We start from the raw sequence: 72089 nt of genomic DNA on the forward strand, positions 1-72089 counted from the left end.
ACCACGACCACAACAATCCTGTTGTTCGTCGCTTGCCTGGAGCAGGCCCCACCCTGAGATTTTGAAACAGTGCCCTATTCAAGGCTGTTTCAGGCTTAGGAGAATGAGACTACAAAAAATAATGACTACATTTAAAAAAAAAAGTGAGTTCATGACAATAAGCAAGCCAGCAAAGCCAGCAGAGCAAGCGAGCGAGCAAGCAAGCAAGCAAGCAAGCAAACTAGCCAACAAGCAAGCAGGCAACAAGCAAGCGAGCGACAGAGTCCACCCTGACCACCGACAGAACCAAATAGAGGAGCAAGCAGGGCCTGGATAGGGGCGGTGGATAATGAGACCCATCCTTATGACTGGTATTTGGCCTATTGGGTATGAAGAATCTTGGATCCCGAAGAAAATGATGGCTCGAGGAACCGGTCGGGATGGGAGATGTGTGCAGAAAGTAGAAAAAGGGCCAAACATGATGACCTCTCAGTGTCTTTATTGCAAAGCATAAACCCCGAAAAGAGGGGAGAGGGAGAGGGAGAGGGAGAGGGAGAGAGAATGGGGAATATGTGTCTGCCACAGAGGCAGGGAGGCAGGGGGAGGGTGTGTGCCTGTGTGTGTCTGTGTGTGTGTGTGTGTGTGTGTGTGTAGGCGGGGTTATAATGCCCGGGATATTGGTGGTGGAGAATGTGCACTGGTGGAGGGATGGGTGTTTGATCATTGTGTGACTGTCCCCCAAACATGAAAGCTTGTAAAGATCTCACAGGTGAGTCAATAAAATTAAAAAAAAAGTGCCATGGTTTCCTCCCCCCCCCCATCCCCCGGGGAATTTTATCAATGATTCGTGTTTTCTGTTCACAGTACTTTGAAGCTACTGCATCTTCACCAAAGTTCCTTCACCACCACCACCACCACCACCACCATTGCCCTCGCCCCCCCCCCCACCTCTCCCCAGGCTTTGTGTCACTTGATCAGCTCACAGGGGAGGGGGTGGCGGGGGGGGGGGGGGCGGAGGGGGCGGAGGGGGCGGAGGGGGCGGGTCTTTATGTCGAGAAAACCAGGGCCGCAGAGTCAAGGAGGATTGATTTGGCCTCCAGGAAGGCTGTTTCTTGAAGTGCCCAGGAAGGAGCGAGGAATTTTCTCCCGAGCTGCGGTTTTCCCTTTCTCTTGCTCCCCTTTCTCCTGCTCCCCTCCCCCGCCCGGCAGCGACAAGCTGAAAGAGGTCACCCACCCTACCACCTCCCATTCCAACCCCACCTCTGAGGTGCGTGTCCAAAGCCTACACCCACCCAAGAGCGCTTAGCAGATCTTATCTCCAAGTAAGATACCGACAGAGAGCAGCATCTCTTCCTCTTCCCCCGCCCTCACCCTCTGGGCGGGCTGGACGGTCGTGGGGGGGGGGGGGGCGTTAGGGGGCGGGGCGGGACAGGGCGGAACGTCGGGAGCCCGGGAGCCCCAGAGCCCCGGGCGGGCGGCAATTGTTGTGCAAAAAGAGGTGACCGGGCCCGCCGGCTTGGAGTCAGGTTCCCTCTGGCCTCTGAGGACACGGATCTTTGTGATTGATTGATTGATTGATTTTTTTGAAGGAAAATGAAATCAAAACCCTGGTTCAAGAACCACAACTCCCGGGAAGCTCTGGGGCCACCATGGCCACGGGCACCGCCCACCGAGATGGTTCCCGCCACCTTCCCCTCACGTCCCCTCCCCTCCCCTCACCTCACCTCCCCTCCCCTCCCCGCCGTGTCCATTCGTTCGTGTCCGTTCTCGTTCTCCTTCTCTCCCCCACCGCCACCCCCACCCGAAAAGCGCCCCCCCCCCCCGCCACCCTCCGGCTAGAGAATTCGGGCGGGGGTTTCCTAGGAAAATTCTGCAAGCATCTCAGGTAGATTTAAAAGAGAGGCTTCAGCTTTATCGCCGGCACTGGCTTTTATTCCCCCCCGCCCCCCCTGCCCCCAACACACACTTGTAGCAAAAGCAAGCCAAAGAAAGCAAAAGCATGCGCCCTTTGATTCCAAGACTTAGAGTATGAGTGTGACTGATTTTTCTCCCCAACCTTTGCCTGAAGTTTCTATGAGTCCATTGGCATGTCCTTCGAAAAAAATAAAATGAGATAAAATAATTCGACAATGAAAAAAGAAAGAAAAGAAGGAAGGAAGGAAGGAAGGAAGGAAGGAAGGAAGGAAAGAAAGAAAGCAAGAAAGCAAGCAAGCAAGCAAGCAAGCTCGCTTGCCTTGAGCAGGCCCCAGCCTGAGATTTTTAAAAAGTGCCATATTCAAGGCTGTGTCAGGTTTAGGAGAATGAGACCCATCCTTGTGACTGGTATTTGGCATATTGGGTACGCCACAGGGAGTTTGCCAGACTCTGTGGTGTGGGCAGATGACATTCGGTAGCCTGCCGGTTTGTCCAAAAAATAATGACTACATTTAAAAAAAAACAGAGTTCATGTCAATAAGCAAGCCAGCAAAGCCAGCAGAGCGAGCGAGCGAGCGAGCAAGCAAGCAAGCAAGCAAAAGCAAGCAAGCAAGCTAGCAAGCAAGCAAGCAAGCTAGCCGACAAGCTGGACCCCCCCGCCCCCAACACACACTTGCAGCTAAAGCAAGCCAAAGAAATCAAAAGCATGCGCCCTTTGATTCCAAGACTTAAATATGAGTGTGACTGATCTTTCTCCCCAACCTTTGCCTGAAGTTTGTTTCTATGAGTCCATTGGCATGTCCTTCGAAAAAAATCAAATGAGATAAAATAATTCGACAATGAAGAAAGAAAGAAAGAAAGAAAGAAAGAAAGAAAGAAAGAAAGAAAGAAAAGCAAGCAAGCAAGCTCGCTTGCCTTGAGCAGGCCCCAGCCTGAGATTTTTAAAAAGTTCCATATTCAAGGCTGTGTCAGGCTTAGGAGAATGAGACCCATCCTTGTGACTGGTATTTGGCATATTGGGTACGCCACGGGGAGTTTGCCAGACTCTGTGGTGTGGGCAGATGACATTCGGTAGCCTGCCAGTTTGTCCAAAAAATAATGACTACATTTAAAAAAAAAGTGAATTCATGTCAATAAGCAAGTCAGCAAAGCCAGCAGAGCGAGCAGAGCGAGCAAACACGCGATCAAGTGAGCAAGCAAGCAAGCAAGCAAGCGAAAGCAAGCAAGCAAGCAAAAGCAAGCAAGCAAGCAAGCTAGCCCACAAGCTGGACCCCCCGCCCCCAACACACACTTGCAGCAAAAGCAAGCCAAAGAAAGCAAAAGCATGCGCCCTTTGATTCCAAGACTTAGAGTATGAATGTGACTGATTTTTCTCCCCAACCTTTGCCTGAAGTTTGTTTCTGTGAGTCCATTGGCATGTCCTTCGAAAAAAATAAAATGAGATAAAATAATTCGACAATGAAAAAAGAAAGAAAGAAAGAAAGAAAGAAAGAAAGAAAGAAAGAAAGAAAGAAAAGCAAGCAAGCAAGCTCGCTTGCCTTGAGCAGGCCCCAGCCTGAGATTTTTAAAAAGTGCCATATTCAAGGCTGTGTCAGGCTTAGGAGAATGAGACCCATCCTTGTGACTGGTATTTGGCATATATTTGGGTACGCCACAGGGAGTTTGCCAGACTCTGCAGTGTGGGCAGATGACATTCGGTAGCCTGCCGGTTTGTCCAAAAAATAATGACTACATTTTAAAAAAAAAAAGTGAGTTCATGTCAATAAGCCAGCCAGCAAAGCCAGCAGAGCGAGCGAGCGAGCAAGTGAGCGAGCAAGCAAGCGAGCAAGCAAGCAAACAAGCAAGCAAGCAAACAAGCAAGCAAGCAAGCAAACAAGCAAGCAAGCAAGCAAAAACAAGCAAGAAAAAGCAAGCAAGCAAGCAAGCTAGCAAGCTAGCAAGCTAGCCGACAAGCAGGCAACAAGCAAGCGAGGGACAGAGTCCACCCTGAACACCGACAGAACAAAATAGAGAAGCAGGGCCTGGATAGGGGCGGTGGAGCATGGGCACGGGTGGAGAGATGGGTACTGGATGATGGTATGTCGACGATCATGGTAAGACAGACACGTGAGCACGAAAGTTTGTCAGTCTGTCCCTGTCCCTCAAGCTTGTCCCTTCGCGAAAAAAATTTAAAAAAAAAAGAGGAAAGCCAGCCAGCCAGCCAGCCGGCCAGCCAGCAAGCTGGCAAGGAAAAGAGTACATCCTGGGGAGGTATGAAAAGGACCAAAAAGAAAATTATGTATTAAAAAAAAGATTTATTAAAGAAATAGATGAGAGAGAGAGAGAGAGAGAGAGAGAGAGAGAGAGAGAGAGAAGCCAGCCTGCCAGCCAAACAGTACATCCCAAGTGCCGACAGGACCAAAGAGGAAGGCAGGGAGGGCCTGGATCTTGCTGGTGGAGCACAGGCATGGGTGGACGGACGGGTACTCACTCACTCACTCACTCACTCCCGGGGTCATGGTCTGACAAACCCGGGAGCACAAAAGTTTGTCGGTCTGTCCTTGTGCCTCCCAGTGATCCATCGTGAAAAAAATTTATTAAAAAAAAATAATAAAAAAAAAGAGTAAAGCCAGCTGGCCAGCCAGCAAGCCGGCAAGGAAAAGAGTACATCCTGAGGAGATACCGACAGGACCAAATAGAGAATTATATACATAAAAAAGCTACTTATTAAAAAAATAGGTTTATGAGGGAGGGAGAGAGAGAGAGATAGAGAGTGAGAGAGAGAGAGAGAAGCCAGCCGGGCAGGCAAAGAGTACATCCCGAGCGCACGCAGGAACAAAGAGGCAAAGCAGGGCATGGATGTTGCTGGTGGAGCACGGGCACGGGTGGACGGACGGGTACGCACTCACTCCCTCCCGGGTCATGGTCTGACGGACCCGGGAGCACGAAAGTTTGTCAGTCTGTCCCTGTGCCTCCCGGTGATCCATCGTGAAAAAAAATTATTAAAAAAAATTATATAAAAAAAAAGAAAAAGAAGAAAGCCAGCCGGCCAGCCAGCCAGCAAGCCGGCAAGGAAAAGAGTGCATCCTGACTCATGGAATCGTGTAATAATGACTACATTAAAAAGAAGTATGTGAGTTCATGTCAAGAAGCAAGCCAGCAAAGCCAGCAGAGCCAGCCAGCCAGCCAGCAAGCCAGCAAGCAAGCAACAAACAAGCAAGCGAGTGACAGAGTCCACCCAGAACACCGACAGAACCAAATAGAGGAGCAAGCAGGGCCTGGATAGGGGCGGTGGAGAATGAGACCCATCCTTGTGACTGGTATTTGGCATATTGGGTATGCCACGGGGAGTTTGCCAGACTCTGCCGTGTGGGCAGATGACATTCGGTAGCCTGCCGGTTTGTCCAAAAAATTAATGACTACATTTAAAAAAAAAAAAAGAAAAGTGAGTTCATGTCAATAAGCAAGCCAGCAAAGCCAAGAAAGCGAGCGAGCAAGCAAGCAAGCAAGCAAGCAAGCTAGCAAGCTAGCAAGCTAGCAAGCCAGCAAGCTAGCCAGCCAACAAGCAAGCAACAAACAAGCAAGCGAGCGACAGAGTCCACCCTGAACACCGACAGAACAAAATAGAGAAGCAGGGCCTGGATAGGGGCGGTGGAGCATGGGCACGGGTGGAGGGATGGGTACTGGATGATGGTATGTCGACGATCATGGTAAGACAGACACGTGAGCACTAAAGTTTGTCAGTCTGTCCCTGTCCCTCAAGCTTGTCCCTTCGTGAAAAACTTAAAAAAAAAAAAAAGAGGAAAGCCAGCCAGTCAGCCAGCAAGCCGGCAAGGAAAAGAGTACATCCTACAGAGGCCCAGCTCTGGGCAACAAAGCTGAACGGCTCCAATTCCAACAGGTACAGCCCGCCCCCAAGGGCCTGGGTTCCTCTCTGGGCACGCGCAGCTAGAAACAGCCCCTAGACAGCCGGTTTTCAACCCCTGATCTGCGTGGGACGGGCACAGAGGCCCAGCTCTGGGCAACAAAGCTGAACGGCTCCAATTCCAACAGGTACAGCCCGCCCCCAAGGGCCTGGGTTCCTCTCTGGGCACGCGCAGCTAGAAACAGCCCCTAGACAGCCGGTTTTCAACCCCTGATCTGCGTGGGACGGGCACAGAGACCCAGCTCTGGGCAACAAAGCTGAACGGCTCCAATTCCAAACAGGAGACATTCCCAACTCCTCGCCCAGTGCCAGGGACTCTTTCCGGAGCCGCGGCCACTAACGCGGCCGCAAAATATTTTCCCACTACATATGCCATAGGAACCATAAGCTAACTTCTTAGATGGAAACTTCTCTATTTTAGCTCAGCCACTAGAAACACAGTTGCCAATAACTCATAAGCCTATCTTAACTCACACTGCATATCAAGCAGAATAGTAACACTGAACGTGAAGGACTAAACCACACCTCTCACAATGGTAAAGCAACGCAAAAGCCCACCAAACATTCACATTGAAGAGTCTAGCCCAGATGACACCAACAGTACTGTAGTGTTAGACAACCTCTCTGACAAGGAATTCAGAAGGGAGCTACTTAGGATGCTTAGGGAATTAAAAGAAACAATGGAAAGCAATGCCAATAGAAGACAAGAGGATCTGAAGGCAGAAATGAGGAAAATGCAATCAGAAATGTCAGACCTGAAAAATCTCGTAGGCGAATTGAAAAGCTCAGTGGAAGGCCTCAGCAGCAGAGTAAGAGCGGCTGAGAACAGAATCAGTGAGCTCGAAGATGAAGTTCAGAGACTCTCCAGAAAAGAGCAGAAAATGGAAAAGAGACTCACAATTCGGGAACAGATGGCAAGAGAAGATCGTGATGAAGCCAAGAGGGGTAACATAAGAATTATTGGAGTCCCAGAGGGACAGGAAGAAAACCTCGATGAAGAAGAAACTGTCAAAGACATCATTGCTACAGCATTTCCAGAGCTGAAGAAAACTTGTGACCACATTCAGGAGGCCCGAAGGGTACCAGCTAGAAGAAATCCGAATAAAAATACCCCAAGACACATTCTGATCAAAATGACCAAAACCTTAGACAGAGACAAAATTCTGAAAGCAGCAAGATCGAAGAAAGAAATCTCTTACAAAGGAGCATCCTTAAAATTCACAGCTGATTTTTCTGATGAAACCCTCATGGCCCGAAAACAGTGGTGGGACATAGTAAAAAAACTCAATGAAATAAATGCCTCCCCCAAAATACTTTTCCCAGCAAGACTCTCATTCATAATGAGAAGGAACAACACACAGTTTCACAGACAAACAACAGCTCAGGAACTTCATAGACTCAAAACCATGGTTACAAGAACAACTAAATGGGCTACTTTAAAGCAAGAAAGGCCCCTCAAATACACCAAATTTTAACATAACAATGGGACAAAATCCCATAACAATAATCTCTCTCAATGTCAATGGGCTAAACGCACCAATTAAAAGACATAGAGTGGCAGGATGGATTAGAAAATTGAACCCAACATTCTGCTGCCTGCAAGAAACGCATCTCAATAGTCAAAGCAAACACAGACTCAGAGTCAAAGGCTGGAAAACAATCCTACAGGCAAACAGCTCCCATAAAAAAGCTGGGGTAGCCATCCTTATATCAGACCACATCGATTTCAGAGTGAGGAAGGTCATAAGAGACAGTGAAGGCCATTTCTTATTGATCAGAGGATCTGCACAACAGGAAGAACTTACAATAATAAATGTATATGCACCTAATGAGAGACCAGCAAAGTACTTAAAACAACTACTCATAGATTTGGAAAAAGACATCAATAGCAACACAATACTAGTGGGAGACTTCAACACTGCTTTGTCACCTCTTGATAGATCAACCAGACTCAAGCTTAGCAAGGACATACTTCATTTGAGGGAAACAATGGAAGAAAGGGACTTAGTAGATATATACAGGACACTTCATCCACAAAAAGCTGAATACACATTCTTCTCAAGCGTACATGGAACATTCTCCAAGATAGACCACATGCTGAGCCACAAAACATGCCTCCATAAAATTAAGAAGGTAGAGATTGTATCAACAATCTTCTCAGACCATAATGCGCTGAAATTAGAAGTAAATCACACACAAAAACAGAAAACTAAATCAAACACCTGGAAATTAAACAGTGCACTATTGAACAACGAGTGGATTAGACAGGAAATCAAAGAGGAAATCAAAAGATTCCTAGAAACGAATGAAAATGAGAACACGAGTTACCAAAACTTATGGGACACAGCAAAGGCTGTGTTAAGAGGAAAGTTTATAGCTCTACAAGCATTCCTCAGGAAGGAGGAGCGAGCACACATAAGTAACCTAACCTCACAGCTTAAGAGCTTGGAGAAGGACCAAAAAAAGGAGCACAACCCGAACAGGAGAAAGGAAATAATAAAACTCAGAGCAGAGATTAACGAGATGGAAACCCAAAAAACAATCCGAAAGATCAATGAAACCAAGAGCTGGTTCTTCGAGAAAATTAACAAGATCGATAAGCCTCTAGCAAAACTCACAAAGAAAGGGAGAGAGAAAACCCTAATAAACCGAATCAGAAATGAAAAGGGGGTCATTACAACAGAAACCACAGAAATTCAGAGGATCCTCAGGGAGTACTTTGAGAAGATTTATGCCACGGAACATCAAAACCTCGAGGAAATGGATAAATTCCTAGACTCCTACAGACTCCCAAGGCTGAACCAAGAAGACCTGGAATACCTGAACAGACCTATCACCATCAAGGAAATGGAAATGGTAATAAAAAGTCTCCCCAAGCACAAAAGTCCTGGCCCGGATGGATTCACTAGTGAATTCTTCCAAATCTTTAAAGAGGACTTACTCCCAATGCTCTTTAAGCTTTTCCACGAAATTGAAATATCAAAAACACTTCTGAACAGTTTCTACGAAGCAAATATCACACTGATACCAAAAGCAGACAGAGATACCACAAAGAAAGAGAATTACAGGCCGATATCCCTGATGAACACAGATGCAAAGATCCTCAACAAACTACTAGCAAATAGAATCCAACTACTCATTAAAAAGATCATACACCATGACCAAGTAGGATTCATCCCAGGGATGCAAGGATGGTTTAACATTCGGAAATCAATCAACATAATCCACCATATCAACAAAAGAAAAGATAAAAAGCATATGATCATATCAATAGATGCAGAGAAAGCATTTGATAAGATCCAGCACCCCTTTATGATGAAAACCCTAGCCAAAATGGGTATAGAGGGGACCTTCCTCAACATAATTAAAGCCATCTACCACAAGCCTACAGCAAGCATCATCCTCAATGGGGAAAAACTGAGAGCCGTCCCTCTAAGATCAGGGACGAGACAGGGATGCCCACTCTCTCCACTGCTGTTCAATATAGTACTGGAAGTACTTGCAATAGCGATTAGGCAGGAAAAAGATATTAAGGGCATTCAGGTAGGAAAGGAAGAAATCAAGCTCTCACTATTCGCAGATGATATGATACTCTACTTAGAGAACCCAATAACGTCCACCAAAAAACTCCTAGAAACAATAGACTCGTATAGTAAAGTTGCAGGTTATAAAATCAATACCCAAAAGTCCATGGCTTTCCTATACGCAAACAGTGAGAGAGAAGAAAGCAACATGAAAAAAACAATCCCATTCACAATTGTGCCCCAGAAAATCAAGTACCTAGGAATCAGCTTAACTAAGGAAGTAAAGGACCTGTACAAAGAAAACTACAAAACGCTACTTCAGGAAATAAAAGAGGACATGAGGAAATGGAAAGATATCCCCTGCTCATGGGTCGGGAGACTTAACATTGTCAAAATGGCAATACTACCGAAAGCATTGTATAAATTCAATGCAATCCCTATAAGGATACCCATGACATTCTTCAAAGAAATGGAGCAAACACTCTTGAAATTTATATGGAACAATAAGCCCCCACGAATAGCTAAAGCAATTCTTGGGAAAAAGAAAATGGGAGGAATCAACCTCCCGAACTTCAAACTGTACTACAAAGCAGTAATAATTAAAACAGCATGGTACTGGAACAAAGGCAGAACTGCAGACCAATGGAACAGGGTTGAATACACTGACATCTCTCCTCAATCATATGCTCATCTAATCTTTGATAAAGGTGCAAGTAATGTGAAGTGGAGTAAGGAAAGCCTCCTTAATAAATTGTGTTGGAATCACTGGACGGCTACGTGCAAAAAAATAGGCTCAGAACTCTGCCTAACACCATGTACAAAAGTAAGATCAAAATGGATTAAAGACCTCAACATCAGACCAGAAACTATAAGGTACATTGAAGATAAAGTTGGCAAAACCCTCCATGACATTGAAGCTAATGGTATCTTCAAAGATGCCACGCCACTGGCCGAGCAAGTGAAAACAGAGATAGATAAATGGGACTATCTTAAACTAAGAAGCTTCTGCACCTCCAAAGAAACAGTGACCAAAATACAAAGACAGTCTACAGAATGGGAAAGGATATTCACCGAATACACATCTGACAAGGGGTTGATATCCAGGATATACAAGATACTGGTTAAACTCCACAAGAAGAAAACATCCAACCCCATCCAAAAATGGGGCAATGAAATGAACAGAAACTTTCTCAAAGAAGAAATCCGAATGGTAAAAAAGCACATGAGAAAATGCTCTACATCATTAATCATCAGGGAGATGCAGATCAAAACCACAATGAGATACCATCTCACACCTCAGAGACTGGCCCACATTCAAAAGAACAAAAGCAACCGATGCTGGCGTGGATGTGGCGAGAAAGGGACACTCCTTCACTGTTGGTGGGAATGTCCACTGGTTCAGCCCTTCTGGAAAACAGTATGGACGATTCTCAAAAAATTAGAAATTGAGCTCCCATTTGACCCAGCAATACCACTCCTGGGAATATATCCCAGAGAGGCAAAAATGTATAGTCGAAGTGACATCTGCACTTGTTTGTTCATTGCAGCACTCTTTACAATAGCCAGAAACTGGAAGAAACCTGAATGCCCAAGAACAGATGACTGGTTAAAGAAACTTTGGTACATCTACACAATGGAGTACTATGTAGCTCTTAGAAAAGATGAAGTCATGAAATTTACATACAAGTGGTACAATATGGAAAGTATCATGCTAAGCGAAATGAGTCAGAAAGAGAGGGATAGACATAGAAAGATTGCATTCATCTGGGGGATATAAAGTAACAAAGTATGAGATTAATACCCAAGAATAGCTGAGATCAGCACCAGGAGGATTACTCCATAACTTAGAGGCCAGCCGGGTATCCTAGAGGAAAGGGCTGTTCAGATAGAGGAGAGCACCAAATAAAGGATGTTTGGAGGATCCTCCCAGGAGGGGAGATGCATGTCGAAAGTAGACTATGGACTGAACATGTTTGCCACTCAATGCCTCTTTTGCAGACCACAACACCCAAAAGGAGAGAGAGAACACAGGGGATTGCCCTGCCACAGAGACAGGGGGGATGGGGGGATGGGGGTGGGAGGGATATTATCCATGGTGGTGGAAAATGGGCACTGGTGGAGGGATGGGTATCTGATCATTGTATAATTGAAACCAAAGCACAAAAAATTGTAAATCTACAACTTTAAAAAAAATAAAATAAAATAAAGGAAAAAAAAAAGAGTACAACCTGAGGAGGTACCGACAGGACCAAAAAGAGAAATATATATATATATATATGTATATATATATGATTTATTAAAAAAATAGATTTATGATAGAGAGAGAGAGAGAGAGAGAGAGAGAGAGAGAAGCCAGCCAGCCGGCCGGCCAGCCAGCCAAAGAGTACATCCCGAGCGCAGACAGGACCAAAGAGAAAAGCAGGGCCTGGATCTGGATCTTGCTGGTGGAGCCACGGCACAGGTGGACGGACAGGTACGCACTCACTCCCTCCTGGGTCATGGTCTGACGGACCCGGGAGCACGTACGTTTGTCAGTCTGTCCCTGTGCCTCCTGGTGATCCTTCGTGAAAAAATTTATTTTTAAAAAAAAGAGGAAAAGCCAGTCGGCACAAGAGCGCATCCTGAGTACAGACAGGACAAAATAGAAAAGTTTTTTTTTTCTTTGCAAAATAGAAAAGCTGTGTGAGTGAGGTACCGGTAGGGAGGAAGCATGATTTGTATCAGTGGGGTTGGAGAGCTAGTATAGTAAGGCAATTGCCTTGCATGTGACTGACCCTGTATTGATCCTTGGCACTGCATATGGTCCTTGTGCCACTCGAGGAGTGATCTGAACACAGCTAGGAGTAAAGCCTAAGCACGTCTGAGTGTGACCGCTCCAAAAAAATTTAAATCACCATTAGACTCAGAATCAGAGCTCTTCAGTCTAACAGGATAGTGAAGCAGGGGTCGGAGAGATAGTACAGTAGGTAAGATGCTTACCTTGCGTGCAGCCAACCTGGCTTCGATCCCTGGCATCCATATGGTATAGCAAGCACTGCCAGTAGTAATTTCTAAGTGCAGAGTCAGGAGTAACCCCTGAGCACTGCTGGGTGTGGCCCAAAAAATCAAAACAAAACAAAAAAATAGGGAAGGGGCTGAAGTGTTAGTATAGCGGATAGGGTGCTTGACTTACACACCAACTACTGTTGTCATACTGGTCTCTTTTATATCCTAACTGCCCTCTGCCCTTTTTTATATTTTTAATCCGGCCAGGGGGGGGGAGAGAGAGAGAGAGAGAGAGAGAGAGAGAGAGAGAGAGAGAGAGAGAGAGAGAGAGAATACACCCTACCATTTCAAATGATTTTATTGTGATTCTAGCTAGTGCAAATAAATGTTAGTATTTGTAGGGTCTGGAGCCATAGCACAGCGGGTAGGGCGTTTGCCTTGCACGTGGCCGACCCGCTCTGGGAGAGCCTGGCAAACTACCGAGAGTATCCCGCCGGCACTGCAGAGCCTGGCAAGGGCTCCTACTAAGATGAAAGGTAAGACTACAGCTGTAAAACATTTTAATGAGTAATGTCAGCTTGAGTGTTACACAAGTTTTTGTCCTTTTAGAAAGGGGAAAAAAATCCATTCTAGATCTTTAAGTAAAGATGTTTCTTCTGGGTGGAGGCCTTCTAAAATCTTGGCTTTTCAAGGCAGAAGCCCATAGGCTGCAACACGGCACGACTTTTCTTGGAAAAAATCTTTAAAAGTTGCTGCTTATTTACTTTCTTCTCTATTACAAGCCTGGGATGAAACGTCAAATGAAAAAATATTCCAGAAAAAAGTCCGTTTGGTTACCCGCCCCGCATCCCCTCCCCCCCCCCCCCAACACACACACACGACACACGAACAAACTTTCAGGAGAGCTGGTGCCTCCTTGAGGATGGCAACGACTCACTCTCCTGTCCGAGCAGGAGCAGGGGGAGCCAGGCCACCCCGTTGCCTCCAGACAGTCACCTCATCCCGGGCTCGCGGGGAAAAAAAAACAAAACATGTCGAGGCCAACACACAGGGGCGGCCCATGGAAAAGTAAGGGAGTGAGAGAACCGCACGATTACATTCTCACGCGCTCACAGTCCACCCTGTGCTCTTCAGGCACCGACAGCATCGCATGCCCTTCACTGTGCCAGTCGTTTGTCCCCCCATAGGTCCGGGTCCTGCTGCGACTTTCTCTCAATAAGGCCATTGGCCCACGGACCCTCAGCCGCGGCTGAGCCGCACGTATCTCTGGCTCCCACGGCGACCCCGCCCCCATGGCGACCCTGCCCGCGGTTTACCGCGCCTGCGCACTCGGAGCGGGCCGGCGGCGCTCCCAGCAGCCCCCGGGAGGGTCCGTTAGGTCTCGGGCCTCGGACTGTGGGCGGCCGCCACGCCCTCGTGTTCGCTGCGCCCCGCCGTGACGCGCGCTCAGCCGCCGTGGCTCGGAGCCTTGGTTCCAGCCATCTGCCAGAAAGGCGCTGCTGCCCGGGGCTGAGGAGAGGACGGGCAGGCCTGGTGGCTCCGCGAAGCGTCAGAAACGCCGTGGCCCGGGCCCTGGAGTGCGTGAGAACCGCCGCACAGCAGCTCGCGTGTGTCTGTGGGCGTGACGCGCCGGGCGGTGGCCTTGGGGCCGCGCGCGGTAGTGAGGCCGTCCGGGATCCTCCTTTTGTGGGCGAATGGGGGACGGCGCGACCCCGACCCTAGCGTCTTTATCGCGTCTTCTGCCTTCCGGTCTCACGGGCGACCCCTGGGAGAAAGGACCACCCCGACCCCCGTCACCTCAGACGGCCCCTCCTGAGCGCGGGGAAAGACTTCCCCACCATAAAAGACTCAGACTCGATTTGGGGTGGCTGGAATATTAAAGTGAGGGGCAGGAGTGTCGCTCAGGGGTAGAGCACAGCCTTTCGTATCCCGATTAAGCCCCCCCACCCTCACCCCCTAGGGCATCTCCAGCGCAGCAAAGAAAGGAAAAAAGAACCGCTAAAAGGAAACTTGAGGACCAGGCAGGCTTTGAGCAGTGCTACCCTACCCCACCCCACCCCACCCTCACTCCCACTCAGACACAGCCTAGGGGCCCAGATGCCCGCATCAGAACCGGGATTCCCATTCTTGAAAATGTCCGGTCCAGTGATTTAGAGACCAGGACCCCCCCCCCAACCCCCGCACTCGGGCCCCTAGACGTAGCCCGGACAGGTGCTGCACTAGATCTGTGCGTGCTTATAATTATAACCGTCAGCGACGTTCTGACAGCGGTGCGTGATCTCTCCCAAGTTCTTACACCTTACAGCCGCCCACCCATCTGAAAACGGAAAAGTTAATATATCGAAGGAATTGTGATGAGATGAGTAGTTCCTAGTTTAAAAATAAAAAGCCAGGTCCTCAAATGGCCAGGAAACACATCTCCTTTGGTCCCTCTTCGTGTTCCTTCCCTTTTGGAGAGGGCCAGAGAATGGAATCCAGGCTTGCAAGATGTGTGCTATGCTGAGCCATATACTTGGCCCTATTTGTTTTAGTTTTGGGCTTGGCCACATGCTGTGGTGATTGGGGATCACTCCTGGAGGGGCACGAATGACCATATGGATGTGGAGGTTGGAGCCAAGGTCACACAGGAGCAAGGCAAACACTACCTACTATACTGTAGCTCCAGCCTTTTTTTTTTTTACTGGTAACATTGGTGTAGAAGATTGTAACTGTTTTAGGGGCACAATGCTACCAAACCACACCTACAGCTAAAGTGCCTCCTTTTTCAGTTCAGTAGTGAAAGGAGAGTTTTCTCTGTATATTGCTTTTTCCCCATAGAGTCTATTTATGCCATACATGAGTGTGATCATACAGTATTTGTTTTTCTTCTTCCCTTTAGTCCCAGATATATTGCAACAGATGCCAAGATTGTTGCCAAGAAATGCCATCATTTCCATAGCTGAGTGGTTGTTTTGTGTATATAAAACACATCTTTAGCCACTCATCTACCTTTAGGCACTTTCGAGCTAAGTGCTGAGAGGATCTTTGATGCACAGAAGTCTTTTTTAATTAGTGTTTTTGTGTTCTTTGGACACTACTTCCACTACCCAGCCGTCGCCACACTCCAGGACGCTTTCCGGACCCGCGCGGCAGCTCCGGCCGAGACCCCGCACAACTGAAGACCCACAGAACAAGATAAGTGGAACTCTCTGAGACCTTGGACTCCAGGCTCGGCGGACCCAGGGACAGAGCTTCTCTCCTTGCTCCCACCACCACAGGTGACAAAGGGATTCTAATCAGGAGCCCCACCCTACCCTGCCCTGTCTGCTTCCATCAACCACCCAGGGATCGAATTGTGCACAGGAGACCCACCCTACCCAGATAAATACCCCACTGGCAGATTTCCACTCTCGACACTACTTCCACTACCCAGCCGTCGCCACACTCCAGGACGCTTTCCGGACCCGCGCGGCCGCAAGCGGCCGCACGACACATCATAAGACACTAAATACCCATCTTCTGGAATTGTCGTACCATATTTGATAGGGTTCAAATATGGCAAAACCTACAAGGGTGAATAGAGGTCACCCCAAGAGCCTCTATACCTCTCGGAAAGACTGGCAAGCTACCGAGAGTATTTCGCCCGCACGGAAGAGCCTGGCAAGCTATCCGCTGTGTATTCGATATGCCAAAACCAATAACTACAACTGGTCTCATTCACCTGACCCTGAAGGCTTCACCGACAAGGCAGCACTGAGAGGATGAGAAAGGAGAGGCCGACAAAATCTCAAGGCCGACCTAGGCTGCCACAACGAAGGAAGACAAAAATGATCGTCTGTACTTTCAATGCACGTACGCTAGCATCAGATGCATCCATCGAGGACCTGATGGTACAAGCGCGAATGATCAAGTACGACATCATTGGTCTGACTGAGACAAGAAGGCACGAATCTCACCATGCCGTTTTCGACACCGGAGAAGAATTGTTCCTCGGAACATGCGATAAAAGAGGTGTTGGAGGCGTCGATGTCCTTGTCAACACAAACTTGGCCAAGAGCATTGATTCATTCGAATGCCTAACAACCCGAATCGGACGTTTACATTTGAATAGATGTGGCTCACTGCCTGCAGTTTCTATCTTCGTTGTCTACACACCAACATCTCATTATGATGAAAGAGAAATCGAGAAGTTCTACATGGAGCTAGAGAAGTTCTATAAAGAAGACCACACCTTCTACAAGATCATTGTGGGTGATTTTAATGCCAAGATAGGACCGAGAAGATCAGCTGAAGAACTTCACATCGGGACCCATGGCCTAGAATGGAACGAACAGGGTGAGAGACTGTCTGAGTTCATCATGTCGACCAAGACCATTCATGGTAACTCACAGTTCCAGAAGGCAGAATCTAAACGATGGACATGGGAGTCTCCCGGTGGACGATTCCACAACGAAATAGACCACATCATATTCAATCGACGGTTTTGCCTGACTGATGTCGCTGTTGTCCCAAAATTTCGAACAGGATCGGACCACCGTCTCCTTCGTGCAAAATTCTACTTCACAGAGCGGGGAGAAAGGGCTGCAAAGTTCAAAAAGAGAACTCCCAGAATGACCACCAACTGGGAACTCTTTGGTACTATTGCGGCAACATGGGAAGATACCATTGTTGACAACATTGACGAGGAATACGATCGACTGGTTCAGCACCTCCATGAATGTGTGAGGAACGCCAAGAGAGAGATAGTCACAAAAAGTCGCCTATCTTCGAAAACTCTTGAGCTAATTCGCCAGTGTGGTTTGGCGCATGCCTCAGGCAACCGCAAGCTAACGTCCGAGCTTGCAAAGCAGTGCAGAGATGCGATCAAGGAAGACCTCAAAGAGAGAAGAGCAGAAGTACTGGTAGATGCGGCAGAAGCCGGGAAAAGTATTCGTAAGGCCCGCCTGTCCTTCGCCAACTATAAGACCAAGATGACTGCCCTCCGACGTCCTGATGGATCCATCACATCCTCCAGAACGGCAATGGAGAAGATTATCCATGACTTCTACTCAAATCTCTTCGATAGCCATGTCCACTTGCCGACATACCAAATTCCACAGGATGGGTATGTCGTTCCTAACGTTCTCCCTTCCGAAATCCGACACGCCATTTCGTTGGTAAAGAAGCAAACAGCACCCGGCCCAGACAAGGTCAGACCTGAACACCTGAAGAACCTGCCGTCAGTACTCATCAATACACTGGCTCGGCTCTTCACTCGCTACCTGTCTGAATGCAAGGTTCCGTCCCAATGGAAAACCAGCAGGACCGTACTACTGTTCAAGAAGGGAGACATCCATGACATTGGCAACTATCACCCGATCTGCCTATTGTCTGTCATCTACAAGCTGTTCACTCGAGTCATCCTGAATAGGATTGGCAGAACACTAGATGAAGGACAACCATGCGAGCAAGCCGGGTTCTGCAAAGGATTCAGCACCATCGACCATATCCACACGGTAACCAAGCTCATTGAGGTTTCTCGGGAGTTCAAGATGCCGCTCTGCTTAACGTTCATTGATTTAAAGAAGGCCTTTGATTCTGTTGAGACGGAAGCGGTCATTGAAGCCCTAGCCAATCAGGGCATTCAAGCCCAATACATCAGGATCCTCCGTAAGCTGTATTGCGGATTCACTACCAGGATCTCACCATTCTACAAAGAAGTGATCGTTGATGTCAAGAGAGGGGTATGGCAGGGTGATACCATTTCACCGAAACTCTTCAGTGCCACCCTCGAGAACATCATGCGACGACTGGAATGGGAAGGAATGGGAGTGAAGATAGATGGTCGGCAACTACACCACCTCCGCTTTGCTGATGACATTGTTTTAATAACACCAAACATCAGCCAAGCGGCACAAATGCTGGCCGACTTTGACCGTGAGTGTGGAAAGGTAGGACTACAGCTGAATCTTACGAAGACAATGTTTATGAGAAACAGCCTTGTTCCTGACGCCCCATTCGCTCTCAATGGAACGACCATCTCCGAATGCAACAGCTATGTCTACCTAGGTCGAGAGGTCAACATGACAAATGACCTGGCACCCGAGCTGCGCAGGAGGAAGAGAGCGGCTTGGAACGCCTTCAAGAACGTCGAAGAAATAGCTAAGAGGACGAAGAACCTCCGGCTCCGGGCACATCTCTTTGATTCCACTGTTCTTCCTGCATTAACATATGCCTCAGAGACCTGGGCCCTACGCAAACAAGATGAGAATGCCATTCAGGTCTCCCAAAGAAGAATAGAAAGAGCTATGCTTGGAATATCACGTTTCACTCAAATGGGAGAACGAATCCGGAGTTCTGACATCCGTCGACGATCAAGGATCAGGGACGCTGTCTCATATGCCAAGGTGTCGAAAATCAGATGGGCTGGTCACGTAATGAGATTTAAAGACGACCGTTGGACTAGAGCTGTTACTGATTGGATTCCACGGGATGTCAAGAGACCGCGTGGCCGCCCACCTACCAGATGGTCAGACTTCTTTGTCAAGATCATGAACGATCGGTTTGAGGCCCTCCATGTTCCCGGAGCGAAGAGATGCCATTGGGCTACACTAGCACGCGACAGGGACAAATGGAGACGTTACTGGCGCCCGCTCGAGCAAATCGACGACTAACGGGAAGTTAAGTGATTAAGTGTTCTTTGGATATGTTCCTAGAAGTGGAATTGCTTGAAGTTAGAGAGATAGCATTGAGGGTTAAGGTACTTGCCTTGCATCCCTAGAGCATTTCCTGTTGTGATCCCTGAGCACAGAGCCAGGAGTAAGCCCAGAGCACAACTGGGTGTGGATCAACACAATCCCCACCTCACAATACACACAAAAGTAAGATAAAACTGAAGAGAAAGAAGTGGAATTGCTGCATATAAGGCTATTCTATTGGGGGGCAGGGCGGGGCAGTGCTCAGGGCTTACTTCTGACTCTGTGCTCATTATCACTGCTGATTTACTCAGGGGACTTCATGGAGTTCCAGGTAGCAAACTGGTGTCTCCTACTGTAAGGCAAAGCTCCTTAGCCTTCTTTTTTTCCCTTTTTGGGTCACACCCAGCAATCCTCAGGGGTTACTCCTGTCTCTACACTCAGGAATTACTCCTGGCGGTGCTTGGGGGATGACTTGGATACTGGAGTTTGAACTCAGGTTGGCCATGTGCAAGGCAAACGCCCTATCTTGAGCTTGGTAGTTCTGTTTTGTTTTGTGGGGATTTTTTTGGGGGGGTCACGTTCAGTGGTGCTTAGGACTTAATTCTGGCTCTGTGCTCAGGGATCACTCCTGGTTTGCTCACAGACCATATGGAATGCTGGGGATCAAATCCAGGTTGGTTGCATGCAAGGCAATCATCTTACCTGCTGTACTATTGCTCCAGGTCCTTAGATGTGTTTTTATGTCACTACTTGTTATTTATGGTCTTTGTAATGTGAGCTTATATGTTACCTTATTGTTTATTTGATTTGTATTTTCCCGATAACAAGTGATAATAAACAATTTTTTATGTGTCTTTGGCTCTCTTTGTCTTTGTTAAAATGTTTTTAGCTTTTGTCCCTTTTTTTTTCTTTTTGGCGTTTTGGGTCACACCTGGCGATGCACAGGGGTTACTCCTGGCTCTGCACTCAGGAATTACCCCTGGCAGTGCTCAGGGGACTATATGGGATGCTGGAAATCGAACCCGGGTTGGCTGTGTGCAAGGCAAAACTCCCTACCCGCTGTGCTATTGCTACAGCCCATTTTGTCCCATTTTTGATAGGGTTTTTTTAGTTTTTTGTTTTTAACTCTTGTGATATGTGATATAATATCTCATGTTAGCACTTTGTCATATGTGTAGTATGTTGATATTTTGTCCTATTCTTTAGGATGTTTTTTTAAAATGTATTTGTTTTCTTGGGTGTTTTGGGTCACACCGAATGATGGAAAGCAAGAGGGGCCTACTTTTGTCTTTTTTTCATTTTTGCTAATATTGTTAATTAAGATGAATTAATTTGTAAGAGAAATACATCAATCTTAATTTTAAAATGTATTTGTGTTGTAAGAATATTCGTTTTAGAAAATCTCAGCAAGTTTAATATAAGAAGAATGAAAATGCCATCATAGTGTTTGAGAGTGGGGTGAGCCACACTCAGGCTGCCCAGAGGCTATGTAGTCCTGGTTCTGATATTAGGGACCACTCCTGGAGGTTCTCAGGTGACTATATGTTATCTCGAAAGATGAGATATATTTTCTTTTAGTGATTTGATGATGATGATGATAATGATGATGATGATGATGATGATGATGATGATGATGATTTTTATCATTCCTAGTGGGCTTGGGAAAACCATATGATGTGCCAGGAATTGAACCTGGGCTGGAATTGTGCAAAGCAGGTGACTTACCCCCTTGTACTATGTCTCTGCCCCATGTTATTTTTATTTTTTGGTGAATCATGAATGCTCATAGTTCTGTCATTGGAACATGAAGTTGTGGATTTCAGAGGCAAATGCTAGAATTGAATGCGACCTTTGTTTAAGAAAAACAAGATTTTAAAAAATTGAACTGGATTTCAGCAAGTGATTTTACTCCTCTTGCTGAGAATGTTCTGCATCCTTAGTTAACATATAAATAAAACATGAAAGTTATTTATAGAGTTGTATTATTGCCTGTTTGCTCAGGGCTTTTCAGCCTAGGTTAAGAGAATGGCAAATGAAGTCACAGAGAAAGTAAGGCGGGTGAGTTTCTTTTTTAGAGAGTGTAATGCATAGGGCACTTGCCTTGCACATAGGCTGAACTGGGCTTGATCCCTGGCATCCCATATGGTCCCCCATGCACTCCCAGGAATAATTCCTGTATGGCATCACCAAGTATGGCCAAGAATTAGAAAGGAAAAGAAAAGAAAAAGGCTTACCAAAAAGAAAGGGGAGGTAAGAAGGCAGAGAGATAGTACAGTGGACGGGTAGAGCTCTTGCCTTGCAGGAGGCTGACCTGGGTAAAATCCCTGATATGTTATATGGTTGTCCCACAGTACCACCAGGAGTAATTCCTTAGTGCAGAGCAATAAGTAACTCCTGAGCATCACAAGGTATAGCCCCCCAAAAGGTTGTTCTTGTATTGTTGTTGTTGTTGTTATTATTATTGTTTTAACTTTCCAAGCAGTATTCTTGGGGCCAATGTATATATAGTGTCAGCTAAGCTGGATGCTTTCTTGCTGGGGTCTGGAGAGGCTCTGAGGGCCACAGGGCCACCAGGCTACAGTGACTGTACCCAGTGGTACTGGGTGGGGAGGGGTCATGCCATATCAAGGATGGAATTTTGGTCAATCCCCCGAGCTAAGTTATTAATATCAGTGATGAAACTAGGTTTTTGTCCAGGCTATCTAGCTCCATTGCAGCATTTCACAGTGGTAATGACTATCAGAGTTAGTCCTGATGAATTTCTCTTTTGGAGCTTGGTGAATCCATGTGGAAAAGGTTTGAAGGAGAGTCTGGTTTAGAGGATGTGGCCACTTAACTGCTCTAGAATTTAGGAGTTGAGATTAGTTGTTTTTTGTTTGTTTGTTTGTTTGGCTTTTTAGGTGATACCTGGCGATGGTCAAGGGTCATTCCTGGCTCTGCCTTCAAGGGACCACATGGGTTGCAGGAGGATTAAACCTGGGTTGGCAGTGTACAAGGCAAATGCCATACCCCTGTACTGTCGCTCTGGCCCCTAGATTTTTTTTTTAGACTAATTCTCCCTGAGTCTGAAAGGAAGGAGAACAGAGAGAGACACGAAATGGGATCGGGAGAGGAAAGAAGGAGATGCAGGTTGGGAGTGGGAGCAGCAGAAGCAGAGTCACTTCTAGGAATTCTGCAATCCTGTCTGACCTCACGGCCTCCATTTCTCCCCGCTAGTCCTGTGAACTCTGCCTCTCCGGTCAAGTAAACTCCAGGGACAGCTGACCAGTTCTTGAATTTTAAACCATGGCCCACGTAAGTTACTCTTTCTCCTTCTGGAACTATTTCTGTGTTAAGTAAGGCCCTGTGAGTATTTTATTCTGAAATTTCTTTCTTGCCAAAGGCCCATCCAAGAACCTTTTTCCAATTCCTCCAAATCCAACTGAGATTAAAGTAGTGCTTTTCCCCCAATTGCTTCGTATGTGTAAATTCAATAAAATATTCACTATTTTCTATGCATGTTTATTGTTCTAAGAGCTGCAGTGGCACAGAAATAAATTGCTAGATAAATATGTTTTACCATTTCTGGTGACTTGATTTATGAAAACTTTGAACCTTGACAGTTCAGTAGTAGACCACAAATATTTACATATGGAGGAATATTTAAGTCTCATATATCCATTATAAAGACTAATATTCAATCAGTTTTTTAAGTTCACTAGAGAATCCGTTATACCTGGAAAAATGTTTTTGTTATGATCTGGTTCAGTGATGAACTTAGAAAAAAATTCATTAATTTTATTTAGGTTAATTTTTTCCTTTTTTTGCCACTCCCAGTGGTGCTCAGGGCTTACTCTTGGCTCTGTGCTAGGGATCACTCCTAGTGGGGCTCAGGGGACCATATGAGGTGCCAGGGATTGAATTGGTTTGGCTGCATGCAAGACAAGCACCTTACCCACTGTACTATCTCTCCAGCCCTGTCAGATCCATTTCTAACAATGTTTTAGAAGACAAGTATTTGAATTTTTAAAAAATTATTTCTTGGGGCTGGAGAGATAGCACAGCGGGTAGGGCATTTGCCTTGCACACGGCTGACCCGGGTTCGATTCCCAGCATCCCATATGGTCCCTGAGCACCACCAGGAGTAACTCCTGAGTGCAGATCCAGGAGTAACCCCTGTACATCGCTGGATATGACCCAAAATGCAAAAAAAAAAATTACTTAAAGGACTAGCATAAAAAACGGACATTAAATCCATATTGCATACCATAACACCCAAAAGGAGAGAGAGAGTTAAAGGGAATGTGCCTGCCACAGAGGTAGGGCAGGGGGTGGGAGGAATACTGGGAACATTGGTGGTGGAGAATGGGCACTGATGGAGGAATGGGTACTTGATCATTGTATGACTGAAACGTAATCACAGAATTTGTAAGCCTGTAACTACCTTATGGTAATTTATTTAAAAATAAAAATTAAGGGGCTGGAGCGATAGCACAGCAGGTAGGGCGTTTGCCTTACATGCAACCAACATGGCTGACCCAGGTTCAATTCCCAGCATCACATGTGGTCTCTCGAGCACCGCCAGGAGTAATTCTTGAGTGTATGAGCCAGGAGTAACCCCTGAGCATCGCCGGGTATGACCCAAAAAGCAAAAAAGAAAAAAATAAATAAATAAATGAAAATTAAGAAAGAAAGAACAGACATTAAAACATGTACTTTTTAAGAGGTAAAGAAAGAAATTACTTTGCTTGTTTAAAAAAAATCCAAATGCTGGCATTATTCAGAAAAATGTAATAGGTTTATTTATAATTGTTATCTAGTTGAACTGCTAAAACTTATTCACTGAAACATTTTAATTTGCACTAATGTTTGATGTCCCCAAATTATATTAAAAATTCATGCACAAATGATAAAAAAAACTGCCAGTGCCTGATTTCTGTCCTGTATTTTTCCATTTGCAATCAGATTCTTTTTTTTTCTTTTTTTAATGTACGAGTACTGCTATTTATTCAGCCACTGATTAGCTGATTGAATTGTGCATGAACTCCACCTTGCTTTTTTTTCATTTTATATAATTTTATTTATTGACTCACTGTGAGAGCAGTTACAAAGCTTTCAGGTCTAAGTCTCGGTCATACAATGAAACACTCATACCTTCACCAGTGCCCATTCTCCACCACCAAAAACCCCAGTATACCCCCATCCCACACCCTCCCCCTACCTGTGGGGCGGATGATTTCCACATTACTCTCTCTCTACTTTGATCACATTCAATATTTCGTCACCAGACCCACCATTATTATTTGAGATTTTACCCCAACACTCAGACCTGCTGAAAAGGCAACAGTAGACAATTTGTGTTCTATTGCCGGTTATGAATAACATATGATGTCACATGGCTGCAGTAGAGCCATGTGATTTTGAAATTCCGAAATTTTAAGACTTAAATCTGGAGGGATTTCTGCCGAAAGCCACTGGGTTTTGAGATTTGCTCCTGAGTCTCTGGGATCATGGCCGTTGAGCAGCTTGGTCAGGAGCCAGAGAGGCCGTTTGTGGGTGATGACTTGGGGTCTCGTTGGGACAGGGAGACCAGGACCGGGTCCACCCCATCCTGTGAGGCCCAACAAGTTTCATCACTGCGGGCCCAAGCCTTACTGCCCAATGGCCTCTGGAGGATGATGGCCACCGAGCCGCCAGGGGAAGCAGGTGGAGGGATAGCACCCTTTCCCCCCTGGGGTGGCCCAGCGACAGTAACATACTGCAGGGTCCTGCCACATTTCTGCCAAAAGCCGCTGGGTTTCGAGATTTGTTTCTGAGTCCCTGGGATGATGGCCATTAAGCAGCTTGATCAGGAGCCAGAGAGGCCGTTCGTGGGTGATGACTTGGGGTCTCGTTGGGGTGGGAAGGACAGGCCCGGCTCCCCCCCATCCCATGAGGCCCTGCATGTCTCGTCACTGGGGGCCCAAACCTGACTGTCCAGTGGCTTCTGAAGGAAGCACCATTAAAGGACCATGCAATGCTGGAGATCAAACTTGAGGCTCCTGCATGGAAATCATGAGCTCTGGAATATAGTACTATCTCCCTGGCCCTAAGTGCACTGTAGCTATGAAGCTCCTACTAATTATTGCCAAATGGGAATGTAGTCCCAGAGCTGCAGAACTAATTTCTTTCTTTTATGGGGGAGGGAAGTTGGGGGCCACACCTAGCAATGCTCAGGGGTACTCCTGGATCTATAACAGTAATTACTCCTGGAGGTTTTCAAGGGACCAGAAGGGATTCCAAGGAGCAAACATGGATTGATCCTGTAAGACAAATGCCCTACCCACTATACTATCTCTTTGGCTCCTGGCAGAACTAATTTCTTAAGAGACTTAATAATAATAATAACTACACATAAAGTCTTATCTAAAATCTTGTGATTTATTTTGTTTTGGTTTTGGTTTTGCATGGGGGGTAGAGGGCACAGTCAGCTGTGCTCAGAGTTTACTCCTGGCTCTGTGCTCCGTGATCATTCCTGGTGGACACAGGGTACCATATGGAGGTGCCAGAGATCGAAACTAGGTCAGCCATGAACAAGACAGCACATTGCCTGCTGTACTATCTCTCTACCCCTGAAATTTTGTGATGTTTAAAATGTTCGTGTGACACATGCTAGGGGAAAAGGGAGCTCAGATAGAGAAGGGAGCCCCAAATAAAGGGTGTTGGGAGGATCCTCCCAGGATGGGAGAAGCATGCTGAAAGTAGACTATAGACCGAACATGATGCCATTCAATGCCTCTTTTGCAAACCACAGCACCCAAAAGGAGAGAGAGAACAAAAGGGAATGCCCTGTCACAGAGGCAGGGTGGGATGGGGGGGATGGGGAGTGGGAGGGATACTGGGATCTGTGGTGGTGGGAAATGGGCACTGGTGGAAGGATGGGTATTTGATCATTGTATAATTGAAACCCAAGCACAAAAATGTGTAAGTCTGCAACTGTACCTCATGATGTCTCACTAATAAAAAATTAAAATAAAATAAAATAAAATGTTCATGTGATAGGTTAAAATAATATAGCCATCACAAATTGGCTTTTTAAAAATTTTTTTTAACTTTATTTTATTTTTTGCTTCTTGGGTCACACTCAGGGGTTACTCCTGCTTTGCACTCAGGAATCACTCCTGGCAGTGGTCGGGGGACCATATGGGACGCTGGGAATCAAACCCCAGTCGGCCGCATACAAGGCAAATGCCCTACCCACTGTGCTATCACTCCAGTCCCTACTGATTTATTTATTATTTTACTGATTTGCCTTTTCTTTAAGTTTTGTTGAAACAAACAATAAAAAGTAAATTTGTTATGTGCCTAAGGGAGCAGGTTGGGGTTGAAAGGGAAACTAGGGACATTGTTTGAGGGAAGGTCCAAGGTGTTGGAATGCTAAATGCCTGAAATAACTATATTATGAACAACTTTGTAAATCATGGTGTTTTAATAAAAAAATTAATAAAATTGTTTTAAATGTTCATATGATTCTGTCTTTGTGGTATCCATGTCCTTGTGTTCAATAATGCAATGCAATTTAATAATTCTCACTCTATCACTTGATCACCTGATCACTTGACCTTCCGTTACTCATCAATTTGCTCTAGCAGGCACCAGTAACGTCTCCGTTTGTCCCTGTCGCATGCTAGTATAGCCCAATGGCATCTGCTCATTCTAGGAATATGAACAGTCTTGACGAAGAAGTCTGACCATCTCATAAGTGGGCAGCCACACAATCTTTTGATGTCCCATGGAATCCAGTAGGTACTGGCTCTAGTCCAGTGGTCGTCTCCAAATCTCATTACGTGTCCAGCCCATCTGATTTTTGATTCCTTGACAAACGAGACAGTGTCCCTGTTTCTTGATCATCGACGGAGGTCGGAACTCCGGATTCTTTCTCTCATTTGAATTAAGCCTGATACTCCAAGCATAGCTCTTTCTATTCCTCTTTGGGAGACCCAAATACCGTTCTCATCCTGTTTTCGTAAGGCCCAGATCTCTGAGGCATATGTTAATGCAGGAAGAACAGTGCAGGAAGAGGTGCCCAGAGCCGGAGGTTCTTCGTCCTCTTAGCTTTTTCTTCGACGCTCTTGAAGGCGTTCCAAGCCGCTCTCTTCCTCCTGCGCAACTCAGGTGCCAGGTCATTTGTCATGTTGACTTCTCGACCTAGGTATACAAAACTGTTGCATTCATAGATGTTTGTCCTGTTGAGAGCGAATGGAACGTCAGGGACAAGACCATTTCTCATAAACGTTGTCTTCGTGAGATTCAGCTGTAGTCCGACATTTCCACACTCATGGTCAAAGCGAGCCAGCATTTGTGCCACTTGGCTGATGTTTGGTGCTATTAGAACAATGTTATCAGTGAAACAGAGGTGGTGTAGTTGCCGACCATCTATCTTCACTCCCATTCACTCTCATTCCAGTCATCACATGATGTTTTTGAGGGTGGCACTGAAGAGTTTCAGTGAAATGGTATCACACTGCCGAACCCCTCTCTTGATGTCAATGGTCACCTCCCTGTAGAATGGTGAGATTCTGGTAGTGAATCCGTAATACAGCTCACAGAGGATCCTGATGTATTGAGTTTGAATGCCCTGTTTGGATAGGGCTTCAATGACTGCTTCAGTCTCAACAGAATCAAAGGCCTTCTTTAAATCAATGAACGTTAAGCAGAGCGGCATCTTGAACTCCCGAGAAACCTCAGTGAGCTTGGTTATCGTGTGGATATGGTAGATTGTGTGGATATGGTCAGTTATCGTGTGGATATGGTCGATTGTCCTTTTTGGAAACCTGCTTGCTCACATGGTTGTCCTTCATCTAGTGTTCTGCCAATCCTATTCAGGATGACTCGAGTGAACAGCTTGTAGACGACAGACAGCAGGCAGATTGGGTGACAGTTGCCAATGTCGTGGATGTCTCCCTTCTTGTAACACAGTCCTACTGGTTTTCGATTGAGACGGAACCTTGCATTCAGACAGGTAGCATGTGAAGAGCCAAGCTAGTGTACTGATGAGTACTGACGCCAGGTTCTTCAGGTGTTCGGGTCTGACCTTGTCTGGGCTGGATGCTGTTTGCATCTTTATCAATGAAATGGCCTGTCAGATTTCAGAAGGGAGAACATTGGGAACGACATATCCATACTGTGGAATTTGGTATGTGGGTAGGTGGACATGGCTTTCAAAGAGATCCAAGTAGAAGTCATGGATAACCTTCTCCATTGCCCTTCTGGGCACATCTCTTTGATTCCACTGTTCTTCCTGCATTAACATATGCCTCAGAGACCTGGGCCCTACGCAAACAGGACGAGAACGCTATTCAGGTCTCCCAAAGAAGAATAGAAAGAGCTATGCTTGGAATATCACATTTCACTCAAATGAGAGAAAAAATCCGGAGTTCCGACATCCGTCGACGATCAAGAATCAGGCACGCTGTCTCATTTGCCAAGGTGTCAAAAATCAGATGGGCTGGTCATGTAATGAGGTTTAAAGACGACCACTGGACTAGAGCTGTTACTGACTGGATTCCACGGGATGTCAAAAGACCGCGTGGCCGCCCACCTACCAGATGGTCAGACTTCTTCGTGAAGATCATGAACGATTGGTTTGAGGCTCTTCATGTTCCCAGAGTGAACAGATGCCATTGGGCTACACTAGCACACGACAGGGACAAATGGAGACATTACTGACATCCGCTTGAGCAACTCGACGACTAACGGGAAGTTAAGTGATTAAGTGATTAAGCCCTTCTGGAAGATATGATAGATCCATCAGCGATCAGAATACCGTCTCCTGGGTTGGAGGGCAGTCATCTTGGTCTTGCAGTAGGCAAAGGACAGGCGGGCATTGCAAATGCTTTTTCCAGCTTCTGCCGCATCTGCCAGCACTGCTGCTCTTCTCTCTGTGAGGTCTTCCTTCATCTCTTCTCTGCACTGCTTTGTGAGCTCAGACATTTGCTTGTGGTTGCCTGAGGTTTGCACCAAGCCACATTGGCAAATGAGCTCGAGAGTTTTCGAATACAGGCGTCTTTTTCTGGCTATCTCTATCTCTCTCTCAGTGTTCTTTGTACAATCATGGAGGTGCTGAACCAGTTGATCGTATTCCTCATCAATGTTGTCAATGACGGCATCTTCCCATGTTGCCACAATAGTGCCAAAGAGCTCCCAGTTGGTGGTCGTTCTGGGAGTTCTCTTCTTAAACTTTGCAGCCCTTTCTCCCCGCTCTGTGAAGTAGAATTTTGCATAAAGGAGATGGTCCGATCCTGTTTGGAATTTTGGAACAACAGCGACATCGGTTAGGCAAGACTGTTGATTGAATATGACGTGGTCAATTTCGTTGTGGAACTGTCCACCGGGAGACTCCCATCTCCAACGTTTAGATCCAGCCTTCTGGAAGTGTGAGTTACCATGGATGGTCTTGGTCGACATGATGAACTCAGACAATCTCTCACCCTGTTCGTTCCATTCTAGGCCATGGGTCCCAATGTGGAGTTCTTCGGCTGATCTTCTTGGTCCTATCTTGGCATTAAAGTCACCAATAATGATCTTATAGAAGGTGTGGTCTTCTTTATAGAACTTCTCCAGCTCCATGTAGAACTTCTCAATTTCTTCTTCATCATAATTGGATGTTGGTGTGTAGATAATGAAGATAGGAACTGCCGGCAGTGAGCCACATCTATTCAAGTGTAATCATCTGATTCGGGTTATTAGGCTTTCGAATGAATCAATGTTTATGGCCAAGTTCGTGTTGACAAGGACACTGACACCACTGATGCCTCTTTTGTCGCATGTTCCGAGGAACAGTTCTTCTCCAGTGTCGAGAATGGTGTGATGTGATTGACGCCTTCTCATCTCGATCAGACCAATGATGTCGTACTTGATCTCAAGGTTTTATATTATACCAGGATTAGTCTGCATGACTAATAAAGCATAACAGAATTTATAAGATATGACCCTTTACCCAGGTGAGGTCATAAAAAATATGAGAAAGAACTAGAGAGATAGTAATTCAAGTTGCTTGTCTTGCAACCAACCAACCTGGCTTCAGTCCATGGAACTGCTTACTGTCTCCCACCCTGCCAGGAACGATTCCTAAACATAGTCAGGAGTAAGCCCTGAGTAATGTCAGGTGTGGCCCCAATCCTCTCCCTGTCCCATCCCCATGCCATGCACCAAAAATGATGTGAAAGATGGGTCTCATTCTCCTGATCCTGAAAGAGTCTCAAATGTGGCTTTCTAAAATCTCAGGACTAGGATGAAGGAGATGTTACCGGTGCCTGCTCGAGGAAATCGATGAACAACAGGATGACAGTGATACAGTGATACACCCCAAAGTGCTAATATCCAGGGTACTCACTGTTCTTTTGGGCCCCAAGGTTCTTAACTTTACCATAGGAAAGATTTCAAGAGTAAGTTTAAGAAATAACATTGAACTCCATTGTGTAAATGTACCAAACTTTCTTTAACCAGTCATCTGTTCTCGGGCACTCAGTTTTTTTCCAGATTCTGGCTATTGTAAAGAGTGCTGCAATGAACAAACAATTGCGGATGTCACTTCGACTATACTTTTTTGCCTCTCTGGGATATATTCCCAGGAGTGGTATTGCTGGGTCAAATGGGAGATCAAATTCTAATTTTTTGAGAAGTGTCCATACTGTTTTCCAAAAGAGTTGGACCAGTTGGCATTCCCACCAGCAGTGAAGGAGGGTCCCTTTCTCGCCACATCTGCGCCAGCACCAGTTGCTGTTAGAAAAGATAAAGTCATGAAATTTACATACAAGTGGTACTACATGGAAAGTATCATGTTAAGTGAAATGAGTCAGAAAAAGCGGGATAGACACAGAAAGATTGCATTCATCTGGGGAACATAAAGCAACAAAATGGGAGACTAATACCTAGGAGTGACTGAGATTAGTACCAGGATTTTTGCTCCATGACTCGGAGGCCATCCACATATGCTAGGGGAAAAGGAAGCTCAGATAGAGAAGAGAGCACCAAATAAAGGGTGTTGTGAGGATCCTCCCAGGGTGGGAGAAGCATGCTGAAAGTAGACTATAGACCAAGCATGACTGCCACTCAATGCCTCTATTGCAAAACATAGGACCCAAAAGAAGAGAGAGAGAACAAGGGGGAATGCCCTGCCACATAGGCAGGGTGGGACGGGGGGAATGGGGGGTGGGAGGGATGCTGGGACCCGTGGTGGTGGAGGATGGGCGCTGGTGGAGGGATGGGTACTTGATCATTGTATAACTGAAACCCAAGCACAAAAATTTGTAAGTCTAACTGTACCTCATGGTGTTTCACTAATAAAAATAAATAAAGCATATGGTATAAGATAAAAAAATAACATTGAGTGAGTGATTTACTGAAGAACAGTATCTACTCCAGGTTCAGAGTACAAGCATATGCTAAAGAGAGCAGAACTCTTTCTAAGTTAAGACAAACTATTGATAAAAAGTAGAAGTATATGGAACCAGGTAGGGTGCTTGCCTTGCTGATCTTGGTTCAATCCCCTGCACCCCTTATGTTCCCCTGAGCCCTTTCAGGAGTGATTCCTGATCACTGTCAGATGTGGCCCAAAAGCCAAAATAAATAAATACACAAGTACAAGACTAGAGAGATAGATAGTTAAAAGGACTGTGTGGGAAGCCAAGTGCCCTCTCATAGACCCTAGCCATGGTTCCCATGCTAGGAACTGCTTGGGACAGACATTGGTGACAGTCTCCCAGGACTTCCTGATCTCAGAGGATACCTGATCTATAGCCACACATCAGGCTGACAGCTTATCTGGCCTTATCTATAGCAACCTCCAGGATGCATCTACTCCCTAAGACCCTTTGATATACAAATGTAAAGCTCAGGATGCACCTACTGCCACAAGACCCTTTGATGTACAAATGTCTACCTTGAATGTTAGGTGAAGCTCTTGTTGCTGACCTTACCATATATGGTTATATTGCTTCTGCTCCTGACTGAGCTGCCCGGACCCTATATAAACAGCCTGTATCCCTCAATAAAGCCTGTCCCTTTTTCTCTCTGTTTCTAAACTGTACTCTGTCTCTTGTGTCTCGTGTTCATTCGGTTGGTCCCTCCTTGCACCATCGGATCAATCCTCGGGCCACCTCTGCGGGCCAGAGAGTGGTTACTGGGGCCCCCTGCAACTGGCACCCAAGCGGGGCGGTGTCTAGGAGACAACCTCCGAACTCCCCTCCAGGAAGCAGGAAGCGGCGGCCACTGGGACGCACAGAAAGGTGAGTGCGTGCCTAATCAAAATCCCCACCTCGTGATCGAGGCCGAGGGGGCAGCATCAGGGGAGAATTGAGTGTTCAGTCTCATATGAGGTATATGAGACGGTCACTGGGTTGGATAAGGCCCCCCCGCGCTCCTTTGTTGTGTCCTTTGTGGAATGTGTGTGTGAGTGAATGAGCGGTCAGAGGCTTCCTCACTTCTGATTCAAGTCTGTGGTTCCAAGGCTGGGCACCCTTACAGTTCCTGAAAAGGCTACGGAATCCGGTTGGGCTGTCTGGTTCCACGGGAAACATCCACCTTTCTCTTTCCCTATGGCTAAGTTTCCCACTGGTCAGACAAGCACCTGAGTAGGTCCCTTTGTCGGGCCTCCCCTGTGTCTTGCGTTTGTTTCTCCCAGGTATTCACGCGGGGCTTTAGCCTTCCAGTAACCCATCTCCTGTCTCGTCTCTATTCATGTTTTTTCTTTTCTGCCTTCTAGTCCTTCTGTCTGTGTTACAATTGAGTGTTCAGTCTCATATGAGGTATATGAGATGGTCACTGGGTTGGATAAGCCCCCCCCCCTGCACCCCTTTGTCGTGTCCTTTGTGGAATGTGTGTGCAAGTGAATGAGCGGTCAGAGGCGTCCTCGCCTCTGATTCGAGTCTGTGGTTCCACGGCTGGGCACCCTTAAGGTCCCCGAAAAGGCTACGGAACCCGGTTGGGCTGTCTGTGGTTCCACGGGAAACATATGGTCTATGGTGGTGCTGACTTAGACGTCGGCTGTAAGTCACCTTTGGCTGATCCACTACGGCTAAGTTTCCCACTGGCCAGACAAGCACCTGAGTGGGCCCCTTTGTCGGGCCTCCCCCATGTCTTGCGTCTGTTTCTCCCAGGTATTCACGCAGGGGACAGCCTTCCAGTGACCCATCTCTTGTCTCCTCTCTTTATGTCTTGTCTGCCTTCTATTTCTTTCATCTGTCTTACTCCTTCTCTCCTTCCTATAATTCTCATTTTCTATATTCACGTGTATCTGTATCTCTGAACTAAGCAAGAAGGAATTGTTTGTTAGTGGTTTAAAGACCTCCCTTAAGCACCGAGGAATCTAGGTAAAGAAAAAGGACCTTGTAAATTTCTTCCTTCTTCTTGAAAATGTGTATATAAGAAATGTAGGGGCTGTGACTGTCTTAAATCCCCATCTTGGCAATGAAACTTAGAGACCTTCTTAAAGGGCTACGGGCCTTCTGCTCCACAGTCCCCGGCCCTTCTCGGCCTCCCTCTATCCCCTCCCCCTTTATCAGCCCAATCTTGTTTTGGGTGGCCCGGTTAGTGGGCCCATCTCTCTCCCTCTCACTCTCTCATTTCCCAACGTTTCCTCCCTGAGGGCACGGGTCGAGCACTTAAAGGCCGCTAGAGCGCTCGCCCCTAGAAGACTCCCGTGACAGGATGAGGGGGTCACAGCCGCGATTCCCAGAATAAAATCACGTCCCCCGCAGAAGAAAAAAACTGTGCAATGTTAGGTACTCGTCAGTTAAGCACATCCACGTCCCCAGATTTGAAAACGCCGCTTTTCTCTTTCCCTCTCCCTCCACCCTTCTTTCTTAGGACCTTGGGAAATTCACTTAGCAAAAGGGAACTCTTTGTTGTGGGTCTTAGGGACTCTCTGGGTTCCAGTTACTAGCACTACAGAGTAGCTTTGTCATGTTAAATGAGATTAAAAAAAAAAAACTTGGGAGTGCCTGAATGATTTCTATCTGACCCTCTGCCCAGGAGAGGTCCCCGGAGCCTTGTGGATTGTAGGGCATTTTGAATCGGATGTAGAGGACGCTGTGAACGATTCAGAGGCCTTCTTACGAGAGCAAAGCCTCTCAGGCCTCCTCTCCCGTGAAAAAGTCCATGTCCCAGTGCCCCTCGGTTACTATCCTCATGCCTGTTTCTGAGGCTAATGTTCCTCACTTACACCCAGTTCTTAAGGACAATCCCACAGATCCACCCTCTGCTCCCCACCATGACTTTCCTCCTGTCCTATCCCTAGAGGATGAGGCAGACCTCCAGCAGGAGGCTGCCCGATATCAAGACCCCAAATGGCCCCCACAGCTCCCTACCTTTTCTTCCTGACCTCCCCCTTGCAATCCTAAAATGTATTTGCAAGAGAAAATTGACCTCTCTTTGGCTGCAGAATTCCAGAGTTATGCACTGCTAATTAGTAACTTGATCTGGAAAACCTGGCGCCAGGAGAAGACTTGGAAGAACTTAAACCCAGAAGGTGAAAATCACGTACACGCCCTTTGGGCAAATTCGGAAATCTCTGTGTGACTGGTGAGTGTGGTGTGCACCCGTGTAAGTGGAGGACCGGTCTGAGTGAGTGTAGGAGTGTGATCTGTGCGTGTGTTCCTAGTGTGTGTATTGTCTTAATATCTTTCTCCTAGTTCTGTTTATTAAGATTGTTTAACATGGGTCAGAATCGATCGACCCCCAAAGCTTTAATTCTTGATCACTTCTCTGAGATCCACAGGAAAGCTCAGGATCTGGGCCTGAGGGTCAAGAAAGGTAAGTTTGGCAATTATTGTTCATCAGAATGTCCTTCCTTTGGTGTGGATTGGCCACCACAAGGTTCCTTCTCAACAAACCATGTGGCTCCAGTAAAAGAGGTAATCTGTAGAAAATCTGCTGTGAAGGTATACTCCCTTGGAAATCTATAGGGGGCAAGGGGAAGGAATGTGATAACCTCTGTGTGAATGGTCTCTGCAAAGAGGCACCCCTCCTTTGTCTGTTTTGCATCACCCTCCACTATGGGAGGGACAGGAGAAGCCCACTAGTGAGAAAGACTCTGGGAAACTAAGGCAGGCCAATTTCCAGGCATAAGATCCTTTTCCCCACCCAGGTCTAACTAGAAGATAGAGGTCAATTGAAATGCTAATGAAGGCAGTTCAGACAAAAAAAAAGTAAAAGGCCAAAGTAAAGGCCAATTTTTAGGGGGTTAGAATCCCCTGAGAGAGGCCAAAGTGACAGACCTGGATAAAAGTTTTGCCAAGGAACCACCCTTTTTTATTGCTTGCAATTAGAAAAACATCCTAGGAGCCTCCAACTAGGTAGTTTAGATAAAGAGTATCTTGTTAACCCCTGTAACACCATGTGACCTGAATATAGTGGAGAAAGATAGCCAGTGAATGGCAGTTTGCATTACCAGATTATTTTGGAGTCAGATCTTTGCAGGTAAACAAAAGAAATAGGAATATCAAAGCAGAGGAGGCAGGAAAATGCAAGATCTTATGATTAACTGTCATCAGAAACAAAGAAATGTGTCACTAAGGAGCCTATCCCCATGTCTGATAAGAATCTCCCTGCCTCAGAATTAGCCTTGGCTAAAAAATGGTAACATCTTTGTGATAATTTATTTTGCCAGCTTATACCAACAAGCGCTTTCCTGATCCATTTTTAACAGCAGGAGACTGGCTGTATAGGCTGGGAAATGGGGAGCAGTGGTCCCAATCGGCTGATAAGGTTTCTTCGCCCTGGGGACTGTCCCTTCCTTTCTCAGACCATCAGTTTCTCCCTGTCATATTTTGAAAGGTCAGATTGATCGATCAACTGCAAATGTGTGCATATGTATGTTTGGTGTTTTAGTCAGTTCATTGTCTGTCTGTCTGTCTGTCTGTCTATGTGGAACACTCGAGTGTTGGAACCAGGCTGAAATCAGTAGTAGAAATTTTAGAGAAGTTAGTGATATGCTACACAGTGATTTAAGAAATGCAGTTGTTTTTGGAACCTGTCAGACAAGGGTGAATCCTTATCAGTAGTTTAAGCCTATAGAGAAAGCAGAATTCTCAATCTAAATTTCTTGACTATCAAGAAGAGCTATGGAACTAGAGCTTGAAACTAAAGTGAAATAAGAGTTCAGAGAAAGCAAGACCTTATCTTACAAGCCTCAGCTAACTTTAATGAAAAATTAGGCCACTTTTACAAACTACAGCGGTACAGAAGCCATTAAAATGAAGTTTTCTCATTTTCCTAAAACGTGGCAATTTATAGGATAATCACTTAATCACTTAATCCCCGTTATTCATCGATTTATTCGAGCGGGTGCCAGTAACGTCTCCATTCATCCTGGTTGCGTGCTAGCATAGCCCAATGGTATCTGTTCGTTTTAGGAACATGTAGAGCCTCAAACCGATCATTTAGGGTCTTGACGAAGAAGTCTGACCATCTTATAGGTGGGCGTCCACGTGATCTTTTGATGTCTCGTGGAATCCAATCAGTAATGGCTCTAGTCCAGCGGTTGTCTGTAAACCTCATTACGTGTCCAGCCCATCTGAGTTTTGATGTCTTAGCAAATGAGACAGCGTCCCTGATTCTTGAACGTTGACGAAGATCAGAACTCCGGATTCTCTCTCTCATTTGAGTGAATCGTGATATTCCAAGCATAGTTCTTTCGATTCCTCTTTGAGAGACCCGAATAGTGTTCTCATCCTGTTTTCGTAGGGTCCAGGTCTCTGAGGCATATGTTAATGCAGGAAGAATAGTGGAATCAAAGAGATGTGCTCTTAGCTGGAGGTTCTTTGTCCTTTTAGTTATTTATTCAATTTCTTCAATGCTCTTGAAGGCATTCCAAGCTGCTCTCTTCCTCCTGCGCAACTCAGGTGCCAGGTCATTCATCATGTTGATTTCTCGATCTAGGTATACATAACTGTTGCATTCGGAGATGGTGGTTCCATTGAGAGCGAATGGAGCGTCAGGAACAAGGCTGTTTCTCATAAACATTGTCTTTGTAAGATTCAGCTGTAGTCCGACCTTTCCACATACATTCACGGTCAAAGTCGTTCAGCATTTGTGCCGCTTGGTTGATGTTTGGTGTTATTAGAACGATGTCATCAGCAAAGCGGAGGTGGTGTAGTTGCCAACCATCTATCTTCACTCCCATGTTTTCCCATTCCAGTCGTCGCATGATGTTCTCGAGAGTGGCACTGAAGAGTTTTGGTGAAATGGTATCACCCTGCCGAACCCCTCTCTTGATATGGATGATTACTTCTTTGTAGAATGGTGAGATCTTGGTAGTGAATCCGCAATAGAGCTCATGAAGGATCCTGATGTATTGAGTTTGTACTCCCTGATTGGCTAGGGCTTCCATGACCGCTTCCGTCTCAACAGAATCAAAGGCCTTCTTTAAATCAATGAACGTTAGACAGAGTGGCATCTTGAACTCCCAAGATACCTCAATGAGCTTGGTTATTGTGTGGATATGGTCGATGGTAATGAATTCTTTTCGGAATCCAGCTTGTTCACATGGTTGTCCTTCATCTAGTGTTCTGCTAATCCTATTCAGGATGACTCGAGTGAATAGTTTGTAGATGACAGACAAGAGGCAGATTGGGCGATAGTTGCCAATGTCGTGGATGTCTCCTTTCTTGTATAGTAGTACAGTCCTGCTGGTTTTCCATTGGGATGGAACCTTGCATTCAGACAGGTAGCATGTGAAGAGTCGAGCTAATGTATTGATGAGTACTGATGGTAAGTTCTTCAGGTGTTCAGGTCTGATCTTGTCTGGGCCAGGTGCTCTTTGTTTCTTTACTGATGAGATGGCATGTTGGATTTCGGAAGGGAGAACATTGGGAACGACATATCCATCATGTGGTATGTGGTATGTGGGCAAGTGGATGTGGCTATTAAAGAGATCTGAGTAGAAGTCATGAATAATCTTCTCCATTGCCCTTCTGGAAGATGTGATAGATCCATCATGATGTCGGAGGGCAGTCATCTTGGTTTTGTAGTTGGTGAAGGACAGGCGGGCATTACGAATGTTTTTCCCAGCTTCTGCTGCATCTACCAGTACTGCTGCTCTCCTGTTTTTGAGGTCATCCTTCATGGCTTCTCTGCACTGTTTTGCCAGTTCGGACGTTCGCTTGTGCTTGCCTGAGGCACGTGCCAAGCCACGTTGGCGAATAAGTTCAAGAGTGTTCAAAGAAATACGGTTTTTTGTGGTTATCTCTCTCTTGGCATTCCTTGCACAATCATGGAGGTGCTGAATCATTCAATCGTATTCCTCATCAATGTTGTCAATGACGGCATCTTCCCATGTTGCCGCAATAGAGCCAAAGAGCTCCCAGTTGGTGGTTGTTCTGGGAGTCCTCTTCTTAAACCTTGCATTCTTTTCTCCTCGTTCTGTGAGGTAGAATTTTGCACGAAGAAGACGGTGGTCTGATCCCGTTTGGAATTTTGGGACAACAGCAACATCGGTTAGGCAAAACCGCCAATTGAATATGATGTGGTCTATTTCATTGTGGAACCGTCCATCGGGAGACTCCCATGTCCAACGTTTAGATTCAGCCTTTTGGAATTGTGAGTTACCATGGAAGGTTTTGGTTGACATGATGAACTCAGATAGTCTGTCACCCTGTTCGTTCCATTCCAGGCCATGGGTTCCGATGTGGAGTTCATCGACTGATCTTCTTGGTCCTACCTTGGCATTAAAATCACCGACAATGATCTTGTAGAAGGTGTGATCTTCTTTATAGAACTTCTCCAGCTCCATGTAGAATTTCTCAGTTTCTCTTTCACCATAACTGGATGTTGGTGCATAGACAACAAGATAGAAACTGCCGGTAGTGAGCCACATTTATTCAAGTGTAATCGTCCGATTCGGGTTGTTAGGCATTCAAATGAATAAATGCTCGTGACTAAGTTTGTGTTGACAAGGATACCGACACCACCGACGCCTCTTTTGTCACATGTTCCAAGGAACAGTTCTTCTCCAGTGTCGAAAACAGCATGATGGGATTGATGTCTTCTCATTTCGGTCAGACCAATGATGTTGTACTTGATCTTTCGTGCTTGTACCATAAGGTCTTCAATGGATGCAGCAGATGCCAGCGTACGAGCATTAAAAGTACAGACAATCATTTTTGTTTTTCTGCATTTTGGCAGCCTATGTCTGCCTTGGTGTTTTATCAGCCTCTCCTTCCATATCCTTCTCGACTCTGCATATTCAGGGTTAGGGAAATGAGATCCATTTATTACTGGATTTGGCGTATCAATTTGGTCTATTTGGCATAGACTACGGATAGCTTGCCAGGCTCTGCCGTGCGGGTTGGATATTTAAGGATATTTAAGGTACCCTGAAAACTTGGAGAAAAGTAAATAAATAGTTGCGCGGCCGTGAATGCGGCCGCGCGCTCCCAGGAGCTTGTTGTGATAATCCTATAATTTATATAATTTATAGGATAACAATTGGATTTGTCCATTCTCCCTTGACATAAGGAGCTAAGGTTTATCAGGTTACACCCATCACAGTGCTCCTGAGTCACTTCCATTCCTTTGTTTTTCTGTAACCACTTCTATATGCTTTCCTCCCCAACCAGTTAATCAGCTTTCCCCCTAGTCAGAATCTGTTAATTTGTAAGATCAGATCCTTCTAGGACACTGAACTTGTATTGTAAATTGTGAGTCGATCTGCTAGGTGAGAATCTGTCCTAGAAGAATGTCCTGACTAGTTTGGGTGAGGCTAAACATTTTTTCCCTTTCAAACTGCCTTCAGTAAATAATTTCAGTATACTGCAAGAGGCAGCTTCCCTTGTCTCACAGAAACCTTGCTGTTAGAGGCAGCTTTTCTTATCTCACAGAGCAGATCTCGGGTGCTAGCCAAGCCTGATATTTGGGATGTAGATGCCAGGCTCCAGGAAGGCTGATCTTTGAGATGTAGATTGGTCTTTGATGTGCTAATTCAAGTGCTTGTAGCTGGTAAAGGTGAGGACAAAATTACTGGCAGGCAGATATAAAGAAGCTATGTATGTTTTGCAACCTCAATGTTCTTTCTCCTTTTGATGACATCACTGTATTGCCCCTTTAGAGGTACCATGATCTATATGAGGAGATTTCAGGGCTCTCTACTAGGAGGTCTGAAAGAACAGGGGAAAACATGCTTGAGAGAACCTGAGTTTCTTTTATGGGATATAATGAGACTGTAAGAATGGGCTGGGAGAGGCAGAGATATGAGAGTGAATGGAGAGAGGATTGGATTAAACTGCAACTAAGATCAAGCAGCCTGGCCATAAGGTTTCCTTCCTTTTTCTGCCCATCGCCATCCACCTCCCTGGAGTTGGGGAAACTACTGAACGCGGGCAGTGGGAAAGATAGATTGCTGCCATCCTTTTTGTGTTCACACAGCAATTCAAATATTTTCTTATGCTAATATCAAAGTTTGGTTAAAAAATCCAAAGGGTTTTTTCTGTGTCTGAAAGCATGTTTGTATTTTTGTGAATTGTTAAAAAAAATTGATCATAGGTCTTATGTTGTTATGTTAATGTACATATTTGTATCTGCATTGGATTAGAATACTTGATCTAGAAGGTGTTAAAATAACTATGACACATGAAAACAGGTTCAAAAAAGTAATGGTTTAGTTTAAACATGAGTTTCTAGAGTTATAAAATTGGTTGCAAAATTAGTCTTACCAGTGCTCTATCTGATCTCTGAGACTCTTCGTAACTAAAATTTCTAGAACTTCTAAGAGTTATAAAGTGGAATAATCTCAGATGTCAGCCTTCTGTAATGGTCTCTGTCCGAGAATGGAGAATTTCATGGAAAATGTGGGAAATTTTACTAACTACATTGTTAATCAACCTGTCCAGTGCTTGAAAGTACATGCTATTATTTATTTCATGCAAAGCCCTGTCACCAGGTATCAACCTAGCCCTGTTTTTCAGAAAGCTTTATACACAAGTGTGAAATACTTAATGTTTCATAATAATCTATGAGTGCTTTAATCTTTTGTATTTGTGTTTTCCTGGAAATCAGAATTTTAAGATGTCTACTGGTTGATTTCTAATGTAAAGTGATCTTTTGCCCAGTGAACATACCTTGTAAGAGCTTTAATTGTGAGCCTTTTTTTAAGGCTTTTTGAGTATCTATGGAAGCATTGCAGAGTACAGTTTTTGTTAAGTGAGATTAAGATAAGGTCTGCCTCCTCTCCAGTCTGGCTATGCAGCCACCCTCTGGGCCTAGTGGTCGCCTCTTTTGACCCCGACCCCTCCTTTGACCCCGACCAAGGATGCCTGGTGGCTCTGCTCAGTGACAGGCCTGACTCCTCATCTCCCTGCCTCTGTTTTAGACTCCTCTTCACAGTTCTGTATGACTGTTCTGGTGGTCCCCGTATTTTGTACCACCCAACTTCCACCCTTTATGATTACTGGTCCCCGCGCGATGTTGCCACACCCCACCGACTCCACCAGGAGCCTGTCACCGCCCTCACCATCGCTGTCCTGTTCACCCTTGGCCTTGCGGGCGCCGGTTCGGGCATCACCACCCTGACCTCACAGCATTCCGGTTTAGCTATACTTCGTGTCACTGTGGATACCGATGTAGAGCGCCTTGAACAATCCATCTCTCACCTCGAGGATTCGCTAACGTCTTTTAGAGGTTGCCCTTAAAAATCACCAAGGACTGGACTTGCTCTTTATGAAAGAGGGGGGATTGTGTGCTGCTTGGGGGAGGAGTGTTGCTTTTATGTTAACCACAGTGGAGTGATTAAAAACTCCATGCGAGAACCTCGGGAAGGTTTGGAGCGAAGACACTGGCAAAGTGAGCCTTCTAGCTCTGGGTGGGCCCTGCACACTCTACTTCCTTACTTGTTGCCACTCTTAGGTCTCCTGACTGCCCTTTTATTGATTGCTACAGTGGGCCCCCGCATTTTTTAACTGAATTATCGCTCTTGTTAGACAACAGATAGCTTCTCTATCTGCCAACCCCATACAAGTGTACTATATTCACCTGGCTATGGAAGATGCTAGGCTGTCGCAGGCCTCCTGGGTCAGTTGAGCTCCCCTGCCGGTCTATCGAACGGACCTTCCCCTCACGGGAGTAGTGGCATTGGACCCATTCCCTGTGCCCCCCCCCCTTTTTTTCTTTTTGGAGCCCGTCAGTTGCAAGGCAAATCACTGCAAGGGATGGCCCTGTAGCCAGTTTCCGACTCCCTGAGAGGCATGCTGGGTCTGCATGAAGGTTCCTCTGTCCCTGCATTTTTCCACAATTCCCTTCTAGCAAGGAGTATTGAGGGATGGGCATCTCATTCTCCCCTCCACAAAACAGAGGTATTTTGCAATCTCGGGGGGACCCAGCCAATACCTCCCTGAATGAGGCTTTTATATAATATCGAAGGGGGAGATGTGGGAAGCCAAGAGCCCTCTCAAAGACCCTGCCCATGGTTCCCATGTTAGGAACTGCTTGGGACAGACATTGGTGACAGTCTCCCAGGACTTCCTGATCTCAGAGGATACCTGATCTATAGCCACACATCAGGCTGACAGCTTATCTGGCCTTATCTATAGCAACCTCCAGGATGCATCTACTCCCTAAGACCCTTTGATATACAAATGTAAAGCTCAGGATGCACCTACTGCCACAAGACCCTTTGATGTACAAATGTCTACCTTGAATGTTAGGTGAAGCTCTTGTTGCTGACCTTACCATATATGGTTATATTGCTTCTGCTCCTGACTGAGCTGCCCGGACCCTATATAAACAGCCTGTATCCCTCAATAAAGCCTGTCCCTTTTTCTCTCTGTTTCTAAACTGTACTCTGTCTCTTGTGTCTCGTGTTCATTCGGTTGGTCCCTCCTTGCACCATCGGATCAATCCTCGGGCCACCTCTGCGGGCCAGAGAGTGGTTACCGGGGCCCCCTGCAGGACTGAAGTACTTGCTTTCAGGTTCAGTCTACCCTATTGTCTCCTGTGTACCTCCAGAAGCAAGCCCCAAGCACTGAGCTGGGCACCCCTGATCATTGCAAGATGTGATTCAAAAGCCTAAGTAAATAAGTTTAAATTTGTATGTTATGGGGGAAAAATAGTATATTCAGAAAGAGTCAGAATATGGACATATTCTAGAGAGATTAGCACTATTTCTTCACCAACTTTAGGTTGTATATACCTACAGAATTACAGTAAATTCATAAACAGTGAAGAATAAGTGGAATTTCAGAAAATACGGAGATTTATGGGGTATTTATTTCTTGCCTTCAAAGCACCATTCTCATTAAAGACAACTCATCAGGTCATGACATGAGTGTGACCTTCATATTGTAAATGTGTTCACACTTTGATGATGGGCACTTGTAGCTCATTAACTCTATTGACAGAATTATGTTCGTCTTCTGGGATTTGTGTGCATGCTTGCCAGAAAAACCTGGTCAATTATGGGAAATGATCAAAGATGGAAAGGGCTAAGATTAATATTGACATGTTCAAGTATAGGGTAGAGTAGTTACCAGTTTTTGTACAAACAAACAGATGGATATAAGGATATAACATATTGTAGTTATGAAACTTTGCGGGGAATTTTTTCCATAAAATTCAAAACTTTCTGATTCCTTCCTTATCTGAGTCAGTTGTGTCCACATTTACAGTAGCCATTCTTCTGTCTCATGCATAATAGTGTTCTAAAGGGAACAGATTCAGTGAATTATTGTCACCCAAGAATTCAGAATTTTATATGAGCAGTGAGCACTCTCAACTATAACGTGCTAGTTACTAGTTTAAACAGTTTATTAAATACCTATGCCACCAATCAGAACACATCTACCATCTCTTTAGGGAGGGCTCTTTGACCTGGGCTTTAGTCCATGTTATTTTGTTTTGTTTTGTTGACAGGGCTTGGGGGAAAGTCCTGGAGTGGTATTCTGGGGGTTATTTCCTGTGGTATTACAGGACCATAAAGTGCAGGGGATCTAACTCAAAGCATGCACTCTAGCTCTGTGAGCTGTCTCCCCGGCCCAGGCCTGAATGCAACTACTTGTTGGTGCTGTTTATCATGTGTTACTTCCCATTGTTTGCAGCCTCTTTTTTCTGATTTGGCTGGAGACCCTGCCGGTCCTGTCGCTGATCATCCAGCGTTGTGAGTTATGTTTGTAGCTCTGTCATCAGGGGTATAGCTTACTTTATTTATCCATCCTACTTTGCTTTCACAATGTGTGTGTGAAAAAAAAAGAGTTAGAAATATGTTCATTCTCTGAAATTTTGACACTATTGGCACCATTTTAAAACAAAATGGGGCCAGAGCAAACCACTGCAGAAAAAGTTGCTTTACCAGTTTCAACCCCCTGGACTAAATCAAACTGAAAATATTCTAAGAAGCCCGTGCTGTGTGAGAGGATTGTTAAGAACTTTTGCCTCCATCTGCTTTGCAATCCCTCCACCTGACCATTTTCATTTTTATATTCTTCACCTCACCACTTTCCTCCTTTTCCCTCCATACGAATCTTCCTACCATCCTGTATTTTCTCTTTGAGACACATTTTGAGTTTTTAATGTAAATCTGTGTTCCCCACGTTGCAATTCTTTGATTCCAAACATGCAAGTTTTTCTTTTTTAATTGCCTCCTGGATTTTTAAGCACACAGTCCTCACAGGAACTTTGTACTATAGTAGAAAATACTTCAGTAGAATCATGCAGACATTGATTTGCATCCCAGCTGCATTGCTGAAGAGAAAATGAATAATTTGCTTAATGTCACAAGGAACAAAGCTCCTTTCATTTTCCAGCTCTACCATGTTTACTGTGTGGCTTTTAGCCCTCCGGTTACAAGATGGCCCCTACCTCTACAAGAATTACTTCTGAACTGCACTCAGAATAAGGAAGGAAAGTATAAGCTAAAAGGCACATGCCAAGTTAGGATCTTTCTTCAAAATTCAATTTAATAACTTGTCTAGAGGTCATACATTTTCTTTTCTTTTCTTTTTTTTGTTCACTTTTTGGTTGTCACCTAGTGATGCTCAGGGGTTACTCCTGGCTCGGCACTCAGGAATTACTCCTGGCAGTACTTGGGGAGGACCACATGAGATGACGGAGATCGAACCTGGGTTAGTCACATGCAAGGCAAACACCCTACCTGCTGTACTATTGCTCCAGCAACCTAGAGGTATTATTTTTATATCTTTGCTTATTGGCCATATTGATGTCATTAAACCCCACGGGTGGCTTACGTGAGTCTTGAGGAGAAAAAGACGGTCACTTTCTCCCACTCTGCCTCTGCCACCCGAGTCCCACTGGGAAGACTAGGACTGGTAAAGTCTGCAATGAGCCCCTGCTCTGGCGTAGGCCTCAGCCCCTCCATCCCCACCAGGTGGCCATCAGTCCACACCTGAAGTCCGCTTGATCTGCCAGGCCCAACCACCCAATTTCTCCTGGAGCCACAGACTCAGGCTGGAGGGAGGATTTGCTCTTTGCAGGAAAGCACAGGACAGTTCCAGGCCTTACCCAGGTCTTACCCAAGGTTTTTGGGGTTCTTTTCTCACTCGCAGAAAAGAATTTCAGGAGTAGACAAGCAGTGAAGTAAAACAGGTTTTTTATTTGGAGGGTTTTAAGGTGTGGAGGGAGAGACAGTGAAAGAGAGAGAGAAACGTGCTCAAGAGAGAACGCAGTCTTCTCCAAGGACAGAGAGAGCCCCCACACACACATTCCAGCATTAGACATGAAAGCATGAAAGTACACATCTCAAGAGGGGAGATGCAGGCAACATATGTGCCAGGCCTTCTTAGTTCCTATTTTTCCCGTTTTCTGCAAGGTTGGTTTCTGCCATTGCCTTGGGAGGGGGCCTTCCCTATCCTGCCTACATCAATATTAGCTAACATGGATTGCCAGAGAACCTGAAAAATAAAAATTGCATTTCAAGTTGTGCACATTCCCATGTACTAATACAACAGAGGTATCTACTACTGAGAGCAGGAGTGAAACCACTGCTAAAAATCATCATCATCATCATCATCATCATCATCATCATCGAGGGGGCAGGAGTGGGCAGGAAGCTTGCCTTGCGTGCAGTTGACCTGGATCCAATCCCCAACACCCTGAGCCCTGCTAGGAGTGATCCCTGAATGCAGAGCCAGGAGTAAGCCCTGTGCACCACTGAGTATGGCCACAAAAAAAATCAAAAGTAAATAAACAAGGGGACAAAGAGATAGTATAGGGAGTAAGATTCTCGCATGCAGTGAGCTTTGTTTCGATCCCTAGCACTGCATATGGTTCCCCAAGTATCATCTGCAGTAATTCTGAGCAACAGAGTCAAAAGGAAGCCCTGAGCACCGTTGGGTGTGACCCGAAAACCAAAACAAAGAAAGACCTTAATAAGGCAGACTCCACACTCTACATTACCAATAAGGAAACTGAGTACAGAGAAATAAATTTATTTAAGGTTCACATAACCAATATTTGAATCTTGATCTGTCTGACAGTAAAACTGTTCTAAGTCATCAGTTTATGTTGTTGGATTATAAGACATTTCTCACAGACTTCTGGACACTCTTTCAAAACAAAACTTTATTTTAAAGCTCAAACTTGGCCTTACTATTGCTCATTGTCAAAGAGTGATAATTATCATAGGTAAGAAATCATCAGTGAATGGTAAAATTATTGAGACAAACTTTGATGAGAAACAGAATACATGCATATTTTCTTTCTTTTTTTTTCTTTTTGGGTCACACCCGTCAATGCTCAGGTGTTACTCCTGGCTCCTGTATTTGCACTCAGGAATCACTCCTGGCGGTGCTCGGGGGACCATATAGGATGCTGGGAATCGAACCCGGGCACTCTAATCAGGCTGCCACATTCCTTGGTCTAGGAGGTGCCATGTTCAGTGATGCCAGAAGTAAGAGGAGCTTTTAGACTTTAAATAGCATAAATTTGTTTGCTCATTATCACCATTTTCTTCAAATGAAAGCAAAATATTTTGTGTTAGAATCAATGTATTATGACAGTGTACTATCATGAAGGGGGAGTGTCTTGGGAAGAGCAAAATTTTCTAGTTCACATAAATCCAGTTTTCTCTCTAGTAGCATTTCTTGCCCTCCAAAGACACTACCAAGGTGCAATCCCTATTCCTCTAGATTAGATCTCTCCTACAGATGAGATCTTTCTCTTCTTTCCATCAGCAACAGAATAGAAATCTTTAGATTTTAAAATGTCCTGAGGAGATTTTGACTAAGGTCTTTTAAATAGAGACTTAAAAAATTACTGCCGTTTATGTAAAAAGTGTACTGTGACCAAGTTGTTTAAATGGAAATAGAGTGTTTTCTTTAAAAAGCAAAAATAGCGGAAGAGAAGGGCCACATGGAGGGCGGGAACCACAGCTCCCGGAGAAAAAGAAAAAAAACAGGTTCCAAAAAGAGCCGAGATCATCGGGAAGTCTCAGATGGGGTAGGTACCGCATCCCGCCCCTCGCCCCCCAGATGGAACCCCAGTGACCAGAAGCCTCTACAAGCACAGCTCGAGTATGCGGGAACTAGGACTTTTTCTCAAATCTGCCGGGACTACAGCTCCCAGGTAACCTCTGATTCCGGAAGTCACGTGCACAGCCCACCCCCCCCCGCCCCAGCGCCATCTTTACAGCAGACAGCCAGAAGAGAAGGGCCACATGGAGGGCGGGAACCACAGCTCCCGGAGAAAAAGAAAAAAACAGGTTCCAAAAAGAGCTGAGATCATCGGGAAGTCCCAGATGGGGTAGGTACCGCATCCCGCCCCCCCCCCCCCAGATGGAACCCCGGTGACCAGAAGCCTCTACAAGCACAGCTCGAGTATGCGGGAACTAGGACTTTTTCTCAAAACCATGTGGCCGCTTACTTGGCTGCGTGACATCTCTCTATATACAAAGTGATCAATGGAAAGTAAACCACCCAACGTTTCTCCCTGAAAATCAGATTTCAGTTTGGAGCACGGCCACAGCCCCAGAAACACAAGGACTTAATGCAGAACCCAGCAGCTCAGAGCAGAAAAGTGAAAGGACTGTGCGTTAATCCAGGCCATCATGTCTGCCCGGAGGGGAAAGGGTGTTGCTCCCTTGCGCCCTCCTACCTCTGGAAAGAAAGATGGTGGCCACATGGGAGCCTTGTGGACAGCAGGTATGAGCCGGAGGTGTGGGGGCGACTAAAACCTCATGGGAAGGGGGGCGTTCCGGTCCATCCTTCACGCTCTACCGAGGTCACCAGTTGCCCCCCACGAGCGGCTCTCCAGCACGGCCACAGTCCCAGAAGCATAAAGACTTAATGCAGAACCCAGCAGCTTGGAGCAGAAAAGTGAACGGACTATGCGTTAATCCAGGCCATCATGTCTGCCCAGAGGGGAAAGGGTGTGGCTCCCTTCCGCCCTCCTCCCTCTGGAAAGAAAGATGCCGGCCACACGGGAGCATTGTGGACAGCAGGTATGAGCCGGGGGTGTGGGGGCGACTAAAACCTCATGGGAAGGGGGGCGTTCCGGTCAGTCCTTCATGCCCTACCAAGGTCACCAGTTGCTCCCCGCGAGCGGCTCTCCAGCACAGCCATGGCCCCAGAAGCAAAAGGACTTAATGCAGAACCTGGCAGCTTGGAACAGAAAAGTGAATGGACTATGCGTTAATACAGGCCATCATGTCTGTCGGGAGGGGAAAGGGTGTTGCCCCATTCGCCCTCTCCTCTCTGGAAAGAAAGATGGCAGCCGCATGGGAGCCTTGTGGACAGCAGGTATGAGCCGGGGGTGTTGGGGCGACTAAAACCTCATTGGAAGGGGGGCGTTCCGGTCCGTCCTTCACGCCCTACCGAGGTCACCAGTTGCCCCCCACGAGCGGCTCTCCAGCATGGCCACAGCCCCAGAAGCACAAGGACTTAATGCAGAACCCAGCAGCTTTGAGAGAAAAGTGAAAGGACTATGCGTTAATCCAGACCATCATGTCTGCCCGGAGGGGAAAGGGTGTTGCTCCCTTCCGCCCTCCTCCCTCTGGAAAGAAAGATGGCGGCCACATGGGAGCCTTGTGGACAGCAGATGTGAGCCGGGGGTGTGGGGGCGACTAAAACCTCATGGGAAGGGGGGCGTTTCGGTCCGCCCTTCACGCCCTACCGAGGCCACCAGTTGCCCCCCACTAGCGGCTCTCCAGCACGGCCACGACTCCAGAGCACAGAAACCAATTTCTTAACTATCTGACTTTCAGTAGAAATACTTCCAGGGTCAATAAGTAAAATAGCAGAAATCCAAAACCAACATTTAATTCTTGAACCCAGCTGTAGAAAGCAAATCACTTCACAATGCTTTTTCAGCATGTCTGATTTGGGGGGGGGGTGGTAAACTCTAAATAATAGTGGTGAATCTTTTAATGAAAGAATGAATCAAGTCAAAGCAGATAGAGTGTTAACTAGAATTCATCTGCCTCACAGGGACTGGGAGGGGTGGGGGGTGGGGTCTTATTGGGGTTCTTCATGGTAAAAAATAAGTATTGGTAAAGGGAAATGTGTTTGATATTTGCATGACTGAGACCTAAACCTGAAATCTTTGTAACCTTTCCCACAGTGATTCAATAAATAAATAAATAAAAAGCAAAAATAAATAAATAGAATTTTTAAAAAATAATAAAATGTTCTGAGGAGCAAGATTCCCAGTTTGACTGTGGAAAGGCTACATTGACCAACCAATAAAGTAAAGGAACAGTTGGAAAAGAGGAAATATGGAGCCAGAGATAGAACACAGTGAGTAGAGTGCTTGCCTTGTATGCAACTCACCTGGGTTTGATCCCCAGCAATATATATATATATATATATATATATATATATATATATGTTCCCTAGTGCCCAGTCAGGAATGATCCCTGAGCACAGGAGACAGAAGCACTGAGCCCTGCAAGATGTGGCAAGAAAGAAAGAAAGAAAGAAAGAAAGAAAGAAAGAAAGAAAGAGATAGTGAGGGAGGGTTAGGGAGGGAGAGAAAGAAAGAAAGAAAGAAAGAAAGAAAGAAAGAAAGAAAGAAAGAAAGAAAGAGAAAGAGGGAGGGTGGATTAGGGAGGGAAAGAAAGAAAGAAAGAAAGAAAGAAAGAAAGAAAGAAAGAAAGAAAGAAAGAAAGAAAGAAAGAGAGAGATAGGGAGGGTTAGGGAGGGAGAGAAAGAAAGAAAGAAAGAAAGAAAGAAAGAAAGAAAGAAAGAAAGAAAGAAAGAAAGAAAGAAAGAAAGAAAGAGAGAGAGAAAGAAAGAGAGAGGGAATGAGGGAGGGAATGAGCATGAGCATGAATCTGGATGAGACTTTACTCTTCTGGGTTGGACAAAAAGAAGGTGAGTGGCCTCAACCTGGATACCAGCTGCTTTGTTAGAAAAGGAATATAAGGCTGAAGGGATCCAGAAAAGGGCTCAAAGAGCAGAACTCATGTTTTGAAAATAAGAGTGTGGGTTTTACCCACGGCCCTGCATGACCTCCAAGGCACTCAAGGGTATAGCCTCAGAGGTCCCCTGAGCACCATCAGGGTGACACTGGTGGCCCTAGTACCACTGGATCCAAGCAGCACTGCATTGCCACGCCTCAGCTTTGAACCATCCAGTCCTGCTGGTATCTCCGGGATAAGATACAAAGAGTATTTATTAGAAGATCTTCCCAAAAGAGGTGGGCCAAGGAGATGCCTCAAAGGGCAGCGGTGCACAATTAGCATGTGGGAGCCCTGGGTTTGATCCCTGGCACCACATGGCCCCCTGAATGGGTGCCAAGCAAACAAAAATAAGCAGAAGAAGTCAAGGATAAGACAGCGCATATATTGAAAGACATAAAGAACTTATTAATACATACCCAGTAGTGGGTACAGGCACTCAGGGGAGAGTCACACTGAATGGTTTAGGGATAAAGGCCTCATAGGACGAGTTAACTAATGCATGAAGGTTGGGCTAGGGCAGTAGGCTAGACACACTCTAGGACACAAGCCTCTCTCTCTAGAGCTAGCGGTATTTGAGTTAATATGTTGTGAAGCTCTAATGAAGGAGAAAGGTGACATCAGGAATCAGGGTCAGGAATCCCTGTTAGATAGACACTGGTAACCAGTTAGAGCTACTTCTTTTGAGTTCCCTTCTTGTCAGAAGATGGTAACTGCAAGAGTCAGAGGTATGTTGGTTCTGAGCCAGAGAGAGAGAGAGTACAAGATGTAAGGTATTTACTTGCCTTGTATTTCACTGACTGCTGGTTTGACCACATCGCTCCCCTGAGCACTGCCAGGAGTCACTTTTGAGCAAGGAGCCAGAAATAGCTCCTGAGCATTCCTCTCCCAATTCAGAAAAATAAAAAGAGGATGTTGGTTCTGGATGTTTCAATGCCATCCTAGCATGTTTCTTCCACATTGCTTCCTTTACACAGGGAAGATGCAAAGATTGGAGTGATAGCACAGCAGGTAGGGCATTTGCCTTGCAAGCGGCCAACATGGCCAACCCGAGTTTGATTCCTCTGCCCCTCTAGGAGAGCCCGGTAAGCTACCAAGAGTATCTCACCCGCACGGCAAAGCCTGGCAAGCTACCTGTGATGTATTCGATATGCCAAACACAGTAACAACAAGTCTCACAATGGAGACGTTACTGGGCCCGCTTGAGCAAATCTATGAACAACGGGAGGACAATGACAGTGACAGTGTGGGTTCATATGTATCAGTTATGAAATCCTAAACATTAAAGCCCCTATTCTGGTTATTCAGAGGCCTCACTTCATCTCCATCACTGCTTGTTTTTGTTTTGTTGTGTTTTTATTTTTTTCCCAGTGGTACTCAGGAGCTATTTTTAGCTCTGTGATCCCTAGAGGTACTCAGGGGACAGGATCATGTGTGACGCCAGAGATGGAACCCAGATCAGCAGCCTGCAAGGCAAGTGCCTTACCCACTGTACTGTCTCTCCAGACCCATCTGCAAAAGGAACAAATAAAACATTGTCTGACTCGATTTTTCTCAGTAACTTAACTGTTTGAAATTTTATTTCTGAGTAATAGTAAGTTCATATTAGCACTGAAAGGGAGAAATTAATTTGGAACAAAATGAAGCTTTTATTTGAAATGGTACTAAAATAAGTCTTCACCTAGAAATATAAAATTATAGCTCAAAGGGATATAATTAAAAACTGTACCTCATGCTGTTTCACTAAAAAAAAAAGAAAAAGAAAAAATAGAAAAGGTGTTTGCTCCATACAAATGCACTTTAATGGTGTTTTCAGGTGGGCGTGTAGCTCTGAAAGCTGGAGCGCACATTTTGCAACTGGGTTTAATCCCTGGCACTGCATGGCCCCCCAGTCACTACCAAGGGCATTTCCAAGCACGAGCCCATCCTGAACAGCAAGCTCCGTGTCGCCCCTGAGCACTGGAGGTGGCCCCCAAACAAACAATAACAGCAAATAGTATTGTCATTCTTGTTCCAGTAAGCATGGGTTAACATACACATAAAGCATGTGGAAATTCTGAGGTTAGATTTCTTTTTTTTTTTTTGACTCCTTATAACTTACTGAGTTTTGTCCTCTATAAAATGCGGGAGAGAGATTTAAGTATGGATGATGACCTCTGTTAAAACTGAGCGTCGTAGATATTACCCATGCGTGGCATCCTCAGAAAAAGGACAAGGCAACTCTTACTGAAAGCCCCAGCTGCCCTCTTCCCTGCCCAGACCACCTGTCCTGCAGCAGCTGGCCTTGCTTTCCATGTGTGTGTTCTATTTCCGTGGGGTGCTTGCTGGAAGAGTATGTGAATCCTGGTTCTGCCTCTCACTCTTGTGAGTAGGCATCAGCCAGGAACTTAATCTTTGTAGCAGGAAAATTTTTTAAGGACTCAGTTCTCATATTCTCCACTGCTTGTACTCACCACCTCTTTTCTTACCAGGACACTCTACACATTTTTATTCTTACTGTTTGTTTTGTTTTGAGGCCACACCAGCAGTGCTCAGGGCTTACTCCTGGTTCTGCACTCAGGGATCACTCCTGGAGGTGCTCAGAGGACCATATATGCTGCCCAGGATTGAAATGGGGTCTACCACATGCTAGACAAGTACCTTAACCCTTGTAATAACTCTCTGAACCCCTAAAATTTATTTTTCAGCTTTTTATTTTGAACAAAGAATAACTTGTGAAAAAGATGCAAAATATAGAGTGCCGACACGTCCCTCTCCTAATACTCACATTAGATAAATCATAATACTATAATTAGAACCAGGAAATCAACATTGGTATAATACTATTTCCTATAACAAAGGCCTTATTTAAAAAATGAGTTTTTCCACTGATGTCTCTCTTCAGTTTCAGGATCCCATATGGAATTTAAGTTGCATTTAGTTGTTATTTCTCATCAGTCATTTATGGTGCATAACAGTTTCTGTCTTTTCTTGCCAATAGAAATTACCTTAAAACTTCTGAAGACTAGAGACTAGTTATTTTGTTGAATAGCCTTAAAATTAAGTTTTCTCACAACTTGACAGAACTTCAACCCCAAGATGTCCCTTCCTACCTACTTAGTTACTTAATCGGTTTTTTTCAACTATGTTATTTCATGGATGTTTTTCACATGAATTATAATTCAATGAGATCATTATTTATTTTGTAGCTCAAATTAGTTATTGTTGTTGTTGTTGTTGGGTTTTTTGGGGGGGATCTTTTTTTTGGTGGGGGTGGGGATTGGTTTTTGGCCCACACCTGGTGATGCTCAGGCCTTTCTTCTGACTTTACACTCAGGAATTACTTATAGAGGAGTCAAAGATTGGGATATCAGAGATTGAACCCAGATTGGCCATGAGCAAGCCAAGTGCCCTACCTGCTGTACTATCTCTCACCATAAACTAACTCACACACACTCTGACCCTAACCCTAACCCCAACCCTAACACTAAACCCAACCCACTCTCTAGGGTTATCTAGAATAACCAACTTTATCTAGGCTTGGAGTAAACTTTTCAATTAGCTTTAATTTAAACATCACTCTATAATTAACTCTCATTTTGAACTTTAAAAATAGTCAAGGTAGCTGGAGTGATAGTACAGTGGGCCTTTTATGCAGCCGATCCGGGTTCAATCCTGGCATCCCATATGGTCCCCTGAGCACTGCCAAGAGTAATTTCTGAGTGCTGAGCCAGGAGTAAACCGTGAACATCACTGGATGTGACCCAAAAAGCCAAAAAAAAAAAAAATGAAGGCCCAGCATGATACTACAGTGGGTAGGGCACTTACCTTGCTTGCGGCTGACCAGGGTTTGATATCAGCATCCCATATTGTCCCCTGAGCCCCGCCATGAGTGATCCCTGAGCGTAGAGCCAGGAGTAAGTCCTAAGCACCACTGGATATGGCTAAATAAATAAAAGAGAGAGAGAGAGAAAGATAATTGAGCAAATTGCTATGATCTCTTGCTCACTGATAAATTTATTCTTCAAAGACAGCAACTAATACATCACACATTATGACTATCTGGCTTATGGGAATTTTTTCCACCTGTGCTCATGATGTCATCATTAGGACTACTTTAATTTTCCTGATGATCTGCATCAAATAGCACTTTAACAATTTCCCTGTCCTTCAAAGAATGCTCAGGGTACGTACCATGATCAACGTTCCATGTTTTATTTCCATGTCAACTTTTTACAACTTGCTTATACTTTCAGCTAATAAACTTTTGGGTTAAGTAAGGTGCTTTGATATCATCTTTTCATTAGAGGTTCTAAATACCCAATTCATGATAATTTCTTAAATCACTGTGACCCAAACTCTGTGTCAAGCAATAATGTTGATTTATCAACTTCATTCTAATCATGATCAATGTCACAGATAGCATTCTGAAGATTAAATTCATTAGGAAAGTCTTGTATTTTTAGAACTATTATGTTTTTTGTTTCTTTCTTTTTGTTTTGTTTTGGCTTTGTTTTTTAGATGACACCTGGTGGTGCTCAAGCTTTTGCACTCATGGATCACTTCTAGCAGGGTCTGGGGACCATTTTGGGAGCTGGAGATCAAACCCAGGTCATCCATATGCAAGTCAAATGATTTACCTACTGTACCATCACTCCAGATCAATTCTAGAGGGTGTTTTTATCCTTTTTGGATTTTGGGTTAAACCTGGTGATGCTCAGGGGTCACACCTGGCTCTGCACTCAGGGATGACTCTCGGGGATGTTATGGGATGTCGGAGATTGAACCTGAGTCAGCTGTGTGTAAGGCAAATGCCCTACCCACTGTAATATCGCTCCAGCCCATAGAGAAACAACTTTAACCTTTTTTAACATGTAGATGGATAATAATAAAAGTTTTCTGAAATTGTATAGAATTTTTGAAGGACTAATATGATCTAAGCAATTCTGGGTATTCTTAAGAAATTGCTTGGGCCGGAGCTGACCAAGTTTCAGTTCCCAGCATTCCATTTGGTCCCCCAAGCACTGCCAGGAGTGATTCCTGAGTGCAGAACCAGGAGTAACCCCTAAGCATTGCCAGGTGTGACCCAAAAAGCCAAAAAAGAAAGAAAGAAAGAAAGAAAGAAAGAAAGAAAGAAAGAAAGAAAGAAAGAAATTGTCTCAAATTGAGCAAACCTTTTTGCAAATTATAAGATCTTTTATTGCGGCTGGAGTGATAGCACAGTGGGTAGCATTTGCCTTGCACGCGGCTGACCCAGGTTCGATTCCCAGCATCCCATATGGTCCCCTGAGTACTACCAGGAGTAATTCCTGAGTGCATGAGCCAGAAGTAACCCCTGTGCATCGCCGGGTGTGACCCAAAAAGCAAAAAAAAAAAAAAAATCTTTTATTTTGAGCATTCTAAAGCCATTTCCCACTCAGAATTATTCTAATGCTTGTGTTCAGAGAAGCTACAGGAAAAGATTTTGACAAATACTTCAGAGTGCAGATTTGTCATGAAGCTGAAGATAAAAATTGCAGTTTATGAAAAAAATTAACTATCTCAAATATTACAGGATATTGGGCCAGAAAGACGAACATGAGTTAAGACCCTTGCCTAGCTTCTAGGTGACCCCAGTTCAAGCCCTGGAGCCATATATGGTCTGCTTAGCACTACCAGGAGTAGGCCTGAGCATAGCACCAAGAGTGTGACCTGCCACTCATTCAGGTGAGTGAGGCCCAAAACACCTGGCCACAAACAAAACAAAAAAATTTCAGGATATTGAGGGGCCAGAGTGATAGTACAGTGGGTAGGGTGTTTGCCTTGCACGTGGCCAACCCAGGTTCATTCCCCAGCATCCCATATAGTCCCCCAAAAACCACCAGGGGTAATTCTTGAGCGCAGAGTCAGGAGTAACCCTTGAGCATTGCTGTGTGTGACCCAAAAAGAAAAAAAAATTTTTTTCAGGATATTGAGATTTTCACAATGAAACTGAATAAACTGTTGAGAATGAATTTAATTTTTTTTTCTTTTTGGGGTCACACCCGCCGATGCACAGGAGTTACTCCTGGTTCATACACTCAGGAATTTCTCCTGGCAGTGCTCAGGGGAACATATGGGATGCTGGGAATCAAACCTGGGTCGGCTGCGTGCAAGGTAAACACCCTACACGCTGTGTTATTGCTCCAGCCCCCAAATGAATTTAATTTTTAAGTTTTTTTTTGCTTGTTTGAAACTATATGCTGAGGCCGAAGCAATAAAAAAAACCTATATGCTTTTACTTTTTGAAAAATTTTAAATGCTCTCATTTTTTAGCTCTGTGTGCAGCATCTAATGGTGAACAGAACAGAAACATTTGCTTTTTCCTCTTCCTCACACCTTAGGTGTTTTTGTGCTTCAGGGACAATATATATGTTTACATATATCTAGGAAGACAGCCTTTCCACCTGTAATAGATAACTTGGAAACTGGCTGTATTACTGAGGCTTTGTCATAGATGACACTGCTTCAGGAATTAAGAGTGACCTCTCCACAGGCTCAGGAGAGCAGAAGCAGAGAAACTCCAGAATCCAGACTTCTCCAGCTCCTCCACACCCAAAGGAACTGTCAGCGATCAAAGATGAATCTTTCTAAAATTGCATGCAGAACTGTGAAAACTATGAATGAAGGAATGAAATTCAAATCCTCCACCCGCCAATACAATTTGGGTTTATTTGTTTGTTTGGTTGGTTCTTTTTTTTTTTTTGCACTTTGGGTCACACTTGGCGATGCACAGGGGTTACTCCTGGCTTTGCGCTCAGGAATTACTCCTAGCAGTGCTCAGGGGATATGGAATGCTGGGAATCGAACCTGGGTCAGTCACGTGCAAGGTAAACACCCTACCCTCTGTGCTATTGCTCCAGCCCGATGCCCATACACTTTGTACTCCTGTAGAATCTTTTGTGGACGTTGGCCTCTCAGGGATGCTACCAAGATAGTTTCTACCTATGGAATGTTGGTTTTTTTCCTGAGTTTTTTTTTCTTTTTGTGTCACACCTGGTGATGCTCAGGGTGCCCTCCTGTCTCTGCACTCAGAAATTACTCCTGGCAGTGCTCAGAGGACCATTTAAGATGCCAAGGATCGAACCTTGGTCAGCCACGTGCAAGGCAAAGGCCTTACTACCTACTGTACTATTATTCCAGCCCCCTATGGAATGTTCTTAAGAAGGAATTCTTCCTTTGAGAAGTGTCTATTCATTTCCTCTCCACATTTTTGATAGGGTTTTTGAATTTTTGTTGTTTCTGTTGATCTTTGGAATGGGTGAATAGGCATCCGGGCTTCAGTTCTACTGGTGATATGGGAGAGTGGTATAGTCACTCAACAACACTGAAAATATGAACTCTAAGATGCAACGAATGGAATTTTGTAACCTGCCTTTCAAGTTGACAGGTGGAGGATGGGGCAGGAATTGGCAGTGGGGATGAAATGTGGTAACACTGCTAGAGGGAGGTTGACACTGGTAGTGTAATATTGGTGTTGAAATATTATATGCCTCAAACTCAACTATCAATAACTTTTAAGCCACAATTCTTTAATTTTTTAAAAGAAAATCTTTCTCAAAAATAATTTATCATAGCAGAGTAAAGAACTTTAAAAAAATTTTCAATGAAAATGATTTGTTTTTAGCTTTTGAAAAATATATATTAGGACCAGAGAAACAGTACAACAGACAGGGCATTTGTTTGACATGAAGTCAATCAGAGTTTGATCCCTATACCTTGTATAGTATTCTGAGCCCCACCAGGAAAGATCCCTGAGCAGAAGTAAGACAGAAGTAAAACTAAGAACAGCCAGGTATGACCCAAAACTAAAATAAAAAATAAAAATACATGTCATTGGTTGAGAAAAAAGCACCACTAAACAACTTCAACAGAGTAGGAACAACCATGATTATTAACTGGAATGCTGTTTTAGAAATTTTTTTTCAGTATTGAGGATTGAAAGAATACCAAAATTTTGAAAGAGATACTGCTTCACACCCACAAGTAAAATTCCCACAAGAATTCTCTGAGAGTAGTCATACATCATACAGTAAGGTAATTAAAACATTTTATCAGATCATTAGAATGCATATTATAACCAATTTCCATTTTATTTCATCATATAAAAATAAATCCATCATATGAATTTAATTTCTCATTTTCCTAATAACAGCACATAAATTTTCTAGCTACTAACCAAAGAGTGACAGAGATCCTCTGCATGCTCCCAAGAGCCCGGCAGACCTCCACTACCCAGCCACCGCCACACTCCAGGACGCTTTCTGGATACATCATAAAACACTTAGTACAAGATTACCGCACCATATTTGATGGGGTTCAAATATGGTTTGAGCCATGGGAACACCTGCAAGGATGATTAGAGGCCGCCCTAAAAGCCTTGGTAGCTTGTCAGCCTCCCTCTCTGGGAGCCTGACAAGTTACCAAGAGTGTCCCGCCCGCACAGCATAACAGCATAGCCTGACAAGCTATCCATGGTGTATTTGATATGCCAAAACCAGTAAATACAATGGGTCTCATTCCCCTGACCCTGAAAGAGCCACCAATACGGCAGCATTAAGAAGGATGAGGAAGGAGAGGCTGATAAAATGTCAGGACCAAACTAAAGAAGGACAAAAATGACTGTCTGTACTTTCAATGCACGTACGCTGGCATCAGATGCATCCATCAAGGACCTGATGGTGCAGTCGCAAAAGATCAAGTACGACATCATTGGTCTGACTGAGACAAGAAGGCATCAATCACATCATACCATTTTCGACACTGGGGAAGAACTGTTCCTCTGAACATGCGATAAAAGAGGCATCGGTGGTGTCAGTGTCCTTGTAAACACAAACTTGGCCATAAACATTGATTCATTTGAAAGCCTAATAACCCAAATCGGATGATTACACTTGAATAGATATGGCTCACTGCCAGCAGTTTCTATCTTTGTTGTCTACGCACCAACATCCAATTATGATGAAGGAGAAATTGAGAAGTTCTACATGGAGCTGGAGAAGTTCTATAAAGAAGACCACACCTTCTACAAGATCATTGTCGGTGATTTTAATGCCAAGATAGGACCAAGAAGATCAGCCGAAAAACTTCACATTGGGACCCATGGCCTAGAGTGGAACGAACAGGGTGAGAGACTGTCTGAGTTCATCATTGAAAGACCATTTATGGTAACTCACAATTCCAGAAGGCCGAATCTAAACGTTGGACATGGGAGTTTTCTGGTGGACAGTTCCACAACAAAATTGACCACATCATATTCAATCGACAGTCTTGCCTGACCGATGTCGCTGTTGTTCCAAAATTCAAAACGGTATCGGACCACCGTCTCCTTCATGCAAAATTCTACTTCACGGAGCAGAGAGAAAGGGCTGCAAAGTTTAAGAAGAGAACTCTCAGAACGACCACCAACTGGGAGCTCTTTGGCACTATTGTGGCAACATGGGAAGATGCCATCATCGACAACATTGACGAGGAATATGATTGACTGGTTCAGAACCTCCATGATAGTATAAAGAACGCTGAGAGAGAGATAGCCACAAAAAGACACTTGTCTTCTAAAACTCTCGAGCTCATTCACCAACATGGCTTGGCCAAGACTCAGGCAACCACATGCGAACATCCAAGCTTGCAAAGCAGTGCAGAGAAGCAATAAAGGAATACCTCAAAAAGAGAAGAGCAGCAGTGCTGGCAGATGCAGCAGAAGCTGGGAAAATTATTCATAACGCCCACCTGTCCTTCGCCAACTACAAGACCAAGATGACTGCCCTCCGATGTCCTGATGGATCTATCACATCTTCCAGAAGGGCAACGGAGATTATCCATGACTTCTACTCAGATTTCTTTAATATCCATGTCCACCTGCCCACATACCAAATTCCACAGGATGGATATGTCATTCCCAACGTTCTCCCTTCCAAAATCTGACATGCCATTTCATCAGTAAAGAAGCGAACAGCACCAAGCCCAGACAAGGTCAGACCCGAACACCTGAAGAACTTGTCAGTACTCATCAATACACTGGCTTGGCTCTTCATATGGCATCTGTCAGAATGCAAGTTTCCATCTCAATGGAAAACCAGCAGGACTGTACTACTGTACAAGGGAGACATCCACGACATTGGCAACTATCACCCGATCTGCCTGTTGTCTGTCATCTACAAGCTGTTCACCTGAGTCATCCTGAATAGGATTGGCAGAACACTAGATGAAGGACAACCAGGCGAGCAAGCCGGTTTCTGAAAAGGATTCAGCACAATCGACCATATCTACATGATAACCAAGCTCATTGAGTTTTCTCGGGAGTTCCAGATTCTGCTCTAACGTTCATTGGTTTAAAGAAAGCCTTGATTCTGTTGAGACTGAAGCGGTCATCAAAGCCCTAGCCAATTAGGGCATTGAAACTCAATACATCAGGACCCTCCGTGAGCTGTATTGCAGATTCACTACCAGGATCTCACCATTCTACAGGGACGTCAAGAGAGGGGTTCAGCAGGGTAATGCCATTTCACCAAAACTCTTCAGTGCCACCCTCAAGAACGTCATGCAGCACCTGGAATGGGAAGGAATGGGAGTGAAGATAGACGGTCGGTAACTACACCACCTTTGATTTGCTGATGACATCGTTCTAATAACACCAAACATCAGCCAAGTGGCACAAATGCTGGCCGACTTTGACCATGAGTGTGGAAAGGTCGTACTACAGCTGAATCTCACAAAGACAATGTTTATGAGAAATGGTCTCATCCCTGACATTCCATTCGCTCTCAACGGGACGAACATCTCCAAATGCAACAGCTATGTGTACCTAGGTCGAGAAGTCAACGTGACGAATGACCTGGCACCTGAGTTGCACAGGAGGAAGAGAGTGGCTTGGAACACCTTCAAGAACACTAAAGAAACAGCTAAGAAAAGAACCTCCGGCTCCGGGCAAGTCTCTTCGATTCCACTGTTCTTTCTGCATTAACATACGCCCAGAGACATGGCTCCTATGAAAACAGGATGAGAACGCTATTCGGGTCTCCCAAAGAGGAATTAAAAAAGCTATGCTTGGAGTATCACGCTTCACTCAAATGAAAGAAAGAATCAGGAGTTCCAACCTTCATCGACGATCAAGAATCAGGGCCACTGTCTCGTTTGCCAAGGAGTCGAAAATCAGATGGGCTGGACACGTAATGAGATTTGGACACGACCACTGGACTAGAGCCATTACCGACTGGATTCCACGGGACAACAAAAGATTGCGTGGCCGCCCACCTATGAGATGGTCAGACTTTTCATCAAGACCCTGAACGATCGGTTTGATGCTGTTCATGTTCCTAGTACGAGCAGACGCCACTGGGCTACACTGGAGCGTGACAGGGCCGAATGGAGACATTACTGGCGCCTGCTCAAGCAGGTCGATGAGTAACGGGATTTCAAGTGATCAAGTGAACCAAAGAGTTATTAGCTATGTGATAGAGATTGAGTATACAATCATCTGCTGGGTTTCCTCCTCCTAACAGTTTGGTACCACAAACCTGAGCTACTGCTTAAGAAATACAGCAGAACTGATGAACATCACTTTCAGTTCTAACTGTGACTCTTCTGGAACCATTGCTGAAGCTCTTTACAGTCTACTAGGTCTGTAGATGTTAATGCCCAATACTGCAGATCATCAGATGAAGGGATTAAGCCACTGCCATCACCCAACTCACAGTGGGGCTATAAAATGGAGAAAGATAATCGTAGTCTTGTTTTTTTTTTAATATCAGTTACCTTTAAGACCCTGCTTAATATTATATATTCATACGTGTGTGTGTATATATACACACACATACATATATATGTCTATTATTAAACACAAAAGAAAAGTTAGGCTATGGTGTCTAATGAAATTGATGACTATCCCTGATTTATAAAAATTGTGTAAACACACAAAAAATAAAAAGGCCGGCGGTCAGGCCGCTTCCCCACTCCAGGGAGGTCGATGGCGATGGTCAGGCAAAGGAAGGAAACGAGGCCAAGCTGGTTGGTCTTAGCAGCCGTTTATTACATGGAAGAGATGTATGTCATGGAGGCCTCAGGAATTCCTGAGCACGTGCGCCTTTGTTCTCTCAGCTTCTGTCCTCAGCCCCATCTTCCCAGGTTCTCTGATGCACGTGTCCCCCCAGAGAGCCCTGAAATCTCCCTTATATAGATCATAGTACCTCTAAAGGCGCAATATAATGATGTCATCAAAAGGAGTTACAGAAAGAACATTGAGGCAGCAAACATACATTGTTTCCTTACATCCGCAGGCCAGTAGCCCTTGCCTCACCTTTTCACAAGCTTCAAGCACTTAGATTAGCACAACAAAGACCAGTCTGCTAGAGCTTGGAATCTACATCTCCAAAAAACCAGTCTCATCCAAGCTAGTCAGGACACACAGAAAACTGCTTCTAGGACGTGTTTCTCCTCTCCTTGTCCAAACAACATATAAGCATACATAATATTAATCGGCCAGGATCCAGAGATCATCACACTCAGCTCCTGGGAAAGAACAAGACAGAGTCTCCTACCCTATGCCTGACTGTCTCCACCAGGGCCCAACAGCTGAAGACCACCGAGGCCCAGCCAAAGCCTTGCTGGGAGCACTCTCCACACACTTGGATGAGCCTCACGCATAAAAGAACTGACAGAGGAACCCAGGTGTGTGGGACCCGGGGCTGAGATCTCCAAGCCTGTACAGTTTGGGACTGGACCTGCCAGTAACTAGACAGTTACACCCACCAACTGCCGTGTAACTCCAACAACGGCCAGGATCCAGAGATCATCACACTCAGCTCCTGGGACAGAACAAGACAGAGTCTCCTACCCTATGCCTGACTGTCTCCACCAGGGCCCAACAGCTGAAGACCACCGAGGCCCAGCCAAGGCCTTGCTGGGAGCACTCTCCACACACTTGGATGAGCCTCACGCATAAAAGAACTGACAGAGGAACCCAGGTGTGTGGGACCCGGGGCTGAGATCTCCAAGCCTGTACAGTTTGGGACTGGACCTGCCAGTAACTAGACAGTTACACCCACCAACTGCCGTGTAACTCCAACAACGGCCAGGATCCAGAGATCATCACACTCAGCTCCCGGAAGCGCGCGGCCGCGATATCTTATCATCTCATTCCTAATTCGGTCAAACTGGCAGGCTACCAAATGTAACATGCCCACACGGCAGAGTCTGGCAAACTCCCCATGGTATACCCAATATGCCAAATACCAGTAACAATGATGGGTCTCATTCTCCTAACCCTGAAAAAGCCTTGAATATGGCACTTTAAAAATAAAAAAATCTCAGGGCTAGGACGAAGAAGACGTTACTGGCACCTGCTCGAGGCAATCGACGAACAACAGGGTGGTCGTGATCGTGATGAATATTAATCATTTCGTATGGACACAGTAAGAAATACTTTGAGCTTATAGAATTGCTCTCCTAGGGTCATCTCGATCTCAGACTGCAGTGCTCAGGCCAGATATCTTTCCTATTCCTAGCAGCAGGGCCCTAGTCTTGTCGTTACTTTTGGATCATGACATCATTTGCCTATGATCAAACTCTTAACTTATAGTTAAGAATCGTGGCACCTTGGCCTGGCCCATCGCGATGCCAGGGTAGCACATAACTTACCGGCTTGCCCTGGTTCCATCCAGTCCCACGTCGGGACCCTGCCCTTGGAATGCTAGGAAGTGAGGGCAACTGAGGCTTAAGTTGAGAAGGCAGATGCCCAGGAGTGAATAATATTCAAAGCCAATCAATTCCTAAGTTATAAAGTATAATATTAATTAATTGTCTTCCTGTATCTATACAAAAGGACATTGCATTAAAGTAGACTGCTCAAAAGACATAAGGAGAGGAGAAAGACAATATTAACTTACAGTACAGCTTCAGTGTCTAAGAAGGATGAGACCTTACAAATTGGTTGGGGAAGAGAGCATAGAAGAGACAGACAACCTATAAGAGAAGGCTATAAGGAATATTCTTAATTTGATCTCGTGATATGTTAAAGGAGTTAGAGGCCTTTTCTGCAGGCCTTCTGATGCTGGTTCCTCTGATTTCCTTGTGAATTCCAGGTGAAATCAGCTTGGCGATGGCTTGGAGCTGGAATTTAGAGAGCTGTAAGACTGCAAAGGTCTGAAAGTTAATGCAGGTAGATGAATTCGGCTCCTGATGAAATGCAATGGGACCCAAAGTTTCTTAGTGGAGTTATCTGTTGAAAGAAAAATATAGCCTTTCCCTCGAAAGAGGTGTCTCCCTGCTACCTTGTCTTTGTCAATTTTTAATCAAATTAGGAGAAAATAATTTTCTGAGTCTGTGCATCTTCCTGAAAATGCTTTTCAGCTGCTGTATATGACTCCCCTTGAGGTAAATTCAAAATTTTAAAGAAAACAATGTCAAAGAATAGGAGTCAAACGGGGAATTCCTCCTTATTTATTTATTTGTTTATTTATTTACTATTAACTATGCCCGATTCATAGGTCCAGGAAGACCAGAATGAGATCTGATAACAGTAATAAAAACAAGTTCAGAGCACTTTTGTAAAAGAGCCTGTTGCTGCTGAAGCAATTGTTGAGCTATATAGCATTTGACGATGTACTTAGAAACTCAGTTATAATACCAGGGAAGAGACCAACATAAACTGAATCTGAGATGATATTAGTAGGCCCTGGCACATGGGTGAGTGAAAAAAAAAACCAATGTGGCAAGTTATAGCCTTCATAGGAAGCTCTTTCCTGATATCCAAAATAACCTGATTTATAACCATACACAAACACATGCAGAAGTATCCTAGTGACAATGCCTTCTGTCCCTCACCAGACTCAGCATCTGTAATGGCTGAGTGGGTGAGCACCCAGGAATGAGGCGTCTCTGTGCCTCCTGGGTCAATAAGCAATGGCCTAGTGGGAGAATAACCTCGTACCCACTGGCCCTGAAGCTGTTTTCCCAGAGGTGGCATCTCATGAACTAGAAGTAGAAGTTCACTTCCCCAAAAGTAAAACTGCACCAGCCTGAATCTTTGAATAACCTTCCTTGGAACTAGCACTTCACCATTGGTTCTGTTAAAAAACCTGAGAGTCGGTTGTTCAGACTGAGTTCCTGGCAGATATTCTTGGGAATCAAGACTAGAAACTAGAGAAGGCTTTCTCCACCTCTGACCTGACTGAGATCTCTTAGGGTAGCTGAGCCCTTTTACACAAAGTTCTGCTCGGTTTACCAGCGCAAATTCACCAACAGACACAACGCTTTGATTCCAAAGTTTCTCACTTTTTTCCTGGCTCAAAACCTGATGCACGTTAGGTGCAGAACTCAGCTCCGCATGTCCCATACATGGGATAGTTTGTTCCCTGAACTCAACCGCTTGTTGGTGAGCCTCTAGATGTGCTCCATGAGGAACAGAGTCAGGGATCGGAGATGCCTTTTCCTTCCCTTCCAGACAACCATGAAAACCTGATGCGCTGCTTGTAACGTTTGCTTGAGCAAACTCCCTTTCTACCTGGGGGTTCAAATCTTGTCCCTTTGCATCAGAATTTAATCTGCAGGGACTCTGGGTGGGAGAAATGCTAACTGTATCAGAGAAAGAAATAGCCAAAGCAGCGCTCCTTGCCGTGGCTGGCTGTAGTGAATCTACTGACTGGAGCTCTGAAGCTCCACACTGGGGAGAAGGGCTGCAGCTGGGAATGTCCCCTGATTTTGCGGGGCCTGGGGCTGGCCCCACTGCACGTTTCCTGAAATGGGGTCACCAGCTACGCCAAGATTGGAGGGCAATCTCTGGCCCAATGGTTTCCATTATGGCATTGTGGACAAGGTCCAGGTGGTCGTCTCACAGTTGCACGTTTGGGAGGTGCCCTGCAGTCCTTACGGAAGTGGCCTGATTTCCCACAATTAAAACATTTGGCCTGATTTTGTCTCTGTATGGCATAGGCCTCAACAGCATTAATACGTGCCTGATGTTTGATAGAACCAACATTCCGACATGCCTTCAAGTACCCCATTATGTCCTCCTTCTCCTTAATGGGGCGCAGAATGGCCTGGCAATCCTCGTTAGCATTTTCAAAAGCCAATTGTTTAGACAAAATTTCCTGCGTTTCCTTACCCTTAATCTGCCTTTCAATGGCTTCCATCAACCTTCCTATGAAGTCTGCATAAGGCTCTGTGGCACCCTGAATAATCTTTGTATAGCTTCCCTTGAATTCAGCATCTGCATCAATCCTCTCCCAGGCCCACAGGGCAGCATCACAGACATGAGCAAAAACCGCACGAGGCAAGGTGACTTGCTTCTTAGGGTCGTGCCATTTCCCTTCACCTATTAACATCTCATAAGTCAATTTAATTCCTGAAAATTTCCGTCCAGCATGACCTAGGCTCTGAAGTTTTACCTTGGCCTCATCACTGAACCACATCCTCCACTGGATGTACTGAGAAGGGCTTAAGCATGTCTTAGCAACCACGTGAAAATCTTGAGGTACCCAGTGAGCCTTTTTACTCCAGCCTGTAAGATACTCCTTACAGTAGGGAGATGTAGGTCCGTAAAGGGCACAGGCCTTTTTGAAATTACTGAGTGAATCCATTCTTAACCCTTCATAAGACGGAGACTGATTCTCCTCCAGCTGGATGGGAAAAAAAGAGATGGAGCTCATGGGGTCTGGGTGGGATTGACCACTTACGGTCGAGAGGTTTCAGCTGTAAGCTTCTATCGGGACCGTGCAACAAAAATGTTTTTTCATTATATTTAAAAAGTTAGCATCAAAAAAAAGTTAGCATCGGAATTTAAATTATACTTGTGTACTGTTTACTTGTGTACTTGTATAATTTAAATTATACTTGGGCTGGAACAATAGCATAGCGAGTTAAGGCATTGCCTTGCATGCAGCAGACCCAGGTTCAATTCCTCCGCTCCTCTCGGAGAGCCTGGCAAGCTACTGAGAGTATCTTGCCTGCATGGCAAAGCCTAGCAAGCTTCCCATGACGTATTCAATATGCCAAAAACAGTAACAACAAATCTCACAATTTGTTGAGACATTACTGGTGCCCGCTCGAGCAAATCGATGAACAATGGGAGGACAGTGCTACAGTGCTACGTTTTCTAAGGAATGTCATACTTACTTTCACAGGTCTAACTTTATAAATAACTGCTACTTTTAGCTGGGTACTACATTACATTACTGAAAATTAAGTCATAAAAAATTTATTACTTTGTGTTAATTAACTAATATAAAATTAATTATACTATAGGTATAGCAATTTAATCTTGACTGCTCTTAGAAATACATTGCAGAATATATTCTATAGCTTATTTCTCTGTGTTTTCAGTACTATTCCTTAAAATGAACTTTAACATGTTTGTGATGAAAAATAACATTAGATTTTTTCTAAAAATGTATATTTTTTATAAAAATATTTAATTAACTAAATATTAAAATCATTATTCCAAACTTTTACTGAATATATTGGTTAAAATAAATTGACTGGGTAGAAAGTAAAAGATATAATTGCTTGACACAGACATTATTTGCTATAGTTCCTAAGACTGAGAATCTAATGTCTCTGTAATAGAATCCTTTGTAAATCAGATAACTTCAAATTCGTGGATTTCAACAAGTCAAGAGGATGTAATTAAAAAGACACAAACTTCCAGCTATAAAATAAATCAAGAGAACCATCTTGCTGCTCCAACAGCCTAGATGAGGCTTGCCTCACTGTGCCTACTCCAGACTGGGGACCAGAATAGCTTAAAATACAGAACTTCATGAACAGGAAACAGCTCAGGGAATTCATAGCCTTGAAACCAATTCTGCAAAAAAATCATTAAAAGAACTCCTTTAAAGGAAGGACAAATTTCTCAACATGTGGCATTGTGTATGGAACTCTTTTTTTTTAATTTTGGTTTTTGTTTGGCTTTAGTTTTGGGGCTACACTCAAAGTTGCTCAGAGATGCTCAGAGTTTACTCCTGGCTCTGCATTCAGGAATCACCCCTGCTGATGCTCGGGGGTGGGGGTGGGGGGTCTATAGGATGCCAGGGATCAAACCCAAGGCAAGTGTACTATCTCTCCAGCCCCGAGTATGGCACTCTTAATGGTGCATATGGTTACCCTTTACTTGATTGAGACTACTTAAAAACACATAACAACTTGGAGGCTCAAAGTCATACAATTTTCAGCAACAAGGGTGGGACTAGAAAATATTATGCTGAGTGAAGTCAGTCTTAAGGAAAGGGATAGATACAAAATGGTTTCTCTCATATGTGGGACTTAAAGGGCTGGAGTGATAGCACAGCAGTAGGGCATTTGCCTTGGACGCAGCCGACCTGGTCAGCCCAGGTTCGATTCCTCCGCCCCTCTCGGAGAGCCTGGCAAGCTACCAAGAGTATCTCACCCGCACGGCAAAGCCTGGCAAGCTACCCGTGATGTATTCGATATGCCAAACACAGTAACAAGTGTCAAAATGGAGACGTTACTGGGCCCGCTCGAGCAAATCGATGAACAATGGGAGGACAGTGACAGTGACAGTGGGACTTAAAGAGACACAGCAAGATAGAAACAAAGGCAATGTAATGAAAGAATTGATCCACACTTTGAGTTGGGTTGGGGAGATTGGGAGCAGGGTGTTTCGGGGTCCTTGGGTGAGAGAGGGGATATATTGGTGATGGGTTTGGTGTTAGAAACAATTTTTTTTTGCATTTTTTTGGGTCACACCGATGCTCAGAGGTTACTCCTGGCTCTGCACTCAGGAATGACTTCTGGCTGTGCTTGGGGGAACCATATGGGATGCCAGGGATCGAACCCAGGTCAGCCATGTGCAAGGCAAATGCCCTACCTGCTTTACCATCATTCCAGCCCTGAGAAACCATTATTTATAGCATTGTAAATCACCGAATCTCAAGGGTTTTTTTTTTTTTAATTTTAAAATATTTTTAATGTGTGCTATTCTCAAGGCTGAAGATATGGTGCAAAGGTTAGGACATGTGTCAGGCAGGCACCCAAGGGTAGTTCCCTGGCACCACATGTTCCCCTGAGCATTGTCCAGTGCAGCCCTGAAGGCCCCAGAACCACTGGGGTGAGCCTTGTGGTTCCTGACATGACAAGCACTGAGCAGCATCATGACCCCAGGCCCTCACAATGAGCCACCCACCTAGTTCTCGAAGAATTGCAGGGAGTGACACCCAGGCCCCGTGATCAAGTAGGAAGCATCCTCCTTTGTCCCTGCCAAAACATGAAGTAACTAAAGTGTACTTTCTCAAAATTTCTAAAATAAAAACACTATACTAATTATCTAATTTATGCATAATTTGATATATTTAATCTGTTTTTCTTTGGGGAGGGAGGGTCACACCCAGAGATGCTTAGGGCTTAGTCCTGACTCTGTGCTCAGGGATCATTCCTGAAAGGCTTAGGGGACCATATGGGTGCTGAGGATTGAACCAGAATTAGCCACATGCAAAGCAACACTACTGGCTTGGGCTAGAGAGATAGCACAGCGGGTAGGGCATTTGTCTTGCACGCGGCCAACCCGGGTTCGATTCCCAGCATCCCATATGGTCCCCTGAGCACCGCCAGGAGTTAACTCCTGAGTGCAGAGCCAGGTGTAACTCCTGTGCATTGCCGGGTGTGACCCAAAAAAAAAAAAAGCAAAAATAAAAAAACAAAAAAAACCACTACCGGCTTATTTCACTCTCTCCGGCCCATCTTTACTCTTTTATCTCTTTAAAAAATTGACTGTTGGGGCTCGAGCGATGGCATAGCAGGTAGAGCGTTTGCCTTGCACGCGGCCGACACGGGTTCAATTCCCAGCATCCCATATGGTTCTCTGAGCACTGCCAGGAATGATTCCTGAGCGCAGAGCCAGGAGTGACCCCTGAGCATCACCAGGTGTGACCATAAAGGTAAAGGTAAAGGCCCTCCCGTTGATCGTCGATTTGCTCGAGCGGGCCCAGTAACGTCTCCATTGGAGACTTTGTTGTTACTGTGTCTGGCATATCCAATACTCTCGGTAGCTTGCCGGGCTCTCCGAGAGGGGCGGAGGAATCGAACTCGGGTCGGCCATGTTGGCCGCTTGTAAGGCGAACGCCCTACCCGCTGTGCTATCAAAAAAAAATGACTGTAGTCTGCCTCTCTGTGTTTCTTTTCTGGCTTCCTATTATCACTTACTGATAATGACAGCTTAATTCTAGCTTACTTAATTCTGACTTACTTTTCCAGGGCCTTAGTTTTTTCCCTTATAAAAGGAGAACATTGAACCAGCTGTCGACCTCCTAATATTCCTAATATCCTATACCTCTGGGATTAAAGAATAACCTAGACTGGGGCCAAAGCACGAAGTACAGCAGGTAAGTCCCTTGCCTTGCACAAGCCAACCTGAGTTCGATCACTGGCACCCTATATGAGCCTGCCAGAGTGATCCCTGAGTACAGAACCAGAAATAAGCCCTGAGTACAACCAGACGTGTCCCAAATACAAACCAAAAAATAAAGTAAAATAAATAAAATTAATCTAATCTAAACTATACTTATGGGGACTAAAGATAGTCCAGTGGTTAAGACACCAGGCTTGCATAGGCCGCAGCTATGACAATCCTGGCCCCACGTATGGTCTGAGAGGAAGCAAGGCAAGGTGTTGTCCTTGAGTGGCTCTTGAGCACTGCCAGCTGTGAACTCCCTCCAAAAAATTGATTTCATTTTCCTTCCAATTTCCAATTACTTAATTTGTTTTTTTCTTTTCTTTATTAAATATCAGTAATGCTCTATTAGCATACAGCAAAGATGGTAATTTTTGAGGGATTTACTAAATTTAGATCTCTACCAATTAAGTGTAGTCATTAAATGGCTTGTCTTGACTAAAAATAATTAAATTATCCATGACATCATCATTCCCCCTAGTAATTAAGACCTGGAAGCACAAAATAAGGAATATTTTCAAAAATTGAAAGAGCATATTAAGGGCCGGAGAAATAGTACATTTGCCTTGCACACGGGCTGACCTAGATTCAATCTCCTCAATCCCGGGCACCCCATATGGTCCCCCAGCCCTGCCAGAAGCGATCCCTGAGCACAGAGCCAGCAATAAATCCTGAACACCTGAGTGTGGTCCAGAAAGAAAAAAAAATGCCATTAACGTGATCTGACTTCTTCTTTTGGAGGAAGCCAAAAATCTTGAAATAGATTTCAAGATTAAAAACCCTCTATTGATACTATTGTAAACATATGACCTAAATATAAATTTAACAAAAATATTAAAATTAATGGGCTGGAGCGATAGCACAGCGGTAGGGCGTTTGCCTTGCACGCGACCGACCCAGGTTTGATTCCCAGTATCCCATACGGTCCCCTGAGCACCGCCAGGAGTAACTCTTGAGTGCAGAGCCAGGAGTAACCCCTGTGCATCTCCAGGTGTGACCTAAAAAGCAAAATAAATAAATAAATAAATAATAAAAATCAAAAAGGCAGAGGTGGTGAGAAAACCCAGGTGAAGAGATGGTTGGTGGCCAGCACCAGAGGGTTATTTGGAAGAAAGGTTAGTGCCTGCAGACCACTGCCACCATTGAGGAAACAGACTTGTGTAAAGGATCCCGAGTCCTCTCTCACTGCTGTTAGACCATGGCAGCACATGTACTCAGCTGCAGGGATCGCCCAGGTGAAGGACAGCTATAAGTGTCTTGAGATTTTGACACTTGAGCTTGAACTGCTCTCTGTAAATTTATGTTGGGGGAGGACCACACCTAGGAATGCTCAGGGGTTACTCCTGGCTCCCCACGCATGAAATAGCTCCTGGCGGTG

The sequence above is a fragment of the Sorex fumeus genome, unplaced genomic scaffold (genome assembly GCF_029834395.1).
Source record: "Sorex fumeus unplaced genomic scaffold, SorFum_2.1 ptg000254l, whole genome shotgun sequence".
NCBI lineage: Eukaryota > Metazoa > Chordata > Mammalia > Eulipotyphla > Soricidae > Sorex > Sorex fumeus.